The 67930-nt window shown below is 32.2% G+C and overlaps 6 protein-coding genes and 2 pseudogenes across 8 annotated transcripts; 3 read left to right on the top strand and 5 right to left on the bottom strand.

Moving 5' to 3' along the window:
• Positions 1 to 18982: 18982 nt before the first annotated feature.
• On the bottom strand, positions 18983 to 20325 carry LOC125580021 (F-box protein At1g11270-like). Its single transcript, XM_048743957.1, has one exon. The coding sequence runs from the start codon at positions 20323 to 20325 to the stop codon at positions 19060 to 19062; it is 1266 nt and encodes a 421-aa protein (XP_048599914.1). The 3' UTR covers positions 18983 to 19059.
• A 98-nt stretch (positions 20326 to 20423) lies between these two features.
• LOC125585009 lies at positions 20424 to 22150 on the top strand (annotated as a pseudogene).
• Positions 22151 to 23790: 1640 nt separating this feature from the next.
• Positions 23791 to 25539, bottom strand: LOC106396359 (annotated as a pseudogene).
• Positions 25540 to 26008: 469 nt separating this feature from the next.
• LOC125580017 (zinc-finger homeodomain protein 3-like) lies at positions 26009 to 27753 on the bottom strand. The gene is made up of 2 exons (XM_048743949.1): positions 27441 to 27753; positions 26009 to 26999 (listed from the first exon to the last, which is right to left on the bottom strand). Exon 2 carries the CDS (start codon positions 26982 to 26984, stop codon positions 26082 to 26084), a length of 903 nt encoding a protein of 300 aa, XP_048599906.1. The 5' UTR covers positions 26985 to 26999; positions 27441 to 27753; the 3' UTR covers positions 26009 to 26081.
• Positions 27754 to 30925: 3172 nt separating this feature from the next.
• LOC125585007 lies at positions 30926 to 31844 on the top strand. Its single transcript, XM_048753294.1, has 2 exons — positions 30926 to 31420; positions 31734 to 31844. The coding sequence occupies exons 1-2, from the start codon at positions 30926 to 30928 to the stop codon at positions 31842 to 31844; spliced, it is 606 nt and encodes a 201-aa protein (XP_048609251.1).
• An 11394-nt stretch (positions 31845 to 43238) lies between these two features.
• Positions 43239 to 60547, bottom strand: LOC125580011 (NADH dehydrogenase [ubiquinone] 1 beta subcomplex subunit 3-A). Of its 2 annotated transcripts, none has more exons than XM_048743947.1 (3): positions 60498 to 60547; positions 44190 to 44436; positions 43239 to 43425 (listed from the first exon to the last, which is right to left on the bottom strand). In XM_048743947.1, the coding sequence occupies exons 1-2, from the start codon at positions 60535 to 60537 to the stop codon at positions 44198 to 44200; spliced, it is 279 nt and encodes a 92-aa protein (XP_048599904.1). In that variant the 5' UTR covers positions 60538 to 60547; the 3' UTR covers positions 43239 to 43425; positions 44190 to 44197. The 2 variants fall into 2 exon arrangements, with proteins under 2 accessions (XP_048599904.1, XP_048599901.1); XM_048743944.1 differs by having other exon boundaries at positions 44195 to 44436; positions 60498 to 60541.
• LOC106396261 (2-C-methyl-D-erythritol 4-phosphate cytidylyltransferase, chloroplastic) lies at positions 44643 to 46945 on the top strand. 2 transcript variants are annotated; one of them, XM_048743938.1, is made up of 13 exons: positions 44643 to 44825; positions 44899 to 44999; positions 45085 to 45156; positions 45261 to 45316; positions 45423 to 45502; positions 45585 to 45667; positions 45761 to 45838; positions 45931 to 45999; positions 46099 to 46167; positions 46269 to 46315; positions 46400 to 46490; positions 46560 to 46617; positions 46727 to 46945. In XM_048743938.1, exons 1-12 carry the CDS (start codon positions 44696 to 44698, stop codon positions 46614 to 46616), a joined length of 933 nt encoding a protein of 310 aa, XP_048599895.1. In that variant the 5' UTR covers positions 44643 to 44695; the 3' UTR covers position 46617; positions 46727 to 46945. The 2 variants fall into 2 exon arrangements, with proteins under 2 accessions (XP_048599895.1, XP_013692059.2); XM_013836605.3 differs by having other exon boundaries at positions 46724 to 46945.
• A 2363-nt stretch (positions 60548 to 62910) lies between the features above and the next one.
• On the bottom strand, positions 62911 to 66868 carry LOC106411445 (protein STICHEL-like). The gene is made up of 6 exons (XM_022717308.2): positions 65203 to 66868; positions 64903 to 65122; positions 64277 to 64825; positions 63283 to 63838; positions 63117 to 63201; positions 62911 to 63021 (listed from the first exon to the last, which is right to left on the bottom strand). Exons 1-6 carry the CDS (start codon positions 66859 to 66861, stop codon positions 62911 to 62913), a joined length of 3180 nt encoding a protein of 1059 aa, XP_022573029.2. The 5' UTR covers positions 66862 to 66868.
• Between the last annotated feature and the right edge of the window lie 1062 nt (positions 66869 to 67930).

Genomic DNA, 67930 nt, shown 5'->3' with positions numbered 1-67930 from the left:
TGAAAGAATATTTGTATTCCCCAGATTTCTGTATATATTATGATTTTATAAATTACTTTTCAATTAATGTGAATCTAGAATATCTGTGAGACTAGATGTTGATACATTTATGCCAATCAATTTGGTAGAATTAATTTGGTTTTATGAAAAAAAGAAAACAAATCTCTACTAATAAAAGGGAGCTTTTGAGGCTCCATAGAGCGTCCACATCAGCGGAAAAAATTTCTCCCGAAAGATGACACGTGGCATAAAATGTAGTTTTACATTTTAATATTACTTATTTTCGAAAATTGTAAAAAATATGTAAACATACAGCATAAAAAAATGGAAAAACTACATTAAACATATGTAAGATTACTATTTTTCACTTTAAAAAAGACGGCTTATCTCCATAATGTAACATTCCCGTTTTATAAAAAAAAAACAAAAAATTATATATAATTTCGAAAATAAGAAATATATGTAAAACATATAACATAAAAATGGAAATACTACATTAAACATATGTAAGATTACCATTTTACATTTAAAAATAACAATAATATGTAAACATACAACATAAAAAATGGAAAATTTACATTAAACATATGTAAGATTACCATTGTTCACTAAAAAAATGGTTTATCTTCATAATGTAACATTCCCATTTTATAAAAAAAAAACATAAATATAACTATTTGACTATTTGTCCAAGTTCGTCTATTAAACATTGCCGTTTTACATTAAAAATGGAAAAATACGTAAAGATTTAAACATCTATCTTAAAATATAAAATATAGACATTAACTAAATATAAAGTATAAGAAAGAGAAATACTCAATATAAACAAAATAAATAATAAGTAAATATTATAAATATATAAATATACGAATTATATATACAATAATAAGTAAATGCACAATTTTAAAAAAAATGGAAAGAGTACATTAAATATAAACATCTATCTTAAAATGTAAAATATAGATATTAAGTAAATAGAAAGTATAAGAAAAAGAATACACAACTTAAAAACAATGGAAAAATATATTAAGATTTAAACATCTATCTTAAAATGTAAAATATAGATATTATGCAAATAGAAAGTATAAGAAAAGGAAATACACAATTTAAAAAAATGGAAAAAGTACATTAGTATTTAAACATCTATCTTAAATCCTTACTAATAAAAGGAACTTTTTGAGGCTCCATAGAGCGTCCACATCAGCAAAAAAAACTTTTCTCAAAAGATGACACGTGGCATAAAATATAGTTTTACACTTTAATATTACTAATTTTACTTTTTGAGGCTCCATAGAGCGTCCACATCAGCAAAAAAAACTTTTCTCAAAAGATGACACGTGGCATAAAATATAGTTTTACACTTTAATATTACTAATTTTGCAAATTATAAATAATATGTAAACATACAGCATAAAAAATAGAAAAACTACATTAAACATATGTAAGATTACCATTTTTCACTTGAAAAAAGACGGCTTATCTCCATAATGTAACATTACCATTTTATAAAAAAAAAAAAAAATTTATATATAATTTCGAAAATAATAAATATATGTAAACATACAACATAAAAAATGGAAATACTACATTAAACATATGTAAGATTACCATTTTACATTTTTAATTTAAAAAATAATAATATGTAAGCATACAACATAAAAAATAGAAAAACTACATTAAACATATGTAAGATTACCATTTTTCACTAAAAAAGACGGTTTATCTCCATAATGTAAAATTACTATTTTGCAAAAAAAAAACATTATATATAATTTCGAAAATAATAAATAATATGTAAACATACAACATAAAAAAAATGGAAATACTACATTAAACATATGTAAGATTACCATTTTATATTTAAAAATAACAATAATATGTAAACATACAACATAAAAAAATCGAAAAACTACATTAAACATATGTAAGATTTCCATTTTTCACTAAAAAAAACGGCTTATCTCCATAATGTAACATTACCATTTTATAAAAAAAGAAAAAAACATAAATATAACTATTTGACTATTTGTCCAAGTTCTTCTATTAAACATTGCCGTTTTACATTAAAAATGTAAAAATACATTAAGATTTAAACATCTATCTTAAAATATAAAATATAGATATTAACTAAATATAAAGTATAAGAAAGAAAAATACTCAATATATATAAAAATAAATAATAAGTAAATTTTATAAATATATAAATATACGAATTATATATACAATAATAAGTACATGCACAATTTTTTAAAAAAGGAAAGAGTACATTAAATATTAAACATCTATCTTAAAATGTAAAATATAGATATTGAGTAAATAAAAAGTATAATAAAAAGAAATACACAACTCAAAAACAATAAAAAAGTATATTAAGATTTAAACATCTATCTTAAAATATAAAATATGGATATTACGCAAATAGAAAGTATAAGAAAAGGAAATACACAATTTAAAAAATGGAAAAAGTACATTAGTATTTAAACATCTATCTTAAAATGTAAATCTATCTTAAATTATAAAATTATTAGTAAATATAAAGTATAAGAAATAGAAATACACAATATAAAGAAAAATAAATAATAAGTAAATATATATTATAAGAAAATACCCAATTTAAAAATGGAAAATTACATTAAGATTTAAAAATATATCTTAAAATTTAAAATATAGATATTACGTAAATAGAAAGTATAACAAATGGAAATATACAATTTAAAAAAAAAAAAAAACGTACATTAAGATTTAAACATCTATCTTAAAATGTAAAATAGAGATATTAAGTAAATAAAAAGTACAAGAAATGGAAATACATATACAGGAAAATAAATAATAAGTAAATAATATAAATATAATATATGAATTATATATATAATAATAAGTAAATACACAATTTTTTTAAAAATGGAAAAAGTTCATTAAGCATTAAACATCTATCTTAAAATGTAAAATATATGATAAAAGTAAATACACAATTTAAAAAAATGGAAAAAGTACATTAAGATTTAAATATCTATTTTAAAATATAAAATATAGATATTACGTAAATAAAAAATATAAGAAATGGAAATAAACATTTTAAAAAATGGAAAAAGTACATTAAGATTTAAACATCTATCTTAAAATGTACATCTATCTTAAAATGGTAGTAAATTATATAAAAATGGAAATACCACATTTAACAAAAAAAATAAAAATGTATAGTTTTACATCAAGAAAGTCCCTATAAAACTCATTATTCCATCAACATCAACCTCACACTATCAAGGAAAACTTCAAAGCACTCGAGCAAAAAAATGGTTCCACCATCAACTCTTGCCGTCCCAAAAACCTTTAATGACCTTGAAAGAGATTTTTTATAACAACGAACTTTTTGTTAGGTGGATTCATTGTTGGGAAACCCGCAACTTTCAAAAACCAAACTTATTCATGGGAATTGAATTGCTTTTCATAGACTCAAAGGTATTCTTACAAATTTAAATTAATCTAATCCATAATTTTATTGTTAATATTCATACTAACTCTTTCATGATCAAACCATTACAGTTAATAATCATTCAAGCGTTTATCCCGAAACACTTCCTTCCTCGCCGAATCAGGTATTGGTTCATGTTGGTTTAGTATTGTTTTTGGTTTATTAACCAGTTTAGGATGGTCCTATTGTAAATATAATTTAAGTTGGTTTAGCATATATTATGCTTAAAATAACTTAAATTAAATAATAGTAATATTATGCTTAAAATATAATTTTAGAGAGTTTTCAAATATAGTTTACAGAACATTATAGGTGATGAATTTAATTTATTAAATTCGTTTATTACTTAAAACTAAGTTTTTTAAAAACATACTGAGTTATAAATATGAGTACAACATGAAGACAAAAATATAAATATTTTATTTTCAAGATAAGAAATTCAGCTTTTATTCAGTTACTCAATATATAATATTTTAATTTTTTTTAAATATACATAATTTATATATATAAATTAATCTTCCAAACTTAAACTAATATATTATATATGAATAATGTTTTTAAAAAAATAATTTCTGATTTAAAAAAAATAAAAACAACAAATGGTTATTTTCAAATAATGGATGTAATTTACATTATACTATCATTTAACAAGTATTAGATACTTTTTGATATATCATTATTTTCTATTTCCAGAAAACAATAAATTGTTAAACATCAATATCATCTAGGTTAAGTATACGAACAACACAAATTCAAACATCACAAAAAATATTTACATAAACATTATAATACAATAATTTAATCAAAAAATACAATTAAAAAAACAATATTCAAAAGAAAGTTATATACTTAATATTTGAAAATCAAAGATATTTTGCTAAAATTTTACTTACCTGGCCAAGGAGATCGTCCATCTTTTACGGATCAATAGATTGTTGAGCATATGGTCGAACCGAAATACTCTACAGTTTAATTAAATATCTAAAACATTTATTCAAATACTCAACAAATAGTTTTGCTAAATATGATAACTAGATAGCCAACAAAATTACAAAAAATATTTAAACAGTAAAAAATATGTTACTTTAACGTGTTAAAATTTAAAAATAAATTTTAATTATGACATGCATCTTAACATTTATATAAATATATATCATAACCTAAATATAAATAATTTAACAACTTAAATTAGAAAAAAAATAAAAATCTCGGGCGTAGCCCGGGTTAATCCCTAGTCTCTACTAATAAAAGGGAGCTTTTGAGGCTCCATAGAGCGTCCACATCAGCGGAAAAAATTTCTCCCGAAAGATGACACGTGGCATAAAATGTAGTTTTACATTTTAATATTACTTATTTTCGAAAATTGTAAAAAATATGTAAACATACAGCATAAAAAAATGGAAAAACTACATTAAACATATGTAAGATTACTATTTTTCACTTTAAAAAAGACGGCTTATCTCCATAATGTAACATTCCCGTTTTATAAAAAAAAACAAAAAAAATTATATATAATTTCGAAAATAATAAATATATGTAAAACATATAACATAAAAATGGAAATACTACATTAAACATATGTAAGATTACCATTTTACATTTAAAAATAACAATAATATGTAAACATACAACATAAAAAATGGAAAATTTACATTAAACATATGTAAGATTACCATTGTTCACTAAAAAAATGGTTTATCTTCATAATGTAACATTCCCATTTTATAAAAAAAAAAATAAATATAACTATTTGACTATTTGTCCAAGTTCGTCTATTAAACATTGCCGTTTTACATTAAAAATGGAAAAATACGTAAAGATTTAAACATCTATCTTAAAATATAAAATATAGACATTAACTAAATATAAAGTATAAGAAAGAGAAATACTCAATATAAACAAAATAAATAATAAGTAAATATTATAAATATATAAATATACGAATTATATATACAATAATAAGTAAATGCACAATTTTAAAAAAAATGGAAAGAGTACATTAAATATTAAACATCTATCTTAAAATGTAAAATATAGATATTAAGTAAATAGAAAGTATAAGAAAAAGAAATACACAACTTAAAAACAATGGAAAAAATATATTAAGATTTAAACATCTATCTTAAAATGTAAAATATAGATATTATGCAAATAGAAAGTATAAGAAAAGGAATACACAATTTAAAAAAATGGAAAAAGTACATTAGTATTTAAACATCTATCTTAAAATGTAAATCAATCTTAAAATATAAAATTATTAGTAAATAGAAAGTATAAGAAATAGAAATACACAATATAAAGAAAAATAAATAATAAGTAAATATATAATATAAGTAAATACCAAATTTAAAAAATGGGAAATTACATTTTTTTTAACGCTGATTTATTATGATCTTACAATTATGATATAAGAAAGATTACATAGACGATTCGACAACCGACAATACTACTTGCCTTATGAAGACGTACGCCTAACTGCATCACCTGAGCCGTCCTATGAAGATCCACGCTTGACTAGATTTACTTGCACCGTGTTGAAGATCTCTTGCAAGCTTTTCCTCTTTAGTCTGTATAATTGTTTAATAAATCGCTCTCTCCGGGACTTGAAACCTGGATTTCCTGTAATCTGCAATAAATTTCATAGCCTCGGATTCGAACCCCAGACCTGGGTGTAGAAACCTTTAAACCTTAACCAATAGGCTACGGTGCTTCCACATGGGAAATTACATTAAGATTTAAAAATATATATTAAAATTTAAAATATAGATATTACGTAAATAGAAAGTATAACAAATAGAAATATACAATTTAAAAAATTGGAAAACGTACATTAAGATTTAAACATCTATCTTAAAATGTAAAATAGAGATATTAAGTAAATGAAAAGTACAAGAAATAGAAATACATATACAGGAAAAAAAATAATAAGTAAATAATGTAAATATATAATATATGAATTATATATGTAATAATAAGTAAATACACAATTTTTTAAAAAATGGAAAAAGTTCATCAAGCATTAAAAATCTATCTTAAAATGTAAAATATATAATATAAGTAAATACACAATTTAAAAAATGAAAAAGTACATTAATATTTAAATATCTGTTTTAAAATATAAAATATAGATATTACGTAAATAAAAATATAAGAAATGGAAATAAACATTTTAAAAAATGGAAAAAGTACATTAAAATTTAAGCATCTATCTTAAAATGTACTTATATCTTAAAATTGTAGTAAATTATATAAAAATGGAAATACCACATTAAAAAAATGTATAGTTTTACATCAAGAAAGTCCCTATAAAACTCATTATTCCATCCACATCAACCTCACACTATTAAGGAAAATTTCAAAGCACTCGAGCAAAAAAATGGTTTCACCATCAACTCTTGCCGTCCCAGAAACCTTTAATGACCTTGACTGAGATTTTTTTATAACAACAAACTTTTTGTTAGGTGGATTCATTGTTGGGAAACCCGCAACTTCCAAAAGCCAAACTTATTCATGGGAATTGAATTGCTTTTCATAGACTCAAAGGTATTCTTACAAATTTAAATTAATCTAATCCATAATTTTATTGTTAATATCCATACTAACTCTCTCATGACCAAACCATTTCAGTTAGTAACCATTCAAGCGTTTATCCCGAAACACTTCCTTCCTCGCCGAATCAGGTATTGGTTCATGTTGGTTTAGTATTGTTTTTGGTTTACTAACCGGTTTAGGATGGTCCTATTGTAAATATAATTTAAGTTGGTTTAGCATATATTATGTTTAAAATAACTTAAATTAAATAATAATAATAATATTATGCTTAAAATATAATTTTAGAGAGTTTTCAAATATAGTTTACATAACATTATAGGTGATGAATTTAATTTATTAAATTCGTTTATTACTTAAAACTAAGTTTTTTAAAAAACATACTGAGTTATAAATATCAATGATGGATTGGTGAGTATAACATGAAGACAAACATGAAGACAAAAAAAAAAAAAACATGAAGACAAAATTATAAATATCTGATTTTCAAGATAATAAATTCAGCTTTTATTCAGATAGTCAATATATAATATCTTAAATTATTTTTTTAAAAATATACATAATATATATATATAGATTAATCTTCCAAACTTAAACTATTATATTATATATGAATAATGTTTTTAAATAAAAATAATTTCTAATTTAAAATAAAAATAAAAACAAAAATGGTTATTTTCAAATAATGGATGTAATTTACATTATACTATCATTTAACCTAGATGATTTTGATATATCATTATTTTCTATTTCCAGAAAACAATAAATTGTTAAACATCAATATCATCTAGGTTAAGTATACGAACAACACAAATTCAAACATCACAAAAAATATTTACATAACCATTATAATACAATAATTTAATCAAAAATATAATTAAAAAAATATTAAAAAGAATAGTTATATACTTAATATTTGAAAATAAAAGATATTTTTGCTAAAATTGTACTTACCTGGCCAAGGAGATCGACCATCTTTTTACGGATCGATCGAATGTTGAGCATGTGGTCGATCCGAAAATACTCTGCAGTTTAATAAAATCTCTAAAACATTTATTCCAACGCTCAAAAGATAGTTTTGCTAAATATGATAACTAGATAGCCAATAAAATTACAAAAAAATATTTAAATAGTAAAAAATATGTTAATTTAACGTTTTAAAATTTAAAAATAAATTTTAATTATGATATGCACTTTAACATTTATATAAATATATATCATAGCCTAAATATAAATAATTTAACAACTTAAATTAGAAAAAATAAAAATCTCGGGCGTAGCCCGGGTTAATCCCTAGTGACTTAAAAAGTTCAATCATAATAGTATATAAGAAATTATCTCACATCATCTTAAGAAACTACAAATATTTAATAAATAGCTATATTTTAAAACTTGATGTGAAAATATTTAAATTAAGTAAAATCTAAATTAACAAGTATTTTTTTACTAATTTGGCGAATTTACCAATTTCGACTACTTTTTACCTAATTTAAATACGGTTTTCAAAACCACATGTAACAAAATAGAGAAACAAGTTACGGTTCAATTGGTTTAACCGGTCGGCTAATCAAATTTTCAAAACAATGGTTAAATATAATTTAATGATTTTTATAAATATTTTTCTTGTCAAATGATGATTAAAATCTATATTTTAAAAAACAATGTGTAATAACTAGTAAACCTAAATAATATTATTTAATAATATAAAAGTTTAATTAAAAAAATGTTTTGTCAAAACCGCACTCAATTAGTACCACACCAAATAGTATGCGTAACAACTTTCACCAATTTTCACTCACAAAACAAAATCGCATTTGTATTTTTAATTATCTTTTATGCAAAAATCAATAACGCACTGCACTTGATTAATTTTGTGATTGGTGACAAAACATTACTCTCAACAAATACTGTCCCGCTTTTGTTAAAGCCGCAGTCGCCATTCATTACCACAATGAAGAGTCTAAGTTCGTCATGTCCAAGCATAAAACCTGCAACATGTGTCTTCTCTTTCCAAGTTTCAAGGTTAAACATCTGATGAGAAGGAAACGTGTCAACATTCAATCGATAAAAAGAAAGTCAAGGATTACTTTAACATTAAATATCTCACACATTAGAAACTATACTAGGGATGTCACTGAGATAATTCTCAATATCTCAACCTATGAGGTTTATTTCTTTATACACATTAAATACCTCCCACATTGGAAACTACACTGGAGATGTCACTGAGACAATTCTCAGTATCTCAGCGTACAAAGTTTTTTTTATACACATTAAATACCTCACCAAATAGCATGCGTAATAACTTTCACCAATTTTCACTCACAAAACAAAACGGCACTTGTATTTTGAGTTTTCTTTTATGCAAAAATCAATAACGCACTAGACTTGATTAATTTTTGTGATTGCTGACAAAACGTCACTGTCAACAAATACCGTTCCGCTTTTGTTAAAACAGCAGTCCCCATTTATTACCACAATGAAGAGTCCAAGTTCGTCATGTTCAAGCATAGAACCTGCAACATTATTTAATGTTATCTAACATTACCTTTTACGGTTATTTTACATTATCTTTACCTCTCCTTGTTAATCCTTACGAAATTAAATACAGAAATATATATGTTCTTTTGACAAATATCATTATTGATATTTCTATTTTGGTTTATTCTTATCTAAACTTTATTTTTAAAATTAATTTTGGAAATATCAAAAATAAAATGTGTATAAATTTAATTGTGATATAGACATTTGATAATAATAGTTACAGTTTCTTATTTTTCAAGAAAATATATATTTTTATATTTTCTGTTTTTATACAAAAAAAATAATTTATTTTTAAACTAATTTGAAAGCATATCTGTATTTCCTAGATTTCTGTATATATTATGATTTTATAAATAATTTTCAATTAATGTAAAATCCAGAATATCTGTGAAACTAGATGTTGATACATTTATGCCAATCAATATGGTAGAATTAATTTGAGTTTATGAAAAATGAAAAAAAAAATGACTTAAAAGTTCAATCACAATCAAGTAGTATATAAAAAATGATCTCACATCATCTTAAGAATCTACAAATATTTAATAAATAGTTATATTTTAAAACTTGATGTGGAAATATTTAAATTAAGTAAAATTTAAATTAACAAGTATTTTTTTTATAAAGGGTTATATATTTTTAAATCATATATATCATTCTTATTTGTTGGGATTTAAACAAAATAAAATGCATTAATTAAACAATTAGATATTTGTGTAGTTGATTACATTATAGATTGAATAAAATAAACAAGTTATAAATTATTATTATTATTTAAGAAGTAAATTTTCGTCTCTGAAGGTTAAAAGTTGGAATGGTTTTAGTCGTTTTTACTTAATGAATAACTAAAATTATTTATTAGATTATGTTAAAAGTTAGAAACAACTAAAATTATTGATATCTTTAATAATATATTACCCATGATAAATAATTAAATTTATGTATTATAACTTGTTATTCTATTATTCTTAGCCTAACTAAAGTTTTAGATAAGCTTTTATCAAACATGCTTTTATAAAAGATCTTTAGTGTGTATTTGCTTCCATAAACATCATCATATTAGATTTCTTATATTTATAATACTATTTAAAAACTGTAGTTATCAAATAAAACAAATAATAATTTAGTTTTATATTATTTTTAAACTAACCAAACTTTTAGATATATCTATATATAATAGCAAACCCAAATTGATTTCTTAGATTTGTTTGTTTTTATGATCCAATAGCATGATTATCCCACCTCTTAGGAGGGTTCTTAAGAGGTGGGATCCATAAAAAATTTAAGAGTTGGTGTCTAAATCTCTTCTCTAAGAGCTTGGTTCTTGCACTTTCGCGGGTTCCACTAACACGTGGCGATCCACGATTGGTTAGTTTTTAATTTTTTTTTAAATCAAAAAAAATTAAGAATAGGGTTAAAGATGCTCTAAGCGTTACAAGTGGCTTACGTCATCAAAACGATAGTCTCGGGCATCTCTTCGGTGAATCGTCACCTTCTCACACGACACATCTCTTCTCTGAATCATCAATTATTTTCAACAAAAGAAGTCTTCTTTCCTTCAATCGACTGATTCTCTGAACGACGCACCCTTCTACATCCGCCTCTTTGCAAATGATTTCTCAATTGTTTCCTTTCGGATTTAAAGCGTCTCAGACTCTCAGCAATTACACCCTTTTGTAGTCGAATCTTTTAATCAATATATATATGAAAGTTTCAGATTTTGTATCCCTTTATATATTCCATCATAGTCATCCAGTTTTTATATGTATGAATTCCCCTCATACCTTTCATCATCATTTTCGTCTCTGCAATTTATTTCTCTCCAATTTCCCCTCTTATTTCATTTATTGTAGGAAAATAAATCAATTCAGTGGTTGTTGTATGATTTCAACAGACAAATCTCTTTTTAAAATGCTTGGGAGTGCGTGGGAGGAGATGGAGTGAATCACGTCTTTTTTGGCCGACGAACAATATTTATTCTCACGTTACTTATTATGCATTTCGTCTCTAAAACTGTTATTTTTCCCAAGTGGTTTTGTTTCTGCAGTTAATGATTACGTCTTTCTACTCCAATTGCTTTTTTCTATAATAGCTTCTTTACTATTGTTTATCTGGTATTTGATGTTTTTTTGTCCATGATGGTTTTTTCAATGTAAGTCATTTTCCTCTGCACCAATTTTCAGGATTTCAGAAAAGTTGATCCAGGTTGTAGGAGAGGTAATTGCAGTATTTTAAGATGGCAAAACAATTTCTAAAGAGTATGGCCCAACACAGCATTAACAACATTTTAAGTGCAGCACTTATATGTCTTTGCGTGCATTGAAGTGGGGAAGGTTGGACTTGAAGATGAGGAGAGACACCAACGGTAAGTTTCTCTGAAAAATGGATCTTTGTGTTGTTTCAAATCAGTGAATTATAGATACTGATAAAAATTCTTCGTAATGTAATGTACGCTATGTTTCAATGTAGTTTAGGATTGTTCTTTATCCCTCAAATAGATACGGCCAGTAATTGATTTCCCCATTAGTTACTCTGAAACTGCAAACCAAAGACGGCAGAAATTGAATGAATAATTCATAAGCGACAGTGTTTTATCATGTGACCAGGAAATAGCAACTTTGTACAAAATGATTACGCCAAAACTCTGGAAGGGATTTTCCTTCTGCGACATCATGTGCAAAAAATTATATGAGTGAAGGGAGAGCGATCACTCCATTAACAAAGCAACTCTCTAACACCAAATTCTAAAATCAATTGTTCTAAAAAAACATTTTGACATCTAATCCATATAACTTCTGTAAATAAACAAAATATACCTCTTCAGAGTATCATAGAAGAGAATAATCTCATTAAGCCATGTATAATATTTCCAAGTTTGTTGAGAATGTTAAAGTATCAACAACTGCCCTGTACTGCTACTGAAATAGGCGAAGAAGATGTTATCATTCACCACAATTTCTGCGTATTTTCAATTAAGACGACCCATTAAGAGAAGTTTGTAGCATACAGAAACATAGCACTGCGCACGCTAGCTGATCTGCAAGATCATAAGTAAGCACATACTGTTTTTTAGTATTATGTAAACCGCACCTGTGGGATTCTTTTTTTTTTAATAATCCAGGTATCCGGACCTCTCACTTAGTCCGACTATCTCACCGCGTCCAACTAGAACTGGCGAAGAAGGTCCTGGAGGCCAAACGGAAACTATGTTAAATCCGCTGTGGCAGGGGCTCGAACTCGTGATGGCGGGCACCTCAGCCGAGGTTCCTTTACCACCAGACCACGAGGCCCGGTTTGTGGGATTCTTTTTTCTTTCCTTTTAATGGCTAACGTTGCTTATATTGATGATACTGAGTAATCCTCATGGAGGGCAACTACAATCGAAATAGGAATTTAGAACTTAAAAGTAAGAAACAAAAGAACATGAATAAGGAAGAAATAACTTCGAAAGTATATATACAAGCAAATGCACATGGGATTCATATTATGGTTTATAACGGCCATCTTTTGTATATGCAAAGCTGCAATAAAAATTTCCAAAATAAAAAGGAAATTTTGAAACGAGCGGTATGGAACTTACTTATGTTTCAATTTAATAATATATCTAGAACAAAAAAAATCATATTTAGACAAAACGAATGGTAATTCAATTTTGTGAATATAGTGTTCTGTTGGAAATGTTAAGTGAATTTCTGCAAGCATTAAAATGAAAAATTAGAATTGTCCTCAATGAACTATTAAATGAATCATGGTAATTTTGGCTGTTAATAATTGGAAGCTTTCAGCCATTATAATCATAGTACTTTCATATTTTTAATATATTTTACTCTAAAGATATCTTTATAATCTTAAAATTCTATGAAATATTTTGAAAATAAATATTTTATCTTCATTTTTGGTTTATGCATTTTCTCATATAACCATTTTATGCAATGCAGTGTTTATATTAGTATAATAGCAATGTTTTGACAAAAAACTACAATTTTAAAAAAACTATATGTTATTTATCACATCATATTTAATCTTTGAAAAAGTGTATTATTTTATCACCAAAAATTTTCAGTATTTTTTTTTGTTTTTCATAAACTTTAAATATATTATATTAAAGGAATTGTATCTCTATTTATCATTTTAATGTTAACTATATCAATTATAACTTTTAAACATTTCACTTTTTTACATTATTATATTAATGGCAACCATTTTGTAAATAAATATTTTGAAAACTTTTTATATCGCTTCCTCCGCGAGTTCGCGGGGGTCCGAATCCTAGTTCTTATAAAAAACGTGTTTTTATGAAAGAAATTTCATGTATTTGCTTCCACACACACACACACACACATATATATATATATATATATATATATATATATATATATATATACTATTATTTGAAAAATGAAATTTTCTTATGTGTCATATTTTTCATAATTTTAGGCAATTTTGCTTATTTGTCATATTTTAAATAATTTTAATTAATGAGTCATCAATTAAAATTTACACAATTATTTTGTTTATTTTTATTTTTTATGTTCTCCGTAATTTTAGATAATTTTAATTATTTATCATGTTTTTAATGATTTAACTGATGAGATATCAATATATACTATGTTTTAAATTTTATTAAATAAGTAAAAAATAAATAATCTTAAAATAATGTCTTTAAAAAATATATGGCTTAACATATTAATATGTATTTGATTATTTTAAATAGATAATTTATAGTTTGTTATAATGAAATAATATTATATTTAATTACAGTTTTCATGATACTCATTTTTCATCAGGACAGAAATATGTAGCTACAAAAACAAACGAAATCATCTATATGTATGTATTTTAAAGTTTCTTCAAATTATCTAAATTGAGAGATATATTTTGATTAGAACCCTAACTTTATTAAGTGATATATTATATTTAATACAAAGTAATCTTGGTTAAAATCCCAAATTAATTTATATTATATATCCAAGTAACATAACAGAATCTTTTCAAAATTAAATATTAGATATATATCACAACTCAATATATGGTAGCCGACGACCACGAAAGATTAAACGCACCGTTTTGAGAAAGGCGAAAAGACGACTGGCGACTAAGGGTTTTGAGATATATACGGTGGATCCTCCGGACTTACCTAGCTCTCTGATGGGGGTTAGGGATGATCAGGATGCGCGCAATACTAGCATGAACCAAGGTGAAGCAGTTGTAGTGAAGGATTTGGAGGAACAAAATGGATTCGAGAAAATGGTGAATCTGAGAAACATGGTAGATCTGAGAGGCAAGATGGATCTGCGATGGATCAAGGGGAAGTAGTTTTTGGGAGGATCCAGCAAAACAAGGTCGATCTGAGATTAAAACAAACTCAGATCAAATGAAGCAGGAAGGACCATTGAAGGAATCATCATGGGTAGAAGTTGCAAAGGAGAAGAAGATGTTGAAGAAGTACGAGATTGATATCACTGAGAAGGAGGGTCAAAAGGTTGTAGAGATCCCAGATGATGTTGTTATATAGAATGCAAACCCTCTATGGGAGGATTTTCCTGATTGGGAAATTTCTTGATTCGGTCCACACATTGCAAAGGGTTCATGCCATTGTAAATAAGATTTGGTCTCAAGGGGAGAGTTCCCAAAGGGCAGAAGTTTATGAAGTGGATTCTACAACAATGAAATTTAGAGTCTCTAATCCGATAATGAGAGCTAGGATTCTTAGAAAATGAATGTGGAACATTGGAAACATTCCGTTGGTTGTTACTAAATGAACACCAGATGAGCTAAAGGAGAAGCCGGAAGTCAAGTCCATTCCCTGGAAGTCAAGTCCATTCCATTATGGGTTCATCTCAAGAATGTGTCCATGCACATGTTCTCGTGGGAAGGCTTAAGTTTCATCAAAAGCTAGCGCAGTTGGATTCCCAGTGCGATTACATCCTGAAACTGCTTCTTGTTCTAACTTCAAAGTTGCCAAGATATTTGTGAATGCGAATTTGACAAAAGAATTGCCCACGAAGATAAACTTCTCTAAGAATGGCAAATCGTCATTGGTTGAATTCATTTATCTGTGGCTTCCTCTAAGATGTCATACTTGTAAAAATTGGGGACATGTTGAGAAATCATGTGTAATGAATAAAAATGAAGTTGGAATGTCAGACTAGATACAAAAGAATATGGAGCTGAAAACATATGGGAAAGATAAGAAGATTTTAGAGGAGGTTAAGGGTTCAGAGTATGCATCTTCTAGTTCTATGGAGAATGTAGAAGATGAGAAGATAGTAGCTAAATGCGGAAATTGGAGAATGACAGATAGTAGAAGGGTGGTCGGATGTTACTCCAGACAAAACTAGCAAAAGTCCAACAAAGAGAACACTTGAATATGGTCATGTAAAACTTATGACGCTTTCAAGATTTTGGTGCTTGATGAAATTAATGATAATGGGGAATTGGTTAACCAAATTGAGAAGAAAGAGGAGATAATACAAAGGAAAAAGATAGAGATAAGTGGGGATAAGGAGGATACTAGAAGTGTAGCAGAACTAATTAAAAAAAAATCTAGGTTAGTTCATTAAAACACATTATTTCAATTATTACTTATAAATCATAGAACTAATAAAAAAAATCTTAGAATGAGATTTATCTTTAAACTCTTAAGATACAGTAAGTAATGATTTTTCAGAAAAAGAATTACATGTAAAAAAAGAAGAAATATTCAAAAAAAAAATCCGGATTTATATAAACATGAAGCTAAAAATCCATATTTGGAATGAATTCTTCATTGACTTAGGTAGGTAACCCGAACATGACATAAAGCAAAGAAATCCAATTATTCAGTCTTTAAAAATCTTCACAGCATCTGTTTTGGGAGTCAACAATAAATTAGTGTTTCCTGTCTTGCAAAATTACTTTTGGTTTAGAAAAATGTCTGGACGATTAATCCGACATTCCTAATTATGTTTTTCATAGAGTGATTTTTCTTGTTTTTATTTTGGTTGTTAAGAATCCCTTATATATTAATTGAGGAACATTTGAAAAGATGTAACCTCAATTTTGTATTAATTAAAAGAGGCCCCAATGCATAGGTGTCACTCAATTAGGTAGTCAATTACATTCAATTGAAAAATAAGTAGGTCCACATTCGATTTTTATATGTTGTTAGATATATAAGTTGGTCAAACTATATGATATAATGATATGATATGATATTTTCTTTCCTTAAATAAAACCTACGGAATTACCATAAATGACTAATATATATATGACAATTAATGAGTTTAATAATAAAGATTTGATAACAATGTATATCTCCTCCATCATTTTTTGTTTAATTTTATATTATTAAAATAAATTAAACAATCAAATTAGCTATAAAAAGAAAATTTAGAATTTTTTCGTATATGTTATATTTTGAATTTTTAAAAACGATAATAAATGACTAAAACTATTAAAATTATTATGTTAAAAATTAATGATCAATGGTTTAACATTTTTATTATAAGAAGATACACATGATTTTAAAACCATATGAGTAAAAAATATCATTTAATAATAAAATAAATATATATATATATATATATTAAACACTATATACCATAAGATTACATAAATATTTTAATATTAAAACTTTCAATGAATTTTCAAGAACATTTATAAATTATAAACTTATTAAAGATTTCAGATTGAAAATTTTGTTATCGATGATTTAAATATTTTGTTATAAAACGATATGAACGATCATAGAACCGTATGATTATAAATTCTTATTTAATAAATAACTATACAAAATATACTATTCCTAGAAAAATAGGTTGGTCTATCTTAACTTATATTACACTTTTTATTAAACTAACTATCGAATTGATAAATAACGTACCAAAAAATGTTTTGCACTTTCCTTAAATAAAAGCTACGAAATTACCTAATATGATTAACGTATATGTGAAAATTAATTATAATGAATAATAAATATTTGATAACAATTTTTGTATCTTAGTTCTTTTTCTTAATTTTATATTATTAAAATATATTTAAAAATCACATTAAATATATAATAAAAACATTTATAATTTTTCTTATATGTTATATTTTGAATTTTTCAAAACGTCTATAAATTATTAGAAATTTGAAGATCCCCACTCTGAAAATTTTGTGATCAATAGATTTTTTTTTGTCATAATAAGTTACAAATGATCATAAAATTGTATTAATATGAACTTTTATTTAATATTATAAGAAGATACACATTATTTTAAAACCATATGAGTAAAAAATATTATTTAATAATAAAACATATATATTTATATATATATAGATTATACCATATACCATAAGATTACATAAATATTTTAATATTAAAACTTTCAATGAATTTTCAAAAACATTTATAAATTATAAACTTATTAAAGATTTCACATTGAAAATTTTGTTATCGATGATTTAAATATTCAGTTATAAAATGATATGAATGATCATAGAACTGTATGATTATAAATTCTCATTTAATAAATGACTATATAAAATATACTATTCTTAGAAAAATAGGTTGGTCCATCTTGACTTACATTATATTTTTTATTAAACTAACTATCGAATTGATAAATAATCTACCAAAATTTTTTTTGCACTTTCCTTAATTAGAATCTACGAAATTACCTAATATGATTAACGTATATATGAAAATTAATTATTATGAATAATAAATATTTGATAACAATTTTGGTATCTTAGTTCTTTTTTTTTTAATTTTATATTATTGAAAGATATTAAAAAATCACATTAAATATATAATAAAAACATTTATATTTTTTCTTATATGTTATATTTGAATTTTTCAAAACGTCTATATATTATTAGAAATTTGAATATTTCCACTCTGAAAATTTTGTGATCAATAAATTATTTTTTTTGTTATAATAAGTTACAAATGATCATAAAATATAACGCATATGAATTTTTATTTAATAAATATTCAAACTAAATAATATATATATATATATAAACACTAATGATTTAAAGCAACAAGATTGGCTGATCAATTTAGTCGTCCAGTTGAAATCTTTCAAAAGTATGTGAAAGACTAAAATCAAAGTACATATGGATTTAGAATAGTAGTTATATTTTACTAACCAAATACCGAAAAAACCGAACCGAACCGAAACCAATCCGATATCCGGATTGAACACCTGTAATCCAAATGAAGCCAAACTATTGTTTCATTCTCCAAAATATAATAAAAATAATAACTTAATCCCGCGCAAGGCGCGGGTCTTATCCTAGTCAGATATTATACTAAGAGACTAGTAATATGTAAAATCATAATGAAAATTAAAGGAGCTTCTAGGAACGCACGCTACAATTGATAATTAGTTGAAGGATACAAAATCTAGTTTCCAGATTTTGGAATGATGGAGGATATGCATAAAGCATAACTGAACTACTAAAGTAGCATAGAAGATAGACTTTTTAAAATGTGAAATTACAAAGGGGGTGGTAACAAGACAATAAAATTAAACGGAAAACAAAGATTGAGAATAACAAAGGGAAATAGGGGAATAGGAAGGCTTGACGAGTAAATGATAAGAGTTGGTAAGGAGATCAAGTATGAAGATGGCGCCACGGTAATCACGACCTTGAAGTAGCAACTTGTGCTTGTCAAGAATTGCAATAGGTTCCAGAGACCACTCGGGTTCCCCAAGCCAAGAAAAAGTTTGGGTGAGATCAATGGAACACATTTTAGTCCATGTCATGTTGGAATATTGGAAGGACCATATGTCTTGGGTAGGCCAGGCTTTCTTGGAAACGCAAAGGCGATTGTCGAGGATGCAGATGGTGACGGACCAAGGGTCAAGAACATGGGCAAAGGGAGCATCACAGATGACATAAAAAGTTTCAGTGTGAAGATCAAAAGACAAAACCTTGGGTTCTTCTTCACAATCGGTGAGCCAGTAAAGGGAGCCATCTAAATAAACGGGATCGGTGTGAGGATTAGTGGTGAAGGGAGAAGCAGGGTGAACGTACCTCCAGAGTTGAGTGGTAAAATCGAAAACTTCGCAAGTGGTGACGTTGTCTAGGCCAAAACCGGATGAGTTGGTTAGAAAAACAGGCTTGTAAGTGCCGGTGAGTTTGTCTTTACCGAAACCAAGCTTAGGAGTTGGGGTGCCTTTGTACAACCTGTGGAGTAAGAGGTTTTGAATGTTGGAGAGAGGGAAAGTTCGACGCCATCTAGTGGCGGGATTCATCACGACGCAGACACTCGGGTTGTAGATAGAGTAGAGGCATAATAGACCGTCGCAATTACTATGACAGACCGAAGTGCCCCCCCAGTTAGTAGGCACATGGACCGTATAAGCAGATGATGATCCAAACGCAAATCTTCGAGCATCTAAATCATTAACTCTTTTGACGAGACGACCATCATCATCATAAACATTAGTGGACACGAAAAGGATGTCTGGACCTCGTGACATATGGATCAACTGTTGTCTTTCCTGGAAACGTCGGGAATCGATTGCAGATTTCAGCTTCTTGGACACGGTCCTGAATCTCAGCAGAGATTTCACCGGAAGTCTCTCAAGTATCAGCTCTACAACATCCTCTGGGAGACGCAGCAATTCTTCGCGATGTCTTTTCAATGTTCTTCTTGTTTTGAACGGGAACATCTTTTGTGTATCTCTCGTCGTCTCGTCTGCTGATATAAATATATATACAGCAGCTAAGGAATCTGGAAAACAAAAAGGAAAATTTCCTTTCCTCTTTTTTTTTTGATGATTCATTCACCAGACTAGTTTAAAGGTTAGTATACTTTAAATATATAACAAAGGATTTGCTAATATATTCATCTTTGGGAAAATTGTTTTTTTTAAGCAAAAAAATGATAACTATGTACCATTAAATTAATCTTCTATATTTGATGTTTCATTAGATTAATTATTTTATAAATGGTAATAATACTCTTAAAATTTTTATTTAAATTTCTTAATTACAATTAATAAATAATTATAATAATAAATATTATTATAATTAAAATAGCTAATAACATTAAAAAATATTCCCAATCTAAACCTCCCCCCTCACGGCGGCTCTTCTTCTCCAGCGTAGTGTGTTCTTCGGTTTCCCTCTCACGGTGTGCTCTCCCGGCTTCATCTTCTACGGCGTGAAGGTAAGGAGGGCCCTTCGACTCTTCTTCTTCAATTTCGTTTTTTTTTTCTCTCTAATCTCGTGTTTGCTTTCATGTGGGGGAGAAGCTTTTCATCTCCGGCGTGAATCTCTCTCGGTTCTTCTACGGCCTACCTTTCATTTTCATGCCTTAAAAACGAGTGCTTGATAATTTGATTGTGTTCTTTGCATGTTGTTTAATCTCTGCTAAAATCATTATCTCTTTTCCTCATTAGTTTCTTTTTAATCATAGGACTTACTATTAATTAGAGCACCGTATGGGGCGGTTGGTCACGGTGGACATTACCATTCACAGTCCCCTGAGGCTTTCTTTTGCCATGCCCCTGGTATTAAGGTTGTTATCAAAGCAAAGGGACTGTTGTTGTCCTCTATCCGTGATCCAAGTCCTGTTGTCTTCTTCGAACCAAAGGTACACTTGTCTATCTCTTACACCACCAAATCAGCTTCTCTTCTTGAGTGGTCTTGAAGATTTGTTCTTCTTTTCAGTGGCTATATCGTCAAGCCGTAGAGGAAGTTCCAGAGCATGACTATATGATACCTTTATCAGAAGCTGAGGTATATTGTTGTCTACTTATCAAACAGTGTATGACAAAAACTTCATAGTCTTTAGTCTGACAACGGAGGAGTTGTTGTCAGGTTATTAGAGAAGACAATGACATAACTCTTGTTGGATGGGGAGTTCAGCTTACCGTTATGGAACAAGCTTGTCTAGACGTGGAGAAGGTTTTAGCTTTATACTATTTCAAGTCGAAGATAATTGGTTTGCCAGCAGTTAGTAACATGGTTCTTGAGTTAATAATGGCTGGAAGGAATATCATGTGAACTGATAGATCTCAAGTCTCTACTGCCTTGGGACAAAGAAACAGTTGAGGCCTCAGTTAAAAAGGCTGGCATGCTTCTTGTAAGTTTCTCAAGCAAGTGTCGTTTTTTTTGGTGTGATCGTCATTATTATAGATTACTTTGGCTTTTGGGGTTGCAGATAAGCCATGAAGCTCCAGAGCAGAGATCTTTGCAACAATTCTCTTCTTGAAGGTAAAAGGCTCAATGTTAAATTCATCTACAAGAGATTAACTCTCATGTGTGCCTTAACTGCAGTTAGAAGCTCCAGTAAGCAGAGTTTGGGGTCTGGACACACCATTCCCTCTTGTGTTTGAGCCATTCTACATGCCCACCAAGAACAAGGCAAGCTCCTGTTCCTCGTCACCTTCCCATCCAAAAATACATTTTATAATTGATGGGGTTTTTCACGTTTTCTGCAGATATTGGATGCAATAAAGCCCACTGTCAATTACTAGTCATTCCATCTGTTTCTTTAGAAAACTTGAAACATTATGTATTATGTTAGCTATTTTATGCAGTGCTATGTGTTTATGACAAACAGAAACAAATAGTAAACACAACCATCTGGTTGACTCCCTTCCATCAGCCATTCTTTAACAGAAACAAATAGTAAACACAACCAAATCAACTAAATCCCGACACAAACGATTATAACTGAAACGCATGAGAATCTACAAACTTCCACGGGACAAATAGTTTAAGTACTTGAATTCATGGTAGAAACAACGTATTTTTTTGTGAAAATATTGTGAACAATTAATGAATATAAAAGATAGCATGACAAGAAAGTTTAACACGATTTTTTTGTGAAAAATCAAGTTTTTTATATATGGAAACTGAATATTTTCAAATATTTTTTCTCCATGTTTTTGGAAATGATTATATTTATCCGTAGAATCTATATTCTACTATATGTAGAATACAGTAAACATGTTTGAACTCAGTTTCTACAGGTTTTAGATTTATAGTAATGTGTAGATTTCGATTTCTACAAATTTTAGATTTATAATATTGTGTAGATTCAGATTTCTACTGATTTTAGATCGATAGGTTAAGCGCTGAATATGTATTTCAAATATTTTTAGATTACTATTATTTACGTAGATCACGTATTCTAAGCATTTTAGATTCAATGAAAAAAGTGGATTTCGTTTTCCACTTAGTAGAAAGCCAATTCTACTTTTTGTAGAACAAAATCTGAAATTATGATTTAAACATATTTAGAGTTGGAAAAAAATATCACTAAGTTGATATAGGTATTTCATTAATAGTTATTATTTTTCCAATTTTTTTTGTTTGTAAAACTATTTATTTGATTTATTTTTGAAAATACTAAAGAGTATTAAAGGAAAAAGTGGTACAAAATAAGAATTAGTCTAATGAGACATAGTTATTATTTTTTTGGTCTAAAAAAAACAATTTTCCCTTTATCTTATCTGATGTGTCCGGTTGAAGCAATTTTAGAACAAATGCTAGAATATACTACAAGGGGTTAAAAAATATAATATGGACCTCTTATTTTTTTGTGGACATATGTTATTAACATGTCTGCTTGTTCACTATTATGTTTAGGCATGAAGGTTCGGTTTTTGATTCACTTCCAAATTGTAATTTTTTTAGTTTTTAGTTTAGTTCCGGTTTGGTTATGATTTCTGATTTCGGTTAAAAAAATATAGGAACCTTTCAAATAACAATGTGAGAAACCCTATAAATTTTTAAGTTCAGTTCGAGCGTGTGAATCTGAATAGTGATATGAAATTTTTGATTTTGATTTAGGTATCTATATTTTCAATAGTTTGAAAAAAAATATTTACACACTTGTATGGGCAATATTTGGTTTTGTATTTTTTTGATGTTTTGTCGGGCTCAACGAAAGGGTTAGTAGAATTTGTATGATAGTGTTATTATCTTGCTCAGACAAATAAGTTAAACTTTGATCTTTCTGGATTTGTTTTTTTTGTTCTTCATCCTATAACTAAAATGAGTTAAAAGTGACGAAAAACCAACTTACCACATATGCTATAAATGTCATTAGCAACCAAACATGTAGTTTGTAAACATATATCTTGATTCTTATGTTTAGAAATAAAAAAATTGACAAAAAATTCTTATGTTTTGCTTAACTGGCATGAGATCAAGATTTAAAAAAAATAGAGTTATTTCTAAATATAGTTTTTGACTCATGCTTACAAAGATTACAAAAAAAATTGTGTTAGAAACCCCTAGAAACAATGACAACACAAGTAAACACTCCAAAACGTTAAAATCGAAGCAAGTGTCGTTGATGAAGTGTTAGTTTGGAAAGAAACGTATGCAGTGGTTTCTTCACCACCACCTTGAGACCTGGTGCTGTAGAAGATTCCGGCTGGCTTACCAGCAAGTTGTTGAGTCCTCCAGAGGCCACCAGTTGCATCTAAGAATGCCTAGAACTGAGCAGCCATCATACTGAACCTTGTTGGGAAGCCAAAGACAAATTCATCAGCCTCGGCAAGGTCGCTGGGGGTGATAAGTGGAGCATCGCTCTTTGGCGCTGCACTCAGTTTAGAGAGCAGATCTTCTTGGAGCGTCTCTAGTACCTGTCAAGAACAAACTCTATGCTTCAGTATGAATGTCTTCTTGCTTTTTTTTGGAACACGAATGTCTTCTTGTTTCTTTGAGAGAATGCAAGTTAAATTTAAGGTAGCTGAAAACATGCATCACTGAGATAATAAGTGTTAAATCACTCAAAAGATTCACATAGCCTAAAGAATGGTGGCAGATAAAAGACATTCACCAGTAAATAAAAATATAGAAATGTATTCCCTCTTTCATAGTTTCATTCAGACATAAGAACTTATTTCTAACTTCAACTTCAATTCTGTTTCAATGATTTCATGGTCAGTTTCTGTGTCTCATTGTCGCCTAGAATTGTCAGATATGCTTCATAAAAAAGCCACTAAGAGAGCATTGACTGACCTGCCAGAGTTTGGGATCGACACCATCAACAGAAGCAGCACCTTTCCTAATCTCTTGTGCTAGTTTCTCCAAATGTTTGCACATTGAGTGGTACCTGTTACACTCCACCACACCTGTAAACGTTGGATGAATTGATCTCCATTTCAAATCCAAACTCAATCACATTTCTCCACATGTCCGTACATTGAGTAATACCTGTTACATATTCAATAATGTAGGCGTTTCTTGTACACTCTACAGCCACTCAATCATATCTTTAAAGAATCTAATTGTCTTCCGTGCTAGATATTGAACACTGGTGAAATTCTAGGTTTTGAACCTACAGAACCATAACCAAATCAGAAGTCATCAGGTGTGTCTCCACAAATTAGAAAATAAAAGAAAAAAAGTAAAGTGTTAATGGAGTCCCGAACTCATGATGGTGGTTTTTGAAAAGGAGAGTATCATGCTATTATTTCTCATTGTCTCATCTGAGGCACAAAGACTCTATGCTGTTGCCACTGCCTCTGCTGAATCCCGCAATAAATCAAGAGATAAAATATCCTAAGTCAACTTCCCTTGAAAAATGGAAGGCAAACAATATCCTAATCTGAAGTTAAACTACTATACTGAAAACTTCAAATTACAGTAGTAATCAAACTGATGAAACCCATATCGAAAAATCGAAACTTTACACGATGTTAAGTACTTTGTAAGTTTCTGAATGTCATCAACTGATGTGAGTCATGTTGTCTGAGACTTCCGGTACCCGTAGGTTAAACAACGCCTCAAGCCTTCCATTTTTTTGTGTTACAAAGGAATGAGACGGCGATAAAATAGATTTTGCTAAGAGAAAAAAAAAAGTGTGAATGAAAAGTTAACAACAACAGATCCAAGATTTACCTAAGAAAAATTGGTCAAGCGAGACAGTGCTCTCTATGGAAACTTGGCCACGAGCTGAGGGATCCGATGAGTCTGAGATCCATACCCGGGAGGCCGGACCCAATACGATGCACCGGTAACAAACATGAAGGTACTGTGAGGCGATGAAATCTGATGAATAGCTTCTTGGAGCTTATGTAAATATATTTAAGTTTTTGTTAGGGAATTATTTAAACATGTTAAATATATTAAGATAGTATAAAAGTAGCGTGTCTTTATAGTCACAACATGTTTAATAGGTTAAAAATATGCTATGGTAGAATTCAAATAAAACCCTAAATTAATAAATTAGAAACTTTTAATAAATAAATAAATAAGTTCACTTTTGGGACAATCTTCAACTCTCCCACAAATAGAGCTAATTTATTGCTTCCTTTGTTTTCCGTGCAATATATTTTTGATCATGTGATGATAATCATGATATCATACGTATACAGCCTATTTTTCAAAACTAAACATACATATTATTATAGATATATGATATATTGCATGCATATATTATTGGAATGAATAAATGAGACAAATAATCATAAACTACAAAATCTAATGATTAACACCGAACAATAGAGTTAAAACATTAACCATAAGGTACTTGCATTAAGAAAACATAGATAATAACAATCCCAACGTAAACTAATTAAGAACTAGGAGCAAGATTTCCGGCAAGAGCTTTATTGATGTCGTTGTTACCAGCAGAAATCTCGACATTGTTATTATTGCTCTTCTTGGATAGATTGTGTTTGTTGTTATGAATCCAGACTTTAAGAACTCTTCTCCTAACTCCGATCTCTTGACAAAACTTCTGAACAACAGATTCCTCTTGTCTCTGCATCTTCCAACCAATCCTCTCTGCAAAACTCAGCATCTTCTCCTTCTGCTCCTGAGTAAACTTTGTCCTAAACCTCTTCTTTTGATTATGTCCTCCGTGATTGTACGGCGGTGGTGGCTGCTGAAATGGTAAGTCTTCTTCTGACTCTGTGTTTGATACAGTTGTTGTTGCAACGCCAAGTGGCATGATCATTTGCTGTGGTAGCGGTGATTTGGTCATCTTGTGGTGGTGATGGAACATGGGATTTCTCTGTGGTTGGTTGTGGTGGTAAGGGGAAAAGTAGGTCTTATCTTCGCCTTCTATTTCTCTTCTATGGAAGTTTCTATGGCAGTTACAAGCTGAGCAAGTGAGAGCTTCTATGGAACCTTCTTCACCACTTGGCATAAACTCTCCACAACCATCAATAGCATGGCCTCCCGTGGAAGCTGCATGGTTCTTCAAACATTCCTTGTACTTGTTAACCACATGCTTCTCCTTGTTGTTGTTGTTGCTGATCATGATGTTGTAGCCCACATTGTGGTGATCAGGATCGTCATGGTTTTGCCCAAAACCATTACCATTTGAGAGGACCATTAGTGGGTTTGGATGAGTAGAATTGGCAGGATTATGATGGCGATGATCATGATGACGGTGTATCATGTGTCCATGCCCACCATGAGTAGTGTTAATTGGAATAGGCATGTCATGTTCTTCTTGACTCGCAACTTCCATTATTTTGATCTTTCTCTGCAGAAGATAGTCAAGTTAATTAAGAGTCTTATTTGGGTTTGCAAAAGTGTTTCTTTGTTTAGGGACAAAGACACTAGTTAGGAAGAAAAAACCAAAGAGTAAAGATAATTAATGAGTAAGTCCAAATGATTAAGCTACAAAAAGGCAAAAGCTCTTCACTACTCATTAAACCCATTTTAAAATACTTTAAAAACTAATTTGGAAGGTTCAAAAGGATAAAGAACAAAACAAAAATATACAAAAGAAAAAACCTTTATTGCAAGCATGCTTAAAAAAAAGCTGACAAACCCACTTGAAAAAAAGTCAGTTCAAGTAGGAGGTTGATGATAATCAAGAAGACAATTGAACCTAACAAAAAAATGTATCATCAAACACACATATATTCTCTTCAAATCTAACGACAATTTGAGATAAAGAGACTGCAGAAAGAACACATACCCTCGCAACCAGCAAAAGCAGCGCAACTTGCGTTTAATTACTATGCTTCGGAGAAACAAATTAAAACTGGCCTTCAGGAAAAAAGTATCTAGACCATAGTGATCTGAGAGTTATAGGGAGATTGAGAAGTATTAAAATTTTATTATGGTTTTGTAAAGCGAAAGACTTCGAAGAAAGAAGAAGGAACTAAAGAGAGTGAGCGAAAGAGAGAATTGTTTTGGAAGTGAAGTCACTGCTTAAACTAAGGGATTTTAGGAGTATTAGCCTAGAGAGAGAGAGAGAGAGAAACTACTTCTCGTTTTTCTACAGACAAAGAGGAAAAACATCGTTACTTAATTACATCATTTTGACCTAGTTTCAATTTATTAAAAGGTATAGAGAGGCGAACAAAACGTACCGTTAATTTACACCAAGATTTAAAAGTTTTTTTTTAACAAGATTTAAAAGTTAGTGCAGTATTTGTTTGCATTTTTGCTGGTGAATGCAGTATTTACAATATAAAATATTTTTTTGGTAAACACAATATAAAATATTGCAGTCACTTATTTCTAAAGTTAACAATTCGTACAAATATTCGATTGAAATAATTTGTTGTCAGCAATTTTTTTGTCGGTTGTTGTCAACAATTAATATATATATATATAGTTAAAGATTAAAATATTACAAATTTATAGTTAACACTCAAGGAAAAAATATCAAGATAAGGGAAGAAAAAAAAATGAGAGAATTAAAGATTATGGGAGATTGCTTGGCTTGCACTATCAGACATCAAATTTACAACGGTATAAAAACATGTTAGATACAGTAGAACCTCTATAAATTAATAATGTTGGAAGATATATTTATTCTAAAATAAGAAAAATATTTGATTTTAGTGTATAGACATTAATTGTTATTTTTTTGAAATTTGACATTTATATTAATTTTATTATATTATTCGGTGTATATAATATATATTGCATAAAACTTAAATGTGGTTTTAGATATAATATTACTAAATCTCATCAAAAATATATTAAGTGTAAAAAAAATACAAAGATAATTTTATTGTGAATATATAACAAACAATATAATAAATAAATTCTTACTTATATAAAATATGTATACACATAAATTATTAATTTATAATATTAGTGAGATCATATATTTACATAAAATTTTCTAAAAATTATTATCTTATTATTTTATCGATTTATGTCAAATTTTGAACCGACCTAAGTTGGGACCGGCGAAATTTATTAATTTATAGAGATTATTAATTTACCGAGTATTAATTTATAGATGTTTATTAAATCAGATATACCAACAGAAAGTCACAATAAATTACAATAGTATATAATATTGTTTTCAAATTACCTACTAAATGTTGGTATCATATATCAATACTAGTTACAACAATTAATCGAAAAAGTTAAAATTAATCATCACTTTATTGTTGAAATGGTGGTAATTCGATAAATGCACATTTAACCACCAATAAAGTGGCGTAACAATGCGTATTTTAGAGAGCTAAATGTATGGCATTATAACTTGAGATACTCATTTCATAAAATGAATTTGTAGTGAAACCCATATATTGTCCCTTCCTTGTTTAGACATTAAATACGTCACGTATATATTGTTAGGTTAAATTAAAGTCTTAGTTCAAGTGAGAGGTTGTTGAGGTTAGGCATGGGCATTCGGGGTCCCAATCGGGTTTCGGTTTTATCCAATCAGGTTTTGGTTTTACGGGTTTATCAAAATCAGCCCCATTCGGATTATATGAAAGTTCGGTTCGGGACCGGTTCGGGTTCTATCGGGTTCGGGTCGGGGTTAGTAAATCTTCAAAGAACCGGTACAACCCAATATACTTTCGGGTTCGGGTCCCAATCGTTTTTTCGGTTTAAAAGTACCTGATTTTTACCAATTTTATAACCAAAATATGAGTAAAATCGGTTTTTCAGTTTTAAAGTACCTGATTTGTACTTATTTTGTAACCAAAACTAAAGTAAAATCGATTCAAAAATAAGGAACATAAACCATGATCATTCAAAATCAAACGTAAAGTAAACATATTTACTGATAAAAAGAAAACCAAATAAATAAAAGCATAAAACGAAAACCAAGTTCTCATGAAATGAGAAACATTGTTTAACGAAAACAAAATCAAAATCTAAATACTTCAAGATTCAACGGCCATCTTTAACAATCAACCTTCATGTAATAGAACCACCAACCTTCATGTAATAGATAAGTATTTTAGATGTTCAATATTTCTTAGTGTATTTTGGATACATATTAGAAATTGAGATCATGTTTGGTACAAGATCTTTTCGAGGTTTTGAATGTTTCGGATTCTATCGGATATCCATTTAGATTCGGGTTCGGTTCGGATAATACCCATAACCCAAAATACCACAAAACAAGACCCATTCGGTATTTACTTCGGGTTCGGATCGGTTCGGATTCATTTTTATCGGATCGGATTCGGTTCGGGTTTTCGGGTTTGGTTTATTTGCCCAGCCCTAGTTGAGGTAGTGAAAACCATATATTTTTCCTTTACACAAATTCATATCATAAATGGATCATAACTATATTTGGAACATAAAGAAGAAAAAAACTATATTTGGAACATTAAATACGTCACGTATAATATTAGTTTACAGAGGTTGTCATGTCATGCATGTGAAATATTATTCACTTGAAGTTACCATTAATTATGGTCCTACAAAATATATGATCTCAGCCCATCATTAATCCTATATAAGGTTTTTTAAAAAAAAATTTGTCTGATTATAGAGAAAAAGAAAATTAAAATTGCACCAATCGCAGATCGCCACGTGTCGGTGGGATCCGCGAACAGTGCAAAAAACTCACCACAATAGATCCTTATCTCACGCCTTCTGCTACCGGTTTTATAATTTTGGTAGGGTCCACACACTAATTTTGGTAAAAAAACCTCATTAACAAACCTCGATAATCATGGTCTCATATGTTATGATCTTCTTCTATATATCAAGGCTGCTTCACAATAATATCCATGGGCAGAAAAGATGAAATCAGTGTGTAATCTCAACAGGGTTACTGCCCTTGAATACTTGGAAGATGGAACCCCTAAGGTAACTGTTCCAAGTCATGTACTTTTTCAAGGAATTCATAATCAAAAAGAATATGTGGTAGGTCAGTTATAACGTTGCTATGCGCCTGCTGGAGGTTTGATTCATGCTGTGGTAACTAAAATGTGGAGAAAAATGTCATATTTTCACACAAAAACTTAGAGAGTCATCATACTTGTTTCATATTCCGGTTGATGCTACTTGCAAGTTTGTTATCCAGAGGGGGATATGGCATGTTGATGACTGCTTGATGTTTGTTTCTGCTTTGGTCTGCGGCTGAAACAATTACTTTACCAGAAATCAAGGTTTGGTTGTCTCTTAAGAACATACCAAATCAACTCTACTTTTATTGAAGGAATCAAATGAATCGCTCCAGGTATTGGTGAGCCAATGCTTACGTACAAACCTTGGCTTGATCCTACTTTAATAGGAGAAGCAAAAAATTTAGTTGAGGTCAAGTTAGATAGACCTTTTGCTCAGAGAGTAGCTTTTGAGGATGAGAGTGGGTCTGTCTCAATGATTGATGTTGTGTACTCTTGGCTGCCTTCGAAGTGTGGAAGATGTGGTCAGTTAGGCCATAGAGCGTTGCAATGTTTGGGACAGCCGCTTGATCCAACTAGGAGCACCAAGACATCATCTCCAGTATCAAGAGATGTTGAATCAAGTGTTACTATAACAAATGAAGCAAAAATGGTCAGGGACAAAGAGGACAGAGATGCTACTGTGACTGTCCCACACCCTCCAACTCCAAGTGTGGAAGCTACTTCTGATCCAATACTGGCTCTAGTAGCTACCATAAACAATTCTATTGATAAAATCCCCATTGCTGAGGATGAATCAGTGATGGAAGCAAAGCAAGATACCACATTCTCATTAAAAAGAAAGGTTGGACAGAGCTCTCCAAATACCAACTTCGAACACTTATCTACACATTCAATCACAAGTAATACTACAAGCATCTCTCACACACCTTTGGTTTCTGCAATAGAAACTCCAACTTCTTCCAATCATGTCTCAACCAATTCTGCTCCAGCTGATTGTTCAATCCGCATGAGCTTGTCAAGCTCTAATTTACTCACCAATCGATTTAGCTCTTTAGAATCTTCGGATGATGAAGATGAAACTTTAATTTCATTTGACGAGTTGGACCCAAAGGAATATTTGTCTCCTCAAGGAAAAGTTTTTTCTTTGGGAAAAGCCAGTTAAACCCTCTACAAAGGCTAAAGAGATGCAGTTGCATTCCGTAGCTCGTGGGCATGGTAACCACAACTGTGGCAATCATGGTCGTAATAGAGATGGTCGTGGTTGAGTTTTCAAAACTCTTTCCTAATTCTCTATTTCTTTTCTAGCTTTGTTAAGCACTAGTATTGCTTTCAAACTTGTATGCTTCCAAACACTAGGTTAAGCTCTAGCTTTCTCAATTATTTTTCCAAAACTGTATGACTTTTGTCATAGTTGTATTGTCACCTACATTCTAATAGAAAGCCTTTTACAAAAAAAAAAATGAGACATATATTAATTGATGTTCATCTAATCTATTAAAAGAGAAGTACAAATTAAGTCCAACCCTTAAATTTACACAATATTTATAACCTAATGCCATTGAAATAATTAAATGAACATATTTTTAAGTAATCTTTGTCTTTTCTAAAATTAATGAAGTAATAATTACTCCTACTTCTATGCTTTCCATGTCTTTTTCAAAATTAATAAACATTTCCTAAATTAAATTTACAATCAATTAAATATAAATCTTTTAACTTATCTATTTCATATTAAAATTATAAACATTAATGAATATCAATAATATACACAAAATATTTATGTAACAATATAAGTTACATTTTGTCTCATTCTCCCCCACAAATCACGTTATTCTTTATTTTTTTGAACAAATTCTTCTTCTTACCAATATAAATAGATTACATGCACGGATGCACCATTATAAGTATTTACCAAATTACCATGTATATAAAATAATTTATTAGACATTCTCGTAAAATTTTGATCCACAAAAAAAACATTTGTATAGATGCACGGATCATATTCTAAAAATGGTGGTAATACAATTCATGGTTTACAAGACAAAATAAAATTAAAAACATTTATAATATAAAATTATTATGCTTATAAATTTTATTAAATAATTATTTAACACATGTAAAATTTTAAAATATATACTATCACTTAGACAAAATAATTATACAAAAGTAAAAGAAAACATCCGCAAAATCATGGTTTAAATGTACACAAACTTAAGCCCATTTATAATTTCTTATCAGTTACATCAAATTTATATTTTCATTTTATTTTCTTAAAAGTTTTAATTTTAATTTGTATATGTTCCAAATTTGATAGAAGTTTTAACAATCATTTTATTTACTTACAAATATTATAGCTAATGTATCATTTATAAATAGCATGCTAATTCACAATTTTCTATTTTCGTATTTTTTATTTTAAAAAATTCTTCGCTATATATCTTAGACATAGATTAAATTTTATAAATGTTATATTTTTTTAATATAATATCCAATATCGGTGACACATTTTACTCTAAAATGCTAAAATATAATGTTTATATTTATAAATATGACTATATTTACAAATATATCATTAAATACAAAAATAAATTAAACACTTGCACAATCGCGCAGGTGAAGATCTAATTAATCATTAGTCAGTAGACGAGAAAGAGCATGTAATATACCTACTAATTTTAAGTGTTTTTATACCATGGATGACGGGAATTAACTTGGATAAAGTGTTATGTATCGGTAATTTATTATGTGTATCAACATTAACTAACAATGTTGTGTATATGTAAAATGAAACCTTTTTGCCAATAACGTAAAACGAAATCCAAATTTATTATTTCTAACATATTAAATTTATTTTTATGAAAATTGATCAAAACTTCAAGGTAACACATGTTTATAAGAAAATGAAATTTATTTCATGTATAAAAATATGCGATTCACTTTTTATATGTATGCTTTTTTTTTTTTTGTCAATGTCCGTTAGTAATAAAGATCGATTTTCACCAAATAATTGATTCTTCACCACCAATAGTGACTTAGATAAGAAAATGTGTAATTCATTTTACTAGAAACTGTGCAACTAGAGAATAGGGGAACATAGACTCGATTGTAAGCCATAACCCATTTGCTTGGGAATAATCTACTTTGTATTTGAAAACAAATTTGACAAATATGCACTGTATATTTATGTCTTGGGGAATATTTTATTTGTTATCTAAAACAAAAAGAAATAGGGAAAATTATTTTTTTAGAGCAAAAAAATGATAACTATGTCACTTTATACTAATCTTATATACTTTATGTCTCAGTAGGCTAATTATTTTCAAAATGACAATAATGCCCTTAAAATTGTAATTTTAAAATATAATAAATAATGAATTCGTTTTTTTTAAATCGATTTTTTTTCAAAATATGAAAGTGAATATTCCCAAATATTTTATTTCCATATTTTTAGGAACTGGTTTCTTATCCGTAGAATACAACTAATCTGTAGAAATCGGTTTCTACAGGTTTTTTAAAATTATAGTAATATGTAGATTTTAATTTTTACATGTTTTAGATTTACAGTAAACCTGTAGAAGTCGGTTTCTACGTGTTTTAGATTTATACTAATGTGTAGATTTTGATTTTTAAAGATTTTAGATCGGTAGGTTAAGCGCGGAATGTGTATTCTAAATATTTTTAGAATACTTTTATTTACGTATATCACATATTCTAAACATTGTAGATTCAATGAAAAAAGTGGATTTCGTTTTCTACTTCGTAGAATGCCATTTCTACTTTATTTAGAACATAATCTGAAATTTATGATTTAAACATTTTTAGAACTGAAAAAAATACCACTAAGTTCATATAGGTATTTTATCAATAGTTACCATTTTTCCAAAAATATTTTCTTTGTAAAACTATTTATTAAATTTATTTTCAAAAATATTAAAGGGTATTATAGAGAAAACTGGCACAAAATAGATATTAGTCTAGAACGATATAGTTATCATTTTTTGCTATAAAAAAACAATTTTGCCAAAGAAATATATGTTTCTTCTTCTTTATTCTGTTCCCATTAATTATCCACCAAATTTAGACAAGAGCTATTTCAAACGAGTTTAATGGAAACGCACAAGTCTATTTTTATCCAGAAAAAGTTATTCCACGAAGAATCTAAATATTCATCCTCAACAGATACACTAGGGTAGTTTTTCTTTTTTTTTTTTTTTTTTACACTAGGGTAGTTTGTCTTTTAGAGGTTCAGTAATGACTTGCTAAAAAAAAAGGTTCAGTAATATCATCTTATATGAGTTACTAAGAGCATTATTAACGGCAAGTATCATACCACTAGTATCTAAGAAATATAAAATTATTAATTTTAATATAACTTAACTAACAACTAAAATTTAAACCACAAAAAAGTAAATTAAGCCACTTATAAAGCAACACCTATGGACAGCGTACCTAAAATATTTTTGTTGAGGTTGGGTGCAGAGAACTATTTCTTCACCACTTTCCAAGATTTTCTATCCGCAAAAAATTGAATTTTTACCGGATATCTGATTCGATTCATAAAAAATAAAAAATAAAAGAGAAAGAAGAAAATCTGATATAAAATAAAAATATACATTACATTTTCTTAAAAAAATTACATACTTTTAAATTTTTTAATAACTAAATAATTAATTTAGTGAATAAGAACATTATAATTTTATATAGTGATATAAAAGTATATATTATATATTTTTATAAACATGTATACATATATATGTATAAAACAGATCGGACCGGATATTCATTTTAAAAAATACTAGTACTTGTAATTTGCTTCGTCTTCGGCAGATATTGAATTTTAGTATTTGCTTTGATTCGTTAAGTTACGGATATCCAAATTTTTCGGATCGAATCAAAACAAATAACGGATCGAATCAAAATATATGGATATTTTGCCCACGCCTAAGTGTTACATTGTATCACACAAACGTTCATGCTAAAACTGTTAGTGGGACAAGGCAATTAGACATTAATATATAAGAAAATGATTATATTTACCAAACAAATAACTAGACAAAGGTAACAACGATGTGCTTTTGAGGTTGCAATTGCAAAGAAGACAATCTGATATAAAATAATAATATTCATTACATTTTTTTTAAATTACATACTTTTAAAAATTTTAATAACTAAATAATTAATTTAGTTGATAAAAATATTATAAAATTTATATAGAGATATAAAAGTATATATATTATATAATTTTATAAACATATATACATATATAACTGATTAGATCAGATATTCATTTTTTAAAATATTAGTTTGTAATTTGCTACGTCTTCGACGGATATTGAATTTTAATATTTGCTTTGATTCGTTAAGTTACGGATATCCAATTTTCTTGGATCAAATCAAAATGAATAAACGGATCGAATCAAAATTTACAGATAATGCATTAATTGATCATTTATGGGAAAAATTTAGTAATAATGATTGTTAGATAATGAAGCTCATTTCTCACTTCGGAATGCATTAATTGATCATTTATGGGAAAAATTTAGTAATAATGATTGTTAGATAATGGTACTTTGTTTTAATTTTTTGTTGTCTAATGTCTTTTTGTAATAAAATGTTTCATTTAAATAATATTGCAATTTTATGAAAAAAATTCAAAAAGTATAATGAATGGGTTAATTTTCAACATCTACAAGTTAGAGGTGTAAAATGTAAAATAAAAAAAGAATCTTTCAAGAATATTCCTTTTTAGAGGAAAAAATAGAGGAATATATTGGAGAGAAACTCACCTCTATTATAGAGTTCCTCTATTATAGAGGAAAAAATAGAGAAATACATTGGAGATGGTCTAAGTGTTACAGTGTATCACACAAACTTTCATTCTAAAACTGTTAGTGGGACAAGGCAATTAAACATTAATATATAAGAAAATGATTATATTTACCAAACAAATAACTAGACAAAGGAACGATGTGCATTTGAGGTTGCATTTGCAAAGAAAGTAAAGAAAAAGTTTTGCCTTTTAGTGACCCCTTGAACGATAAAAGCTAAATGCCGCATGCTTAAGCTAAATCCATATTGTTTCTTCAAAGTTTAATTTTTGTTTTTAAGTTTAATTTGTTTTATGAGAGGTTTAATACATTCATTTTTTTTTGGGTGCAAATATTAATACAAAATCGTTGTTATTTCGTGCATGCTTCGATATTGTTCTAAAAGTTATTGTTTAATTTCCCACTTTTTTTTTTCTTACAGCCTTAATGTTTTTCTTTTTGAACTTTTACGATCATAGGTTGTGAACGGTAAAAGCAGTTCAAGCGGGACAGATCATGCAGATCATGCAGATCAAGCAGAACAAAAGCAGATCAAACGGGATAAATATAGATCAAACAAATCATACCGGAGAGAAGCAAATCAAACCGATCAAATAATTTATTATAATTTATAAATGACAAAATCAGTTCAAAACTATATATCATATATTAAAACAATAAAAAATTACACCTAAATATCTAAATAAATATCTTAGATGTTATAGGATCGACCGAAATACCTGTAAATGTTTTATAAGATACTTATACTTATTTTATTTTCTTTTTAGATGATCGACATTTTCTTGAGAAAACCGGTAGGTTACACAAATATTGAACTTTTGGTTAAATTTACCACCGGAAAACTCTCTACCAGTGGGTGTAAGATATTTGAAACGGTAATTAGTCATGCAAATAATTTGATCGTACAACTCAATAAATACACATTTTCGATTAATATTTCATTTAAAATTGTCTTCTCTCAATAGATTTACAAAATTTTAATCATTTATCTATATATTAACTATTTTGAAACATATAAAAATATTAACTACTTACCCTTGTTGATATTTATGTAGGAAGATTTATACCTTTTTCCTTTGAAAATGTGTTTTGTCGGCGACTGAACGTCATGCTTATAATTTTAAAACAACACTATATAGTTTAAGCTAATCATTGTATATTATTTATAAAATCAGATAAATATATTTTAAAGTTAAGTATTTGTAACAAAATTATTTATTATAAAAAAAAAGCAGATCAACACCACTAAATGTTAGCGGATGAGATCTGCATGCAGATCTCCTATTTTTTCCACAAAAAAATAAAAATATTGAACTGCATACAGATCTCTCGCTTAAAGTGTATTTGCAAACAGAAAAATATGAATGGTAAATGTATTACGAGAAAACTGCACGTGCAGGAGAACTGCACTTGTCCTAATCTTTTCCTGGCAGTCACAACCTTTAGAGTACGTAACATTCTTAGTTTTTTGATCAACGATAAAAAATTTCCGAGCTCCGATTTCTTACAATAATTGATTTTATGTGCAAATCAATTTACTGACAGCAGTTTCCTCTCACTTCTTATAGGTTACAATAATATACCATCACTCATATAATGTGTAAATAATATTAAAAAGTACAATAATATGGCAGAGTGGAAATGAAAAAAAGATAATAATACGGCAGTGGATGGACGGACGTAGTCACGTAGCGTGTAAGAAAATACAATCGGTACTTTTTTTATATTTCCATAAACTAAGAACCAAAACAAAATGGGTCGGCAAAAAAATATCGTAATGTAAGAGTCAAAATAATCACTTTTATAAAAAATATTATATTTTTGGTTATACGGCAACGATCCATCCATCACACTCATCGAAACTGTACATATACCAACCTTTCACAAAGAAAAAAACCTTTCATCAAAGTTTCTTTAGTGAATAGATTTTTGTTTATTTAGTACTAGATTTGGAGTAGCGCGTTGCAACGAGCTTTGTTTGATATTTTAATTTAATATAAAAAATTTTAAAATTATTTTGTTATAGTTTTAAAATTGTTTTCCATGTGTTATGTAAGATTTATTTTATAATTAAAACTTGTTTTCACACAAAAATTTCAATTAATATTTAGTTTTTTTATAATCATTGGGTATAGACTAACGGTTATCATCTTTGTACTTACTACTTAGAGTTAAAAAAAACATCCATACTTAAAAAAGATTTAAAGTTAAATAAGGGTCAAGAAGCAATGACAATATTATACACTTTTTTCTGTACTAATTTAATGTTTTATTAAACTTATCCAATGTTCAATAATTTTTTTGATTCATTATTTATTAATGATATATTTTCATAATAACATTCTAACTAAAATGAATTAGAAAGTACTAAATAATAAAACTAAAAAATCTAATAAGATATCGCTGAAACTTGATTTGTTTTTGACTAAACATATGTACAATTGACAATAATAATAATAATCAATTTCTATGAGCAAACATGAAAATATATATATCAAACATGTGTTTGATTTTCTTATGACCAAACACATAAATACCAATCGTGAAAACATCCTAATTTTTTATTTTTTGTTAATTTAATAGCTTTAGAACTTGTCATCAAATTGTTTTTTCAAAAAAACTATTATTAAATAGGTAATTTTATTTTTCTTAGGATTTTTTAAAAAAGGAAAAAATTATATTTTAAAATCTCCTTTTTACTTACGATTAAAAAAGGGGAAAATACTATTAACCAATTTTTTAATTTTTTTTAATTTTAAAAAAGGAAAAGTATTATCATATAAACTTTTACAATTATCTTATATTTAGAATTTCAAAAAAATATAATTGCTATCAAATAATTATTTCTAGTTACTATAAAATAATTTTTAAATTATGATTTTTACAATTCATCAATACTATTTTTACACTTCATTTTTAATTAAATAATTTTTAGTATCATGTTCGTCATCTTAAAATATACTATCAAATAACTTCTTACAATTTTCTTTTGGTTAGGACTTAAAAAATCTGATACAAATCTCCTTTTTACGATTTTTTTAAAAGAAAACAACAAATATTTTTTCGCATCTGGATCCAAAAAATTAGTCATTTTTTGATTCATTATTTATTAATGATATATTTTCATAATAACATTTTAACTAAAATGAATTAGAAAATACAAAATAATAAAACTAAAAAATCTAGTAAGATATCGCTGAAGCTTGATTTGTTTTTGACTAAACATATGTACGGTTGACAATAATAATAATCAATTTTTATGAGCAAACATGAACATATATATATATATATATATATATATATATATATATATATATATCAAACATGTGTTTGATTTTCGTATGACCAAACACATAAATACCAATCGTGATAACATCCTAATTTTTTTTATTTTTATTAATTTAATAGCTTTAGTACTTGTCATCAATTTTTTTTGCCGAAAACTATTATTAAAAAGGTAATTTTATTTTTTTTAGGATTTTTTAAAAAAGGAAAAATTATATTTTACAAATCTCCTTTTTACTTACGATTAAGAAAAGGAAAAAATACTATTAAACAATGTTTAATTTTTTTTATAATTAAAAAAAAGGAAATGCATTATCATATAAACTTTTACAATTATCTTATATTTAGAATTTCAAAAAAAATATAATTGCTATCAAATAATTATTTCTAGTTACTATAAAATAATTTTTAAATTATGATTTTTACAATTCATCAATACTATTTTTACACTTTGTTTTTAATTAAATAATTTTTAATATCATATTCATCATCAAATTCTCTCTTAAAATTTACTATCAAATAACTTCTTACAATTTTCTTTTGGTTAGGACTTAAAAAACTCTGATACAAATATCTTTTTTTTTTACGATTTTTTTAAAAGAAAACAAAAAAAATGAGTTGTTTCAAGAAATTAAAAGATACTCAGATAATATTTTCTTGTAAATCCAATTATTTTTTTGAAAATAATATGAGAAATCAAAAACCAAAATATAGATGTTAAAATAACAGTTATTTTTGTTTATATTTTCTTAGCATACAATTATCTGTTAAACAGGAATGTTATTTAGTGTTAAAAAAAGTTTTAATAAATTTATTTTTTAATATATTTTCCTAAATAGAACAATAGAATATATTTTTGTAATAGTTTTCCTTATCTAGTGTTAAAAAAAGTAATAATAAATTTGTTTTCAATTAAAATGTAATAATAATTTTATTTTTTTTTAAAAAAGAGAAATTTCCTAAAATAAACTTAAATTTTTTTTATCATACATATAGACCTTAAAAATAAAAATAACCAAAATAAACTTAAATGTTTTATTAAAATAAGTAAATATACACTTATACCCCTATAGTTAATTAATCTAAAGGTAAGAGTTTAGAGTTAAGAGGTAAAATTTAGGGTTTATGATTTAGGGTATGACTGGTTTTCCCGCTACCACCCGCAAACGCAGCTTTTGCGGTTGGTAGCGGTTGCTGGCGTTTTGCAACAATCGCTCAAACCGCTTTAAACCGCTCCAAATCGCTCCAAATCGCTCTGAACCTCATAAATTCAAAAGCTGGTTCCAGCTAGCGTTTGCGGTTGCGGACGTTTGCGGGAGGATAAAAAAAATTATTTTTTTTCCAAAACAATATAAATACAAAAATAAAAAAATTCAATAAAAAAATTAAACTGAAATTATAAAAATGCTAAAATATATCAATTAAATTTTAATTAATATTATAAAACTTTAAAATAAAAATATTTTCTATATTTTTAAAAAATTTAAACTATAACTTTCTAAATATAAATTTTATATTTATTATAATATTATTATTTTTGATATTTTTATAATTGTATAAAATGTAAATATTGTTAATTTATTATTTAACTGCTGCTGCATTTGGTAGTTAACCAGTCATAAGTATCCCGCAAACGTACAAATTTCTAACCGCATAACCAGTCGTACAAATCTCTTAAAACCGCTAGAAACCGCAACCACCCGCATCCGCAAACTCCCGCAACCGCAACCGCAACCGCTGCGGTTAAACCAGTCAGGAGTTTTGGGATAAGATTTTAAATTTAAAAAAAAAATACACTTAAAATTTTCAAAATAAAAAATTATACTTTAGTCATTTTAGTGATAAAAACTTAAAAATGGCTGTTTGAAAATATTACTCTTAAAAAAATATTACTCCGGCCCAAATAATCAAGTATGAATGTATGATGGCTGATCCTGTTAGGCCAATTTTCATAGACAACTCCATTTTCGATCGAAAAGGGGCGTAGTTTGTTTAGCTGAATAACATACACACCTGTCCTTGCATGTGTAAGAGTCATTCTTATTCTTTTTTTTTTTTTTTTAATACTTATATATATAAAATCTGTCCGAAGAATCGGAAATCAGATGTAGTTACAAGCTTGTTTTGAACAAAATGTCGAAATCTAACTATTACAAGCCTAACTTCGCCCACCCACTAAACCCGGCACGTTCCGCTAGGTTGTTTTTCGAAATATTTCGATATCGGTAGCCGTTCTCAACCATCAACGTGACTCTCACGAAAGTGAGGTTCTCCTCGTTTCATTGGATGCCGGGAGTTCCCTTGACGTTTCTGGAGTAGCTAGTTCCCGATGATCTCCACGAAGCTCACAACTTTCTCTGTCAATGAAGGTCTAGACGTCCGAAGGGGAGAGTTCAAGTACATACCAGAGCCTTGCGAACAACAAAGCCGGAATGAACGAAGCGCCACACGACGCCCGAACCGGATCCCAGAACGAGTAAGTATTCGCTTCAGCCATCAACGAAACCTAAACAAAAGACGGGTTGTCTACACCGCCACATCCTGAAAAGCAGTCCCAAAACCTGCAAGAAAGTCAGCTACACCACCATAGAACACTACGGTGCCGGGATGTGAGCTATGACGAGATGCTGGCTCGTAGAAGGTAATGACTCCCGAGAAACCATCTACGCATCCCTGGCCTTTGAGAACCAAAGGACCAGTTCCTTGAACGCTAACAAATCAACCCATGAGCCATAGGATTGATACCACGATGAAGAACATGAGACTTGACTCTTTAAGTGAGGCCGTCGCCAAACTCACGGAGAAAAACTAAGCAGGACACCGGAAGCGGAGGCTCTAAAAGAGATGCGGTACATCTAGCAACCTTCTCAAGGCCATAGACGACCCGTGGAAGCGTAACCAGAGGCACGCGCACAAGGCATCAAGCCAGACACTTTCACCACGATTATATCCGCCTTTAGCCTCGCCTCCATCTCAAACAAAGAATGGAGAACTCTTGATAACAGCGAGTGGCCACCGGAATCACTCCGACCCGAAGAAACCCTAAGTAACCACCACCCTCACCGAACAAGCACGAAACACAAGATCTGCGGCAGATTACCACCAACAAACCTGGCCGTGCCGAGACCCATCGCCTCCACTCCACGACGACGACGACCGGAGCGATCCTAAAGGGGGAAAGACGGAGCGCTCCATGAACCCAAAACCGACTCTCAATCTCTCCACCTCACTGAACCCTCGCTGCAGGTCCGGAGAAAGAGCCACCTCCACCATGAATCAGCTACTCGCGACTGAAGCCTCCGCCGGATTCTGTGAGCCCTAATCTAGAACTACGAGCATATCGAGCAAAGGAGGATAGAAGGGGTTGAGAGCAAAGAGAAAAATGAGGAAAGGGATGAAAGAGACCCTCCGGCTCCAGCACTCGCGCGGACGCGCCGGCCGTACGCCGGAGGGTAAGATTCACGAGTTTTAGAAGGTGAGGTCGAGAGAGAAATGCGTTAGAGGAGAGAGAACGTTGAATGCTTGTATTTTTTGTAAGAGTCATTCTTTATTCTTCAATTTCATTTAGAACTCTTATTAATCGAAACGACAACACATAACAAGACCACATTGCAGAATGTCATACAAGTTTTGTCTTTCATCAACATCTTATTGAGATAAACCAAGAAAAAAAGGCACACTTCTGAATCCCTCAGCTCTTTATCTGCTGCGGTTTCATCATGATCGAAACAATCTGCAACAAGATGAGCAAATCTCCTTTTAGTTTACAATCCTTTTTAATCAAAAAGATTCAGAGCCAAACACAAAATGTCATTACAGAAGAAAATGAGATCAGATGCCACTTAGTATAAAGCGAAGTGACATGTGAATGGCTCAAAAGACAAACGCAGACACTGAAAAAAAAAAAACTACATTCAACAATTAACACAGATACTTAGCTATATGTATTGATCTGAGTTCTGAAAGGTTGTTCAGATTTGATTATACACGCAGAAACTAAAGTCATGAAATAGATAAATGCTTCAAAAGAATAAATCTATCTCCTGATCATTAGCAAATCAACAACTGCTAACATAACTGTTTTAGAGCAGTCAACTGTTGAGTTTGAGTTTTTAAATAAGAAAATCACTTAAAGAAGGTACTGAAACTTTGGACAAGTTAGCTGATCGATTTAATTCCAATATTAAGTTAAGGATTATAAGAGCCATACACTACATTATTATTCCTATAACCACTTGATGATGTATGAAAGCGTTTACTCAGCTTTGTTTATTACACACTACAATCTCCAAGAAACGGATCCATCCATCTCTCAGACCAATCCCAAATAGCAATTGCACAATAAAAGATATTAACTTTCAGACTTTTTCATAAAGATAATCACTACTGAAACTGAACAAAAACATGTAATCCTCTTTAACCCTATACTTAGTTCAACATTCTTAACAGAGAAGTCATACATATCTCGATTAGAAAGGATCAAACTTTGAGCACGACCTTACCGCTCAGTGAGACGGAGCTGGTTGTTTCTGGTGAGATGATTGAGAAGAAGGAGCCATGAGTTTGCTATAGATCTGCTCACCGACGAGGTAAACGCAGAAGGCTCCAACACCGATCCCGAGACCAGGGAGCGCGTGTCTCATCTGATTCGAAAGCATCGGGTGCTTCCTCCACTCATCCCTTCTCCTGAAAAACTCTCCCGTAGTTCCCAACGGTTTCGCCATTTTCACCCTTCTTCTTCTTCCTCGATCGATCTCCGCCACCTACTTTTAGCCTCTGTTGTTGTTTTGACTTTATCATAAGCCCATTAGCCTCATAAATGGGCCTACTTAGCTGGGCCCTTATGATAAGCTGTTTTGTATGAATTGAATTAATGGGCCTCATTTAAAGCCCATTAAGCTACTGGGCCTTTTGAGCTGGCTCTATATATATAAAATTTCTCCGGTGAACGGAGGGATCAATCTCTTTCTCTCTCACTCGTTAATTTCATCCCCGGCGAGTTAATGGCGATGCTTCAAGCGACTCTTGGCTTCCTTAGTTCTCCGACATTTTCGTTCTCTTCCTCTTATTTTTTTCCGAATCTTTCAGTCAAGTCGACGTCACTCTGTCTGGGCTTCAGCTGTCGTCCCTCAGGCAAGTTTCTCTTATACGCTTTTGTTTTGTTCTCAGACCAAACAGAATATGATTGTTTCGAATGTTGTTTCAGTTCAAAGACTTGATTTTTCGAAAAGGGTCAGTAGTAGAAGCTACAGAAGAGATGCTTTAATACATTCAGTCAGATGTTCTTCATCGTCTGAGTCTGATAATGTAAGTTTCAAACTTGGAATCAACTCAGTTTTGAAGCTGTTTTCTGTAGTTTGATTTGAGTTTATTTCCTTTTGTTATTCATCAGAGCAATGCAGTTGTGAAGGAGAAGAGTGTCTCAGTGATTCTCTTAGCTGGAGGTCAAGGGAAGAGAATGAAAGTAGGCTAGATTTCAAACTTTGATTGTTTGTTTCTGTTGAGTTTCTTCAAGCTTGAGCTGTTGTTAATCTGCGTTTTTTTTTTGTATCTGTCAATGTGAATTAGATGACCATTCCGAAACAGTATATACCACTCCTTGGTCAGCCTATTGCTTTGTACAGGTATCAAAACTTTACTTCAAACTAGTTATCTTACTGAATCTATGTCAAAGGTATCTAACTTTTTAGCTTTGTAATTGTTGAAATTTTAATGCCTTATTGTTTGCAGCTTTTTCACCTTTTCACGTATGTCTGAAGTGAAGGAGATTGTAGTTGTTTGTGATCCATTTTTCCGAGATATTTTTGAAGGTTTAGTCTCTCTCTCTTTTACTAGTTATTAACTTCTGGTTGAGAGATTTTATCTGATCATTTGGTTGTGGTCTTCTTATAGAATATGAAGACTCAATTGATGTTGACCTTAAATTCGCTCTTCCTGGTAAAGAAAGGCAAGATTCTGTTCACAGTGGACTTCAGGTTTATAACTCTTTCTTTCTTGAGAGCAGAATAAACTATTCTAAATACTGTGTTCATTCCTCTAGTTCATGTGAAGCTATTTAATTTTCACAGGAAATAGATGTGAACGCTGAGCTTGTTTGCATCCACGACTCAGCAAGACCGTTGGTGGACACTGAAGATGTCGAGAAGGTATACTTTGTAGTTACCAATTGTCTTATGTGAAGTAGCAATGATTAGGGGGAATTAAACAAAACTTCTTGTCATGGTTATGTTTCTTTAAGGTGCTTAAAGATGGTTGGGCAGTTGGAGCAGCCGTGCTTGGTGTTCCAGCTAAAGCTACAATCAAAGAGGTACACATTCTTCAGTTTTATTTGGCAAAAACGTAAAGTTAGTGGTCATATCATCTGTTTTTTTTCTCTGTAATAGACTTGTTTCATTGCTATATGCAGGTCAATTCAGATTCACTCGTGGTGAAGACTCTCGACAGGAAAACCCTTTGGGAAATGCAGACACCACAGGTTTTTTTTTTTTTTAAATCATTTTCATGGTTCACTTGAGATGAGATGTTTTGTTAGATTTATGGTTTCGAACAACCTCAGTGTATGCTTTCTCTTTATAGGTGATCAAACCAGAGCTGTTGAAGAGAGGATTCGAGCTTGTGAAAAGGTTTGTGAACCTTAAAAATAATGAGATGGTGATTAAAAAAATCAAACAAGACTGATTGTTGTTTTGTGTACATGTCTGAAACAGAGAAGGTCTAGAGGTAACAGATGATGTTTCGATTGTTGAATACCTCAAGCATCCTGTTTATGTCACTCAAGGATCTTACACAAACATCAAGGTAAATATAACATTAACTTCAGCCTTTTTTACATCTCTTGGTTGGTAACATTGTATTTTTCTTTTGAAGGTTACAACACCTGATGATTTACTGCTTGCTGAGAGAATCTTGAGCATGGACTCATGAGGTATCATTACTAGTTTTTCCTTTTTTCTTTGTAGTCAACTTTATGACATGAAAATGTTCATAGCATCTTCCAGATTGTGAACACTGTTTTGTTTCTATGCGTGCAGAAGGGCTTTCGATTCAGTTTCAGTCTGGACAATTCGTTTATGGTTCGAGTTGGCTCGAGTTGATTTACTTGTCAGCCTTACTGTATTTGTATTTTGTACACAAATTATGTTCTGCTTCGTGAACAAAGTAAAATCTGAACACTAAAATCAAAGAGTGAGAACACAATTTATTACAAAAGATTTATGATGGAAAGCACGATAAGAGAGAACATATTTTCATGTATTATAATTATAGTTTTAAGACTTACCGATAAACAAAAGTTTCCAGTTTCTACAGTACCAAGTGTCACTATTTAGCTGTATGAGTGTATAAGTTGATGACAAAAAAAAAATATACAAAAACAAAACGACCGAAAGTTTCCAGTCTCTACCGTATCAAGTGTCATTATTTAGCAGCATGATATGACTCTATTACACATTGACTAAACAACACGCTTTTCTCCTAATTACCATAAACTCCTTCGGCTGCGTCGTGGAAACTATCTACATCGCCATGTTCTTCATTTACGCTACCAAGGAGAAAAGGGTAAGTTTTTTAATTCTCACCATCTTCCTCTGCTGATTTGTTACTAGAATAATGGATCTAAATATTCTCTTATGCGTTGCAGATGTCGGCTATTAAGTTGTTCTTGACAACGAATGTTGCTTTCTACTCGTTGATTCTTATGGAAAAGAAGAATCAAAAGAATCATCTACATTTGTCAAAAAGTGAGAAGATAATCATCAACACATTATTGATAGGATTTACAAAATGGACGTTTGTTTGAGAGATTACACAAGTTGTGCAACACAACATATGTTGTGGTTTGTGTCAATTTTTTTCTTCTGGATTCACATGTGATATAACACGTTAGTTATACTTATTCCATACAAACTAGTAATTTAATAAAAAAGTTGCTACGACTTTAACATTTGATTTGTTGTTTCAAATAAAAATATGGGAAGTTTACTAGAATGTTACATATTTTAGGTGTATTGACTAGAATGATACAGATCTTTTTTTATTACTAGAATATTTTCGATACCAAGCGTACTCTTTTTTTACGTTATGAGAAAAAACGTATTTACGAGAATGCCATTACTTTTCGCTGCCACGTAGGCAAAAAACCGGCGCCACGGAGGAATTCGCGTCCGTATTTTCATTAAGTCAGCTGTTAAGCGATAGATTTGTAGTTACGGCCGATTTATCTTTACGTTACGGCTGACTTAATACATACGACTGACTTAAGTGAAAGTGGCTGACTTAAAACTATAAGTCAGCTTGCCGATACAACTGATTTACAGAAATCCGGCTGAGTTATGTGACCACGGCTGACTTAATGATACAAATGACGGCTGACTTATACATTGGCGGTTTGATTTCTGGAAAATTTGGCTGAGTCGTGGTTAAGAAACGGCTGAGAAACTTTTTTTCAGCTGAGTAAAGGAACATGGATGGGCTGGGTTATTGAAGCCACGGCTGAGTTATGGGATGCTGTTACGACTGGGTTTGTATTAGTCAGCCGTTAAAGCATGGATAAACAGTAAACTCAGCTGCTTTGCGGCTGACGTATGAGCGAAAGATTAATTACTAGAATGTTCTCGTTTGATGGCTGATTTACGTAACGATACGGCTGACATATGGTTGTTCATCCTTATTGCGGCTGACTTACTGTCAAAAGATTAATTACTAGAATGTTTCCATGTATCGGCTGACAAAGTGTAAAAATGATGGCTGACTTATTTTGGCTGAGTTACTGATTTGTTTGTCGGCTGATTAACCGATGTTCCATGTCATCTGCCATGTCATCAACTCGGATTTGACATGTCATCACTAACGGTCGCCCAATTTACAACTGAGTTACGAGACCTTTCAGTTGTCTTCTTCATCTTATTTTTGAATGATTACACAGCCTTTCTTTTCTTCTTCATCATCTCAGTTATCTATCCTCTTCATCTTTCTCATATGGTAATGGATCCCGTTATTATTGTTTCCGGTAAATGGATTATGAAAAAACGATATGTATTCAACGTCGACAGTAGAGGGTGTAGAGTTCTTCATTTAGGTGAGAAAACTAAACTTGAAGATTTCACAAAGTCTGTCATCGACGATTACGGTTTGAATGATTTGAAGGTTCATATTCTGCTTAGCTACATGTTTTCGAATAAAACATTGAAAACAATGGCGCACAACACTCCACCAGTTTACGTGTCCAACACTCGACAATTGCAATGTTTTCTAAGCTTAAAGAAAAGCGAACAACTACGTCTCTGTGTGGAGATTACAGAGAAAAAGGATGACAGCTCAGACGTAGAAGCTTCAGAAGAAGAAGCTTCAGAAGAAGAAGCTTCAGAAGAAGAAGCTTCAGAAGAAGACGCTTCAGAAGAAGACGCTTCAGAAGAAGAAGCTTTAGAAGAAGAAGCTTTAGAAGTTGAGTCTATAGAGAATGGGAGTTACGATGGTTGCAGTTTGGAGGATGAACAAGATGAAATTGAGAATGACTGCTTTAGTAACGTTGAAATACACGACGTAGCCGGAGAAGATGAAATAGGCAAAGAAAACGAAGAAGATGATGAATTTGAAAGTCGATTTGATATGTTCGATGACTCGGACGGTGCGTCATCTGAAGATGATAACTTCAGCACATACGGTGAGTCTCCTATCGAAGAAGACGAAGATTCACCAACGCTACCTTCCAAGAAGAGATATCAGAACTTCTTGATGAGCGAATCTAAAGGGAATCTGGAGGTTTTGAAGTTGGAGATGTCGTCGTTAGACCTTGCGGTAGGACAACGATACTTGACTAAAAAGCATTTGAAGAGACGACTGAAACTTTTTACAGTGAGGCATCAATTTGATTTTGATGTAGAAATATCAAACCTGACAACATACGTTGTTAAGTGTTGGGTTGATGGATGTACATGGAGAGTTCGTGCATCTACCGAAGGATTGTCCCCGCAGTTTTATATTCGTATTTACGACTCGGATCATGCATGTTCTGTAACTGAGCGTTCTAATCGATCTCGAAATGCAACACCGGATATTTTAGGAGAGTTGTACAAGAACTTTCTCGGCGACGTTGGTCCGGCCGTTCGCCCTGAGAGTGTCGGAATAGCTATCACTAAGCAGTTTGGTGTAAAGGTAATTATGTTAAAACGGCTGAGTTATGGTAGAGTATAGGCTGGGTTATTTTATGTTAGAAATGGCTGAGTTACAAAACTATGGTTGAGTTATGTTTACGTTGTGACCGTCTTAATGATATGATGTGGCTGAGTTATGTAAATTGTTTTTTCATGTGAGCAGATGGAATATTGGAAATCACACCGGACGCTTAAATGTGCAAGGGAAATCGATGAGGGCACACCTGAGTGTGGTTTTGAACTCTTGCCTTCTTACTTATACATGATAAGAAGGGCAAATCCGAATACAGTTACGCGTCTTCAAATCGATGAGCTTGGAAGATTCATGTATGTGTTTCTTGCGTTTGGTGCGAGCGTTAATGGGTTTCCTTTCATGCGCAAAGTTGTTGTCGTCGACGGTACGTTTCTTAATGGTAAATATAAAGGGACGCTACTCACAGCACTAGCTCAGGATGGTAACTTTCAGATTTTTCCAATAGCCTTCGCAGTGGTTGACACTGAAAATGATGATTCGTGGAATTGGTTTTTTACGCAACTAAAAGTGTTGATTCCTGACCAGGAGGGTCTTGCGATAATATCAGATAGGCATAACTCGATAGGGAAAGCAATTACAAATGTGTATCCGTTAGCTGCTCGTGGAATATGCACCTATCATTTGTATAAAAACATATTGGGACGGTACAAAGGAAAAGATGTATTTCGGCTGGTGAAGAAAGCGGCGAGATGTTTTAGAATGTCTGACTTTGATATGATTTTCGAGGAGATTGAAGCACTTAATCCTGATCTCCACGGCTACCTCGAAAGAGCTGATGTCAGACTGTGGACACGTGTTTATTTCCCGGGCGAGAGGTACAATTTGATGACTACGAACATAGCGGAATCAATGAACAGAGCATTATCGCATGCTAGAGGTCTTAACATTGTTCGAATATTGGAATCGATACGGGTTATGATGACCAGATGGTTTGCTGAACGAAGAGTGGATGCCAGATCGCAGTCAACCACACTCACGCGCGGTGTGGAGAAACTATTACAAGTAAGTCAGTCGTAACAGTAAAATAAGTCAGTCTTTAAATCTAATAAGTCAGTCGTTATATTGCATAAGCCAGCTTTATAAATAATAAGTAAGCCGTTTCACGAATATTGGGTTTTGTTAATAGGGACGTGTAAGTGCCTCCCGGGATTGGACGGTTCAAAGGATTGATGACCATCACACTGAAGTTAAATATGGCGCTGCTGGCGAGTCTTTGAATGTTGTTAATTTGGTTGAGCGAAAGTGCACATGTCGGCGTTTCGATGTCGAGAAAATACCATGTGTACACGCAATCGCAGCTGCAGAGGAAAGAAATGTTTCTCGTATATCACTGTGCAGTCCTTACTATAAAAGCACTTATTTAGCTAGCGCATACGCTGAATCGGTCATGCCGGTTGACTCAGCGCTACCTGTTCCAGATAACGTGGCTAACGTACAGTGCTTTCCACCGTTTATTCGTCAACAACCGGGAAGACCTAAAAAAAATAGGATGAAATCTGCTTTAGAAGTTGCACTTGCAAACAAACGTCCTAGGAAAGAGCACATATGTTCTCGTTGCAGTCAAAGTGGACATAATGCGAGAACTTGTCCGATATAAGCAATTGCTTTTCATGTTGTTTTGAAATACGGCTGGGTTTTGTGTTGTAATACGGCTGGGTTTTGTGTTGTAATACGGCTGGGTTTTATTTTCATTGATTTGCACAACGGCTGGTTTATTATTTGTAATACGGCTGGGTTTTGTGTTGTAATACGGCTGGGTTTTTTTGTATTGTGGTTGGGTTTTTATTTTCATTGATTTGCCCGCTTCCCATTACTCAAGAGAGACACAGACATCGAAAAACGAAATGTCCGTACTTAATTGCCCTACGTTACGTAATAGCCCCTACGTAATTATTGATTATAAAGTGGAATACGAAAGTAGCGAATTAAATTAAGAGAAATTAATCTTCATTGGCTGAGATAATGTTACTCACACGCCTAATAATTGTCGTGATTTCTAATGTCAGCTCTTTTATTCAAACGCAGTTGAAAAAAACTTCCCCGCTAGAAACACGAAACGTCGCGAAGTCAACTAAGGCTGAGTTATTGTAATACACGGCTGAGTTATGGATTAAATTCCCGCTCAAAATAAGAAATAAGAAACGCCGCGATACGAAACTACAACCGTTAACTGCAGATAAATAAGGTACTTCTCAAACAATTACACATCTTCAACTCTCTATCTTTTACACAACTGTCCTCTCAGAGAAAATGGAATATTTCCCTCTGCTTGAATTGCCTGAAGATCTTCAGGCAATGGTGGTTGAACGTGTGGCCCGTAACTCCTTCCAAGATCTCTACCGCCTCAGAGCATCGTCCAGGTCGATGAAGGCGTTAGCAGAGATGCGTAGGGTATACCATTATTTCGATGTGTTATCCTTTCCCTGGGGTCTCATTATGCCATCTCAGTTGTTGAAAACTTGCTACGCTGAGAACAATCCAAGCACAATTTATGTAAAGGGTGTACAGTTTTTCTACTCATACGATGAGCAAGATTATGGCCTTTCTCTCCTCAAGCGTGCAGCAGATGCAGGATATGAGCGTGCAGTGTATACACACGCTATGACTCAAGCAATCTTTTACGGTGATGCGCAGTATTTTCGGAGAATTCCAAGAGCAACTGTTGACAGGGTCGGGAAACTTGTTCGAGATGCGAAATGGGGATGGGGTTTGTGGCATACTGACGAGTTCCGTCAAATTAAGGCCATGTTCACTTCTACTTATGTTCCGTCCTTCTACCTTTGCCAATGTGCAAATGTTGTGGACCGACAATGTCTCTGCCTATGGCACATTGATGTGACTAAGGACGACAACATGTGTGAGCGCTGTTTCTGGATCAAAGAGATTTCCTTGTTCTTTCGTGATTTTGAACCGATAAGCCTGTTTAGGGACACAAGTAAGTGGTGAAGATGTCTCTGCATCAGAATCTTATCTTTTTTATGTTTTTTGCTATGCCATTATGTATGTCGAACAAAAAAATTATATATTCTGTTTTTATGGCTGACTTATTTTCTTATGGCTGAGTTATTTTCATCTTATGGCTGACTTATTTTCATCTTATGGCTGAGTTATTTTCATCTTATGGCTGACTTATTTTCATCTTATGGCTGAGTTATTTTCATCTTATGGCTGAGTTTGATTGTTTTTTTATTGTTAGAAATATGACTGTTTTTTGATTGTTCACCTAAACGTTAAGACTGATATTATTACATGTTACGGCTGAGTTGTTGTTTCGGAAGAAATTAACAACGGCTGAGTTAAATCCGAGTTACATAAACATAGACTGACTTATGAGTACAGAATCTGAGTAAACAAAGAAGTAGTAGTAGCAACTAATACATTTAAGACTTCATCCTAAGACATTCAATAATTTTTATGATCTCAGTTATGTCTTTCTTCATATCATCTAATTCTGCTTTTATAGCGGCCAAATCCTGCTCTATCGTCGCGAGTTTGTTTGCCACAACTACAAACTCTTCATCATGTGCTTCATCAAGCCATTTGAAAACATGGTTTTGACCCGAATTTGCTCCACATCGATAAAATCTTCTACCCGGATTCTTTATTGTACCTGACGTTAACACAATGGTAGCAGCTCCACAGTCGCACGTCCTTGGAATTCCACGCTGTAGATCCATCTAATTTATACATCATAGCACACAAAAATAATGCAAAATCGAACAAGGCCAAAATACAAAAAATAATTCAAAATCGATTTTGGACGAAAGAGACTTACTTTAGGTTTTAGAAGTCGACTCTGGTTTTTCCTTTATCTTTTACTTGTAAATATTGGAAATATAATAGGGAAATCATATTAAATATAAAGATCACGCGTGTCCAAATAAAATAAACATATAATGACCTTGATATCGTAAATTACTCGGACATGCGTGTCAGGACATAACTCGACACTGAGTTAAATTATGTATGACTCTTTTGGCCAACTTTTATTTTGTCGACATCATTAATTATTAACTATGTTACGGCTGAGTTTTATTCTTCGGCATTATTAATTATTAACAATGTTACGGCTGAGTTATATTTTCCGGCATTATTTACTTTACACAAGGAAAAAAAAAGAAATCATTTTCGTCCCAACGCGAAAAAAAAAAAAAAAGCTCTCGACGACAGGCGATTTCGATACGAAGGTAAAACCGAAGCCTCTCTTTTGCAGATTTGTGGATTCAGCTTCGGTTCGATGATGTTTTCTTCCCATTCTTTTCTTGTTTGCAGATGCCTAATTCGCACAAACCTCATTTCTTGAAGCCTCTGCTTCCCGATTTCCACAGTGGCGTGGTAGACACACACTCTCTATTTCTCATGTGTATATGTTCCTATTTTAGAGTTTGCTTATCTTTGGCTTTTCTGACCTGCAGACAATACCACTTGGCTTCTTCTCACAACACATAGAAGGGAAGACAAACCGGAAAACATGGAAACTAAGATCGGACGCTACAGATCAAACTTGGGAAGTGATACAAGAAGGCAGGAGACTCACCGGAGGTTGGAAAGATTTCACCACAGCACATGACCTTCAAATCGGTGACATTGTCATCTTCAAACACGAAGGAGATATGGTGTTTCATGTCACACCATTTGGTCCTAGCTGTTGTGAGATTCAGTATACACATCCTCACATCATCAAGGAAGAAGCCGATGCGGATGATGTTCCTTCTTTCTCATTTGACTATTGTTTTCAGGCTGAGGTCACTGCTTCGAATCTAAAAGAAGACAAACTTGTGAGTCGATTTTCAGTTATAGACCATATTTAGTTAGTTATTAACATATGGTTTGATCTGTTCAGTGTCTTTACGTTCTGTGTTTGCAGTATTTAGTTAGTTATTAACATATGGTTTGATCTGTTCTGTGTTTGCAGTATTTAGTTAGTTATTAACATATGGTTTGATCTGTTCTGTGTCTTTACGTTCTGTGTTTGCAGTATCTTCCTGAGGGAGCTACGACTTGTACTGCTTTGAACAAACAATGCCAAGAGATAATACTTGTCAACAAAGAGGGAAATTCATGGACTGTGAGTTTGCGATTTAGCGAAGCAGACGGCATGTATTACATCAGAAGAGGCTGGAGAAAGTTCTGTCGTGCTAACAGATGCGCCATAGGAGACTTATTTGTGTTCAATGTGGTTGGAGATGGGAAAACTACTCCACTAATGTGTGTATGTCCGGAAAGGGAAGAGTGATTTTGAACCTAAACTTATGTATGTCGAACCAGAAATTTATGTATGTCTCTTTTTATGGCTGACTAATATTCATATTATGGTTGGGTTATTGTTTGATTATGACTTGATTAACGTAACGGCTGACTTCCACTGAACGTTATAGCTGAGTTATTAAAACGTTATGACTGACGAATACTCATATAATGGCTGGGTTATTGTTTGATATGACTTAATTAACGTAACGGCTGAATTGCAGTGAACGTTATAACTGAGTTATTAAAACATTATGACTGACGAATACTCATATTATGGCTGGGTTATTGTTTGATATGACTTAATTAACGTAACGGCTGAATTGCAGTGAACGTTATAACTGAGTTATTAAAACGTTATGACTGACGAATACTCGTATTATGGCTGGGTTATTGTTTGATTATGAATTAATTAACGTACTGGCTGAGTTGCATTAACGTTATAGCTGAGTTACTATACTGAAAACTGCATTGCGATTAAATTATTACGATTACAACACATGACTACGCAAAGAAATAGTGCCAAAATATGGCCATACCAAACCCACAAACCACCACTGGAAACATCAAACACTTCATCTTTTCCGCTTTACCGAGTTCTTTCTCCAACCGACCAACGTCTACTCTCAGATCTGATATGCCTTTGGTCATGTCACTCATCACCGATTTCATATCTTCTACCTCTTCCACCAAGCACTCGTCCGCCCATTTGAATAAATGTCTCTGATTTCACCAACATGCCCAGCTCTTAGTATCACATTGACAGTATAATGAATAAAATTAAAAATCAAACCTTAATATATCCTTTGCGACAGCAATAGTACAGTCTTCCTGGATTAGCCCGTGATGCAGATGTACATAATTCAGCGGGTTCACCACACCAACACTGTTTCGGCGTTCCTCTTTCCACATGCCGGCGGTGAAAGTAAGTGTTACCAGACACAGATGATGAAGAAGACATTTTCTTTGAATGAAAGAGAAATTGGTGTGAAAGACAAAGTTAAAACAATAGTGGTAGTAATATAAAATCATTTTTTTTTAAAATTCAAATAAAGAGGAATAATTTAAATTAATAAACTATTAAATGCCTCGATATTAGGTTTGAGCCGTATTTTTCCACACACGTGATGCACTTTAATTATGACGAATACTCAATCAAATCAAGAAATACGAAAGGTTCTTTATTATTTTATCAAACACTTAAGTTGAATTCGTATTACGGCTGTGTTAGCGTCTATATTTTGGCTGAGTTAACGTAGATGTATTGACTGAGTTACATTAAAAATAACAATACCTCGATTATGTAAATAATCCGATACATGCGTGCCAGCCGTATAATAATGAGTCTCGATATTCTCAATGCAAATGCAAACGAAATTTCTCATGCACATAATAATAAGAGAATAAAGGTCTCTAATAATAGTAGTCTCGATAATGTAATGACGGCCATAATAATGAGTCTCGATATTCTCAATGACGATGGAATTTCTCGCACGTATAATAATAAGAGAATAAAGGACTCTAATACTGGTCTCGATTAAGTAATGGCGGCCATAATAATACATGGAAAATAGCGTTAACTTTGGCTTTGTATTTTTACAATATAAGGCTGAGTTATTAGTATCTTAATTCGTATTACGGCTGAGTTACTTAACTGAAACACTGACGTTTGACGCAAACAATTCCGGCTGAGTTAAACAACTTTATAAAACCTTAACGGCTGAGTTAAACAACTTTATAGAAACTAAACGGCTGAGTTAAACAACTTAATAGAAACTTAATGGCTGAGTTAAACAACTTTATAGAAACTTAACGGCTGAGTTAAACAACTTTACAAAAACTTGACGGCTGAATACAAACAAAAACAACAAATCAATTACTAAAACCAAAATTATCAGGACCAAATTCTTCAAACATGTGGACAAGATCACGCCAAACTCTAGTTAGCATCCACGCAGGCTTCTCACCCCCATGTGCCCACCTCCTCTTCAAGAGGCGCATCTGACAACGAAACACCGTTCTGGCCACCAGATTAAAATTTGTCCAAACTTGAAAATTATATCTTCGTGCCCACGTGCGTTTGCGCTACAACAAAAAACCAATTTCCAAATGTAAGTGCTGTTATTATGTCTAATATCAAAAACAATTCAAAGATGTTGTCCTTACAGCGAGTTGAAGAAACCAGCGTTCCTTAAAATGATCGGGAATGGCGCGCCATGTCGGCCAATCATGAACCCATCCTTCTGCTAAAATCGACGGGATGGCCAGGGAGAGATCGCTTAGAAATTTAAACCAGATTACGCTGTCAAGCAAGACACCCGGGCCAGGGTATAGAACGGGAAGGTTTTCACGATTTTCAGAGTTTAGTATCTCATTGACTCTGTTCTCTAACCTTTCTGAATAACCAGGAACAATCATAACTTTGTAAGGCGATATAGAGATATTGTTTAGGTTTTCTAGTGAGATAAGGCGAGAAGGTGCAAGAGAAGGGGGCTATATATAGGGGAAGTATAGAACATTAAAGGTCGCGAGATAAAATATCTAAAATTTTCGCGCCATATGTAAATATTAACTTACACTAACAGGCTGAGTTATTAAGACCTTTACGGCTGATTTGTTGTTTGCCGTTTAGGGTATAGGGTTTAGTTATTTAGGGTTTGGGTTCCGAATAAGATTGTTTAGGGTTATGATTTATGATGTACGAACCACAAGATATGATAAATATCACAAATTCATAATAAATAACACAATAACAGTTTACGTGTTTTGAATCATGCTCACACCTCATATCACTGCCTAGAGTTTTAGGTACTCGTAAGAGACAACATATACCTCAAGATTATAATCGATTCCAAACTCGTATAGTCAACAAAGATCATGCTCACACATTGAGTTATTATTAATTATTTTGATAATTGGACTTTATATATAACATTCGAATGAAAAATTATTAATTATTTTGATTCTAGGGTATGTTTGAGGTATGACTGAGTTATCAATGAGTACTGGCTGAGTATTACTAATCGATACGACTGAGTTATTACAGCAGTTATCCAAAGTCAAATAGTTAACATAACAACAAACACAGGTTCACAAACAAACACAGTTTCATTATGAAAACAAATTGTTCATTCCAACATTTCCTCCTTCCTCGAGGATATCTGCTGCCATCTTCACCCGTAACCCTTGAATATTACTATCGTTTATGCCATCAAAAGTTACACCAAGCGCTAGACACTCCACAAACTTCAACGAATAAACCCCACAATCACCTGACATGTTGTTTTGTGGAATGTATCTTTTGCTCCTCCGTCTGAATGCGAACCTCTTCCTAGAATGCTTTCGGAGATCGGCAGGAATAAGCTCATTCAACATCCAGGGAAGCATCTCCAGTAGAGGTCTAAAAGCATTTAGCATTTTTTGCTCACTTTCGGGTGTTGACTCTCCATAGATTGGATCGTAGCAATCTATCTTCTCCTTGATCAGATCCACGTGAAACGCCACCCAGTGATTACCGCCGGTTTGAAGACATCCGTACACGTGATCCACATCTGCATACCACTTCAAGTTTGTTGTAAATTCTTCGGGGAATCTCCCGTTTACCAACGCTTCATAACCACTGTCTTTGAACTTGAACGAAGCAGGTTTCATCCTGAACTGCCTGTAATCGAGGGAAGCCCAAGAACTTAACAACCAAGGGTCTATGAAACCAATCCGCTTGGACCAGAATGGAGTGGGATCTCGCATGGACCTTTGTATGAGGACGTTCATATACGCAGCGATATGCTAGACAAAGAAAAATAATAAGTCAGCCGTAATATAATGAATTAAATATATAAGTCAGCCTTTATAGAATATATAAGTCAGCCTTAATAAAGACTTACATTATCAAACACCCATCCATATTCTTTGTCAGGCCACGGTCTTTCATGCATGAGTATGCTGTAGAAGTCACTCTCATGATCAGCTGAGGGTTCTTCTGGTTTATCTTTAGGTGCTGGTGGTTTGGGTGGAATTGCCTTAATGTGTTGCTTCAGTTTTTCCAGTCGCGCCGGATCAACAGGTGCGCAAGGGTCGTATATTACTGATGAAGGCGTAATGTTCTTCCTCATGCAAGTCGTCTGTCCATTGTCTCCAATGTACGGAAAATCTGGTGCTGAATCAAGGTTCGTCAATGAAAACCCTTGTGGAGATAACTTAACTGATTTCTCCCGAAGTTCCTTTATCACGGAAGATCTAATCAATTCAGCTGGCTCGACATCAGACTCCGCCGCCAATGCGTTATCTTCCGCAAGAACTTCGTCGTTGGTCACAACACATTCCTCAGACCGCTGTAACTCAGCCTCTTCTTCTTTCTTCTTCTTCGGTAACTCAGCCTCTTTTTCCTTCTTTTTTTTCGGTAACTCAGCCTCGTCTTCCTTCTTTTTCTTCTGTAACCCAGCCTCTTGTTTCTTTTGTAACTCAGCCGCTTTTCTCTTCTGTTTCTTCTCCTCGTTCTCTTTTTTCTTAGCCTCTTGCTTCTCCTTCCTCTTCAACGCAGCCTCTGCCCGCTGTGCTTTTTTCTTATCCTCGATAGCCTCATCCTTTACAGTAACAGTACGCTTGGCCTTGCCCCGTAAGCCGCGTCCATAGGCTGGAACGTTGGCATCCTTACCATCCTTAGCATCCTTAGTAATCTTTGCAGGAGAAACACTGATGAAATCAATTTCATTAAAATCATCACCCAAAATCCTTCTCACCACTGTATCCTTCTCAAGCTCCGAATTCTTCTTTGCAGGGGTCTCAGCTAACGCTGGACTTTTGACTGACTTCTGCTGTTTCTGCTGCGCCGGCACCGGACTTTTGACAGCCTTCTCCTTCCGCTGCGGCGGCACCGGACTTTTGACAGCCTTCTCTTTCTGCTGCGGCGGCTCTGGACTTTTGACAGGCTTTTTCTGCTGCCGCGGTTCTGTCACTGGAGTTTTTACAGACTTCTCCTCCTGGGCCTGCGGTTCTACCACTGGACTTTTGTCCGACTTTTCCGGTGGCGACCTCCTACGAGGTGATGATGTCACCGATAAAGATTTTTCTACGCCGGCGGAGGAGAGTTTAGCATCGTTGTCGGGAATTTTCCTTTCCCCCAAAACTTTCAGACTCTGCTGCACTACAGCTTTCACCACGTTATCTAGGGTCTTCTCGTCCATCACTGGCCGGTTCCGGTCAAAATCGTAAGCGTCAAATTTTGCTGAAATATTCTGCAGAGCACTCACAAGATTCGTCAGAGTCGCTTTGTCCAATACAGCTTCCTCCTCGCTAGAACCCTTTCTCGTTTCAGCAGCTTCTTTCTTCTGCTTCTTTGTTGATGGCTCAGCTTCTGATGAAACTCCCTTCGTTTTCTTCTTCTTCTTCTTCTCATTCCCCTTCCCCTGCTCATCCCTCTGTACTTCCCAGAAACCTTTCACGTATCTACCTGCGTGTATGTCTTCTACCAACCTAACGAGTTGTGGGTCGTCAGGTTCATCCGACCATACAGGAAACATCTCTTCAATTGACTCCTTCATAACCATTCTCCTCAAACGGACCTGCAACACCAGTTTATCATAAACTCAGCCATCAAATAACACAAAACCAAGCCATCAAATAAATTAATTCGGTCACAATATAAAATAAACTCAGCCATCAAATAGACTAATTCGGCAACAATATAAAATAAACTCAACCATTAAGTAGCTGTTAACTCAGTCGTATAAGTAGCAGTTAAACATTACCTCGCCATGATCTTTGATTTCGTCAGACAAGACAGTATCAAAACTTGAACGTGTACGCCTTCCACCCCATCGCAAAAGAGGAACGTCTTCATTGTTGACCACTCTCCCAAACTTCTCACCGAAACAGACGATGGACTCATACGCCCAAACCAATAAAACGTCCTTCATGCCGCTTACTGTGTATGACTTTCCATCTGGAGACAGTGTTTTCAGAGAGTCAACAAGAACTTCGTATGCAGTCCGACCCCATGGATACGACCTCATGGCTTCATCGTCGAATACCCTTATTGCACTTTGAAAGGGTATCCTTGAATTGTGATGCAAACAGTACAGTCCCATGGCTTGAAGAAATAACATCCCCAACCACTTACGCTTTTCAAAACTCCAACCAGGACAGAACTCTAATGCTGCCTTCAGCTCATCATACTTGGGTCCCATCCCAAGCGGCACCTTCAACTCCTCCCAAAACTCTTTGTATTGATCAGGTTCAAAACTTTCTGTTGGCAATGGACCTGTGTTTAACCCAGTGATCTCACCAAACTCGAGCAAGCTAAACCTGATAACATCATCAACCACAACAGACCATATCTCCTTTTTATGCACTCGCAGCTGTCTACATAGCAGATAGTGTACGGTCCTACCAGACCAAATGCTTTCGCGTGAAAGTAGCCTAGCAACTACTCCAATGGGAGAGTTCACCAGTTCTTCCCACACATCGAGTCCTATTGTTTCTTTAATGTGGGGGAAATGTCCTGCACGGAAATTATGATTGATATCTTTACCTTCTAGGTTAGAAGGGTAAAGTCTTGGAGGGTAATCACGTGGTTCGACTTGACTAACATCCATCTGATCATATAACACAACAATAAATCAGCCACAACATAAAAATAACACAGCCATATCATAATATTAAAATATATTAGGTCATATATATAACTCAGCCATAACATAATAATTACTCAGTTATAACATAACCATAACTCAGCCATAACATAATAATTACTCAGTTATAACATAACCATAACTCAGCCACAACAAAAAGCCCTAATTCAGACACAACAAAAGCCTAGACAATCACATATCTCAGCCGCAACATAACCCTAACTCAGACACAACAAAATCCTCGACAAACCCATAGCACAGTCAACATAACCCTAACTCAGTCGCAACAAAAACCTCGACACACCCATATCACAGCCTCAATATATAACTGACCCACAAACTCAACCAAAATACAATATATAACGTCGCGACATCTTACCGGAAAAGATGAACTCGTTGATGAGAATGCGGTGAAGGCGATTTCGTACAGACGACGGTTTCTAAAAACTCCGACGAGACAGAGTTCAACGACAGAGAGTTATAGAGAGTTCAACGACAGAGAGTTAGAGAGAGTTCGAAGAAGTAAAGAACAATGTCGACGAGGGTTTCGAAGGGTGAGACGATTTCGGTTTGCGGTTCCTTCTTCGACACAACACAGTTCTTCGTGTTCTTTTCTTTTTTTTTTTTTTACAAAACCGTATGTATGATAGTGATAGTGATAGTGATAGAGACGGTTTGGTTTCAAAAAATAACTGATGTGATGTGGATTTTAAATAACTGATGTGGCTTTGATCTTTAAAATTAGTTTCAGAAAATAAAACATAACAAAAGCCCCTTATTGTAAATTACTAGGAAAGAGAAAACATTCTAGTAATAAAACAAAGATATACAACATTCTAGTAATAAACCATAAAATGTGTAACATTCTAGTAATTTTCTCTAAAAATATTAGTACATAAAAAGGTTAAAAACCATTGCTAAAGATCGTACTACTCTCTGACATTTTATTAAATTCTATAGTAACAAAAGAAAACAAAAATGGAGTCTATTAAACTCAATGTGGTAGGAACTTTACAGTTAATTAACTAAAGAAGCTATCCTTTGACATATCAATGATCAAATAGATTTAAGGAAAACTATATAGAAGTGGAAGAACAAATGATAAATTAGAGCTTGAGTGAAACAATTTTGTTTTCATGACTTTGAAACTAAAAGTTTCATCTTCTCAATTTACCTGCTGGTGTCCTTGGCTTAGCACATCCATTAAACAGAGAGAATCCTCTCTTCCCACTTCTTCGGGGACGAACATGAGTTCCCTTACCCTGTTTAGGATAAACCAAATCCGCAAAAGAAAAAAATTAGAAAAATAAACAGAATCAAAATATTAAAAAGAAAGACCAGTTTGGATTTGATTAGCACATACCTTGCTACTTCTTTGAGTCTTGTTTGTGTTCCAACAAAGTAACATATTACAACCAACTCTCCCTGTTCCTGATTCGTATCCTCCTCTACACAACCAAAGCCAAAATGTTCACACACAACCAACTTAGGCAATAGGCATGAATCAACAAGGACAATGAGGGACTTACATATTGTCTTTCTTGTGTCCAAACTTAGAATCATGAAGTAAGCTCGGGGAAAGAGGACAGCTCCCAGTTAGATTCTCTTTAAGCTCACCATTTTCGCCAATTCTCAAAAGCTTAACGTCATTATTTAATCCGGAAGGAGAAACAGCAGAAGGTTGGCGATAAGTGTCTTCTTGAGGTAGAATCTGATTCCTTTCAGGTTTTATCCGTGTTAGTGATCCAGGCGTGTCTTTATCAGCGGTTTGTAACCATGCTGTTTCTAATCTTTGTTCTCGGATGATTGATTCTATCCTTTGCATTGGGATCTTTGATCTGCCTTCTTCACTGCTACCAACTCCAAGGTCTGGTGCAGCATGTAGATCTCCAACTTTGTTTGTCATATCTGGTTTCCCGGTTTGGTAAGGGACTACGAGTGGCTCGGTTTCAGGCAAGAGTAGTATCCTGACGTCTAAGCTTCTCCTTAGTACCATTTCCATCGAGTTTGTGATACTGCTTAGAAACCTTTCAGCTCTTGTTTTGATCTTGGTGTCTCCAAACGCTATATAAGCAACTAGAATACCTGCAAATCATATACAACCTTTCAACACTGCAAAGCTGTTAAACAATGTTCTAAAAATCGGTCATAACGAAATGATTTTCTTACAATCCGGTTTATATGACTCAATACGGTTTAAACCATTATATAAATCGATATAAAATTATCTGTACTGATCGAAATATATTAAATTAATCAATAATGTTAGTGAAAATCCAATTCGTATGAATTTCTTCTTTTTGTATATCTAAGTTTTATAATTCATCAAAACTGTTTTATAATTAAACTCATAAACAAAAATATCTAATATAAATGTAGAAAGTATAAAAATAAATCAATAATTCGTTAATGCATAGTTTTCGCCTAGGCTCTGAATAACCCGTCTAATCGCTAAGCAAATTACCGCTTAATGATTTATTGAACATTACTTTTAAATTAGAGAAACATTAAGGATTTTTATACCTTCAACTTCACTGATAGATATAAGTTTCCCATGAGTATAGAGCAGCTGCCTCAATGTTCTGGAATGGCATATTTCTATACATTTTCTCCATATCTCGTTTAGTTTCTCTGAACTTCTTTGAGTAAGCATCATGGTGCTTGCAGTACTATTGCCATGTGAGGCATTGGAGGCTTCTCTCTCTGGAGTTTGGCTAGACGAGGAGGCTTTATAGCATGTATTATCGATAACCCTGGAGAAAGAACTCGCTTCATGGGTATGCTTTCCGCTTCTTTTTGGCGATGCCGACTTACTAAAGTGAAGCCCTCCTATACTCTGTTTGTAAGCCATCACCTCCCTTGAAACGCTTGACGGGTCGTCATCAGTGGCTCTAGAGCTTTGCCTTCTACTGCTACATCCTGTAAGCGTGGTTCCAGGAGAAGGCATTGACCCAAGCTGAAGCAAAGTCGCTGTGAACCAGGTCGAACGGTCATTAGAAACTCTAAGCTGCTTCTCTGCCTCAGAAAGAAGTTTCAAAGCGTGTTTTAGTCCCTCCATATCCGCTTCACTCACTACAAAAACATAACAATAAGCCAATTTCTAGCACATAAGACCACTACTGATTTCAAGAACTTGGCTTATAACTCACGGTTTCGTCCGTCAAGGAAGGCTTCGCTGTACTTTTCGTCTACCACCTTGTATGTACCAGCAATGATGTCCATGATAAGACTAGCAAGTTGAGACATCAAGACTATTGGGTCAGCTCCAAGGTCCAGTAACTCTCTAGCTCGCTTCACTGTCTCTGCCGTATCAGATGACAATGCTAATTCCAAAAGTTCCAGCAGTTTTTCATCTGAAACAACACCCACCTGCAAAAACACAAGTGCAACATTCTTTACATTTAATAGGTCGTACTTTCTTAAACATAGACGAATTACAAAAAGCTTACTAGCTCGTTTACTAGACCAGTGGTGATACGTTTCCCCAGCAAACTCAGCTGCTCCAACATAGTTTCAGCATCTATAACTGAACCATCCGCGTTCATACCAATCAGTTCCAACGCGTCAGATTCCACATCAAGATTCTCGTCTGAAGCAATCTTCTTCAGTCTCACTACTATGTCTGCATCTTTAACTTTGTCAAATAGGAACTTCTGGCACCTTGACTGAATGGTCCTAGGGACATTATCAAGATCCGTCGTTATAAATATGAAGACAACTTTCTTCAAAGGGTTCTCAAGAAACTTGAGAAAAGACAGCCACGTCTTAGATGGCAACATATGACACTCATCTACAACAAAAGTCTTATATCTTGAGGACTTCCTTGGAAGGTTTCTCAAAAGGTACCTAACCTTATCAGCTCCATCAACTTCACAAAAGTCCTTACTCTTCCCAGAAATGAACTCATTGCATTCTTTACAGTAACCACAAGGCTTCATCTCTTCAGTAGCCACACAGTTCAAGGCTGCTGAAAAAATCCTCGCGGTCGATGTCTTGCCAGTTCCTCTAGGACCATGGAAGAGATAAAAAGGAGTGATCCTACACCTTTTTAATGCGTTCATTAGTGACTGAACAACTATACTCTGACCAATCAGTTCATCGAAAAACATCGGTCTGTACTTTTGGCTGAAGCTTTGTGTACTTCCACCTTGACTCCTACAACTAGTAGACCACCTCTTCCCATCTAATCTACTCTGAGCCTCTAAATAAAGCTCATCATCATCATCACTGCCACCATAAGTTAGCAAAGGCAAAACACCTTGAGCACTTCTTGAACCAATCTTGTGTTTACTATGTCTACGATACAGCGGTCCACTCCCACATAAAATGCTACTTCTCAAAGTATCAGACAAGGAAGGAGAGAAACAGCTTCTGCACCCACCATTCATAGCCTTCTTGGTCCAAATCCCACAGCCTTGTTGTCTCCCTGGTGAATCCAAGTTATCACCCAACTCATCATCATCGCCGTCGCAAGTTGTAGTGGTACCATCCCAAGATCCAACGTTGTTTGGATTACGAAGAGCGTAGATGTTGAAGGAGCTTGGTGTGCTGTTATGAGTACATGAAGAATCCTCTTTTCTACTAGTTATCAAAGAACGTGACCAGTTCTTGCGATTAAGCTGCTTCAAAAGCAAAGGAGATGCATTAGTGATGGTCCTTGGATCCTCTGTTTCGTCTGATAGTTCAGCAGAGTCACATCTCCTTCTAGCCACTATGTTGTTTCTCTTACTCTTCTTCCTCGTCTTTGACGCTAGATTGGTGTCTCTGCACCTGAAAGTCATCGAATCTCCACCCTTCCTTGCATCACTCACATCATCACCATCTTCGTCGTTGTTGAGACTAGCTTGTTGTGTCCATGAAGATTCATTGTTAGTATTCCAGTTGTGTAAGAACACTTTCTTCTCCTTCCCTTTTAGAGCATTGTTTCTGCACACCGGAGGCTCCAGAACCGCAGGCACAGTCGCGGAGACGGATCTGGAGGAGGTGAGAGGGGATCTCCAGGAGGAAGAGGTGCCTGGATCGCGTAGAACGCGGGAAGCTTTCTTGATTTGAGTCAGCTCTCTCTTGAGATGCAACTTGCTCAGATCCGATACTCTCGAGCCAGACATTTCGAAACACACAAGTGCTTCCCTCCTCTCTGTTTTAAGTGGCGTTACATAACTGGTTCGTGTGCTCACAAGCGGACGCTATATAAGAACTTCACGGTGGATACAATGAAAGTGCACAAATCAGAAGCAGCAACACAGTAGATCCATGAATCAACGAAGAAACAGTACGAAACGATAAATAAATTTGTTTTTAATATATATAAATAGTTCTACTTGTTTCGCCGGAGCTACGCCGCCTAGGGGTTATGCATCGCCGGAGCTTGAACTCAAAAAGAAATGATGAAGCACGAGTTCTGAATACATATGTTGCCTGCGTCTGCGACACAGAAAGATTTTAAATTTAAAAATTCAATGATTTTCGATTATTAAATATTTTATTTTTATTTTTTTTGATCAAAAATTAAATATTTTATTTTAAAATGTCTTTTTTGGAAGAAAAGATGAGAACTGTTAACTACCAAAGGAAAAGTGTCGGATACACCTTTTGGTCGGGTCTCGTTCTTCCCCGTCCAGTGTTTTCTGACTTTTTAAATTTCTTTTTATAATTGTAAAAGAAGGTGTCAGTAATAATTTTGCAGCTGAAAACAAGATGGATTGATAGGCTGAGTTAGATGAATAGTGAGACATAGCGTGATTAAACAAAAAAAAATAGGAAGGAGAAAATAAAACAAGATGAGTGTGAACAGTTCGACCATAATCAATAAATAAATATGACATGACATAATAGAAATGATAATATAATTTACAGGTGGGATATATTTTGCTTGTGATCTATATTATTATTTTTTGTATAATTTTATAATTTATGTTTTAGGATTTCATTTGCAAGAAATGTGTGATAATGATTTTTTATCTTTTAGAAAGGTTTAGATCATGAGAGATTATATGTAATAAGATATATTTTTCTTGTTTATGCTGTCTAAAAAAAAATTGTTGTCTCTATGTTATAAAGTTGTGATATTGATATACAATGTGCTTTAAATGGTCTTCATGTTGTTTCATTTTACAAAATTTTGAATCTATATTAAAGTGTACTAATGGAGGTTATGTTTTTTTCTATAATTTTAAA

This window comes from Brassica napus, chromosome A2, assembly GCF_020379485.1.
Source record: "Brassica napus cultivar Da-Ae chromosome A2, Da-Ae, whole genome shotgun sequence".
NCBI lineage: Eukaryota > Viridiplantae > Streptophyta > Magnoliopsida > Brassicales > Brassicaceae > Brassica > Brassica napus.
This window is presented reverse-complemented; position numbering and strand designations above follow the sequence as displayed.

Coding starts and splice junctions, on each gene's coding strand:
- LOC125580017 (XM_048743949.1), bottom strand. CDS start 26,984: ATGGAAGTTGCGAGTCAAGAAGAACATGACATGCCTATTCCAATTAAC.
- LOC106396261 (XM_048743938.1), top strand. CDS start 44,696: ATGGCGATGCTTCAAGCGACTCTTGGCTTCCTTAGTTCTCCGACATTT. Junction 45,839..45,930: donor ACACTGAAGATGTCGAGAAG/GTATACTTTGTA, acceptor TGTTTCTTTAAG/GTGCTTAAAGATGGTTGGGC. Junction 46,491..46,559: donor GATCTTACACAAACATCAAG/GTAAATATAACA, acceptor TTTCTTTTGAAG/GTTACAACACCTGATGATTT.
- LOC125585007 (XM_048753294.1), top strand. CDS start 30,926: ATGCTTACGTACAAACCTTGGCTTGATCCTACTTTAATAGGAGAAGCA. Junction 31,421..31,733: donor CATTCTCATTAAAAAGAAAG/GTTGGACAGAGC, acceptor CTTTGGGAAAAG/CCAGTTAAACCCTCTACAAA.
- LOC125580021 (XM_048743957.1), bottom strand. CDS start 20,325: ATGAATCATCAAAAAAAAAAGAGGAAAGGAAATTTTCCTTTTTGTTTT.
- LOC125580011 (XM_048743947.1), bottom strand. CDS start 60,537: ATGAGCAGGGGAAGGGGAATGAGAAGAAGAAGAAGAAGAA. Junction 44,437..60,497: donor GAGAAGAAGAAGAAGAAGAA/AACGAAGGGAGT, acceptor AGATCGATCGAG/GAAGAAGAAGAAGGGTGAAA.
- LOC106411445 (XM_022717308.2), bottom strand. CDS start 66,861: ATGTCTGGCTCGAGAGTATCGGATCTGAGCAAGTTGCATCTCAAGAGA. Junction 64,826..64,902: donor CTTCCTTGACGGACGAAACC/GTGAGTTATAAG, acceptor ATGTTTTTGTAG/TGAGTGAAGCGGATATGGAG. Junction 63,022..63,116: donor AGACTCAAAGAAGTAGCAAG/GTATGTGCTAAT, acceptor TTGGTTTATCCT/AAACAGGGTAAGGGAACTCA.